This window comes from Pezoporus occidentalis, unplaced genomic scaffold (genome assembly GCF_034315485.1).
Source record: "Pezoporus occidentalis ecotype Australia unplaced genomic scaffold, CSIRO_AGI_Poc_V1 ctg33, whole genome shotgun sequence".
In the NCBI taxonomy this organism is placed as follows: Eukaryota; Metazoa; Chordata; class Aves; order Psittaciformes; family Psittacidae; genus Pezoporus; species Pezoporus occidentalis.
In genome coordinates this window covers 955531-1026734 of record NW_026915268.1, presented here as the reverse complement: position 1 = coordinate 1026734, position 71204 = coordinate 955531, and the positions used below count along the sequence as shown (strand labels likewise).

Genomic DNA, 71204 nt, shown 5'->3' with positions numbered 1-71204 from the left:
AACATTTAGGATTTGACAGGACCTGTTTGAAAGACCAAAGAATAAAAATGCCTGTACAAGTACTGAAACTTTTGTTTGTAGGTATGTATGCAAACAATTCCTATTTAGATGTTTAGCATGCCTTTAAGTTTTTTGTATTACTGAAGCACATGTACCTTACTCCACATCAGAGTAAACCATTGAATGATACTGCTACCACCAGATTCACATCTTCCTGTCCTGGTGTAAACCCTAAATGATAACTGCCAGCTCTAATCCAACTCAGACTTTCCAAAAATAGGAACCAAGTATTTGTGGTCAAATTAAAAAATGAAGAAATGGGAAGGATGGCCTTAAAGGAAAAAAGATAGATAAGGTTGTGCAACTACTTACGCTTATTCATGGCTCTAACTTCTTTTTTAAATAGATCTAAAGGATTACTACCTCATACCATGTAGTGCTACAAACCTGTTTTAAATTGTTGCTCAAGAATGAAGGATTTTGATAAATAAACTGTGATACATGTTAAACTCATAGAATAAAAGCAAAAGCAAGATTTGAAGTCAGATAGAAACTAAGTATGTTACAGGCCAAGATATCTGTGGTGTAGTGCTAGAGGTGGCTTAGGGGAATGAGGGAGCCTGAGGTGTGACTCCAGCAGAGCCTCGATCCACCTAGGGAGCCGGGCTGGAAGCTGGGCTCACCCAAGTGGCTGTGGCCAAAAATATGCTTGGAGAGGGTGAGGGCAGGCTTTGGGTTAGAAGTAATACCTCCAAGCATATGATGAATACATGGGAAAGAAGCCTGAGGCTAACCTTTGTGCCAGATCAGGGAGAGAGTGTAACAAGTGATCCTGGTCCTGCTAGCTGTATCACAGCCTCCAGTGAAGAGCTGGTTGCAGCTGCAACAGGATTTGATGAGATAATATTTCAGAAGCACCTTAATCACAGTATCACAGTATCACAGTACGCTAGAGATTGGAAGGGACCTCAAAAGATCATCTAGTCCAATCCCCCTGCCGGAGCAGGAACACCTAGATAATGTTACACAGGAATGTGTCCAGGCGGGCTTTGAATGTCTCCAGTGAAGGAGACTCCACAACCTCCCTGGGCAGCCTGTTCCAGTGTTCCGTCACCCTCACTGAGAAGAAGTTTCTTCTCAAGTTTAAGTGGAACCTCTTGTGTTCCAGTTTGTACCCATTACCCCTTGTCCTATCATTGTTTGCCACTGAGTAGAGCCTGGCTCCATCCTCATGACACTCCCCCTTTATATATTTATATACACTAATAAGGTCACCCCTCAGTCTCCTCTTCTCCAAACTATAGAGACCCAGCTCCCTCAGTCTTTCCTCATAAGGGAGATGCTCCACTCCCTTAATCATCTTCATTGCCCTGCACTGGACTCTCTCCAGCAGCTCCCTGTCCTTCTTGAACTGAGGGGCCCAGAACTGGACACAATATTCCAGATGCGGTCTCACCAGGGCAGAGTAGAGGGGAAGGAGGACCTCTCTCTACCTGCTATCCACTATGCCAGCATTTAGGCAGGAAAGGCAGTGACGGAAGGAAATAATGCCGAGCAAGTTATAAAAACAGCAACAGTTGCTGCTATTTGGAGTCTTTAGATCAGGTGCAAGAGAAGTGCTTCATTTTTGTTTTCTTTTGATGTGAGAAAAAAAAAAGAATACAGAGGAAGAGAGATTCCATATTACAAAATCAGATCAGTTAAATTTAATTGTGCCATAAGCTCATGAAACACTAGTGAAAAAAGGACAGCTTTGAATCAGACCATGAACAGGGTTGCAAGGGTCATATTAACGTAGATCTATTAGGCTTAATATGTAAAAATTCAAATACACAGTTGGCGTATTTCATTCCTCATCATCATAAACATTCTTTTTTTGTGCCTGGAATTTTTTGGCAGAGTTTGAGAACCATTTCTGACTAACAAGAAGCTAGCTGCCTGAGTTTTAGTGCCTGCTAACCTGCTACAAAATTCCAGCAAGGTTGAAGAACTAGACTTCAAACTTGTAGTCATGGTGTAGCTGCTTAGATGTCAAAGTACATTTCTTTAAACTGTAGTCTCCTCAATGTTTCTTTAATGTCAGTGAATTCACAAGTGGCATAAGATAGGTGATAAATTCACAGCATACTCCTTTTTATTAGAACACTAGCCTACACTTGCAGTGTCTCAAAATTTTAAAGCAGGATTAGAAACTCTGCAGGTTTCACTGAAAATATAATCCCTGAAAAGAAAACAATTTTAAATCTAAATCAGATATGAAAATAATATAAGGAAGGAATAGATGGCGTTTAAGATCTGTTCTACACTTAAATGTCAGAAACATTAAAAATACATTCAGGCTTGCAATTTGAACCAGATTTTAGAAGGTAGCATCATAGAATAGTTAGTGTTGGAAAGGACCTTAAGATCATCTAGTTCCAACCCCTCTGCCATGAGCAGGGACACCACCCACTAAACCATCTCACCCAAGCCTCTGTCCTCTGTCCAACCTGGCCTTGAACACCACCAGGGATGGAGTATTCACAACTTCCTTGGGCAACCCATTCCACTGCCTCACCACCCTCGCAGTAAAGAACTTCTTCCTTGTATCCAACGTAAACTTCCCCTGTTTAAGTTTTAACCCGTTACCCCTTGTCAAATCACTACAGTCCCTAATGAAGAGTCCCTCTCCAGCATCCTTAGAGGCCCCCTTCGGATACTGAAAGGCTGCTAGGAGGTCTCCACGCAGCCTTCTCTTCTCCAGGCTGAACACCCCCAACTTTCTCAGCCTATCTTCATACAGGAGGTGCTCCTGTCCCCTGATCATCCTCATGGTTCTCCTCTGCACTTGTTCTAACAGTTCCATGTCCTTATGTTGAGGACACCAGAACTGTACACAATACCCCAGGTGAGGTCTCACAAGAGCAGAGTAGAGGGGCAGGATCACCTCCTTCAACCTGCTGGTCATGCTCCTTTTAATGCAGCCCAGGGTACACCCCGAAACCCTTCTCTGCAGGCCTACTCTGAATCTCTTCTCAGCCCAACCTGTAGCTGTGCCTGGGATTGCTCCAACCCAGGTGCAGGACCTTGCACTTGGCATGGTTAAACTTCATAAGGTTGGCATCAGCCCACCTCACAAGTGTGTCAATGTCCCTCTGGATGGCATTCCCTCCCTCCAGCATATCAACCAAACCACACAGCTTGATGTCATTGGCAAACTTGCTGAGGGCGCACTCAATCCCACTGTCCATGTCAGCGACAAAGATGTTGAACAAGACCGGTCCCAACACCGACCCCTGAAGGACACCACTCGTTACTGGTCTCCAATTGGACATTGAGCTGTTGACTCTAACTCTTTGCGTGTGGCCATCCAGCCAGTGGTTTATCCACCGAGTGGTGCATCTGTCAAATTGATGTCTCTTCAATTTAGCGACAAAGATGTCATGTGGGAATAGGTAGAAGTTATTGTATTTAGACTATCCATAACCAGATATATGAGGGCAACCTTTAAAGCTCTAGCTCCCTTAAGGTCACACGGAATTACCTGAGTTCAGTATTCTGCTCTGACAAACAGTATAAAAAGACCTGACTTCTGGGGACTTGAGTGGCTCGGGCTTGATATAGTGCCAAGACTTTTATTTATTTTACTGTTCTAAGGAAAATCAGCTCCTATGTCACTTTTCAAAACCTTGATCTTTGGCCATATTAATACTGAAGCTGAGTTAGTCACTTAGCATGTCCTGCTTTTGCTAATCAGGGCTCAAGAAAAAAATCATTGCCATGCATGTGGAAATACTAGAAGACTCTGCAGAAGTCTGTGGTAGAAAGCCTTATGAAGTTCTAATAATATTTTGATTATTCAGCTCTGATAGTTCTGAGCACTGGGCTATAAATCAGTGAAATCATAAAACCTGACATTTTGATTACAGGTGAAAAATCATGTATGATACTGAAAAGAAGCATCATCAGTTCTTTCACTTCTCTGCTACAGATATGGGCATTTCTGTGTAATGTCTTCCACAGCAGCCCATAATTACATATCCATTTTATATAATAGATGATAAAATGACAGCTGAGGCTGAGGAAGAACCCTGGGTATTCCACATGTGACCTGCAGACTATGAACTGAGGTGAATATATTGCAGAAGAAAAATCTTTTTCCGTTTGATTTTGGTTCTACTATTCAGTTTCATACAAATTGACTTGGAAAAAGGTATGATTTAGAGCTGTCATAGTCCATGTAAATATTTTTCTTGCTTAGACATTTGATCAGTCCTAGATGTAGAATTTGGATGAACTTAAGTCATCCAAAGTACTTGTAGTACCTGACATAGACATTATTTCTAGTATTATCAAATACTCTGTAAGCCTGATTATGATATACATTTGGTCCCTACTATGCCATGAAGTAGGCATATCAGTTAAATAGCTATCAGCTGCTATTCCTTTGTAAAATATAGTTATTGACTATGAAAAAAAATAGATTATTTCTTTATATTGATTATTTAATATGTACTTAAATGTACCTAAAATAAAGCAGCATAAGGGGGAAATTTGAGAACATGCTACTAGTTGCTTACCAAGCTAATGGAAGATTGAACTCCAAAATTACTTCTGCTTAAAACTTCTACAAAGCAACAAAAAGTTACAGAGTAAATAACAGTTCTCTCCGTGTCTCTATTTTTCTTTTTGGCTTTTTTTCAATGAAACTGTATTCAGAAAAGGTGAAATTTATCTTTTCGTATTATTCATAGTTTGTATTTCTGAAGATGAATTTCTGATGATGTATCTAGTGTAATAATGCTGAATTTAACATAACGTGGTATCCATTAAATGTATCTAAAGTAATTCATATTTCTGGCCTCTTTTTTTACAGAAGACATGTTTATGTGCATCATCATTTTACTATTGAGAGTTTATAATTCTGGACTTGATTTACATCGGTGTCATTCACACAAAGCAGTTTATCATGAAGATAAATGCATATTTGACAGATCCATTCTGTACGGGTTTTGGCTGCTGATTACAAAACCTTCAGCTTAGTAAACTGGATTTTAGTGCAGTTCTGTTTGAAGAAACTCAGTAAATCCAGAGCAACTGTGAGCTCAGATGCAGTTGGTCATTAGCTATAGCTAATGAGTAAAACAGCAAAAACGGATGTCAAGAGACAGGATTATAAGGCTGAGTTTTGCTTTCAAGGAGGAACTTTAGCAGAAACACCCCCATAATTATCAGTTAAAGCCCTCAGCAGGCTCATCACCTTACTCTCAAAGAATAAAGGCTTTGAAGTATGTTGTATACCTGCCCCATCTGAAGTCTTCTTATTATCAGGGGACATCACAGACTCTTAACTATGAGCATATAGGAAATGCATCTGGGAATACTTATGTGCCGAGGCCCTTACAGTGTAATGTGATAAAACCTTAGTTTGCCACTTTGGGTTTCTAAATTTTAGGTGGTTTTTACATTTAGTTTTTTTAAGGGCTTCTTTTTTAAAGGGGTTAAGAGCTGTCCAGGAGTTCTCATGCTATGTATTTAATGGAAAGTGGTAATCAACCCATCTTGATTTAATATAGTCATGTTACGGTAACTATATTAGCTATATGTTATATTTTTATATATATATTATAGTAATATATAACAGTGTAATATATATATAACTATATATATAACTATATATGGTAACTACCACAGCTGCACAAGCAGCTAAAGACTGTCAACAGCTTTGACAGCAACTCTCAATTAACTCTTCTAGATGAGACTGAGCAATCCTGCTGCATCCAGCACTGAGCACATCAGTCCCAGGTACAAGCACTCCTGGTGACAGCTCCACTGCTGCTAAGCCACACCCTGCTGTGGCCAGGCAAAGACAACAGAAATAGAAAAGAAATGGATGTAAAAAGGAATCCAGGTACAGAAAGCATCTTTCTTTGATTTGATTCACTGGCAACTATGTTCAAGTATTCTTCATTAAAATGATGTTTAGTACAGTCTACCTCATCCTGCTGAGTCTGGATGGAAGGCTTGTGAGCACAACTGATCTGAGGGTTTATAAAATCTTATTTCATGCGATTATATGGTGAAAAGCTAGATGAACGTGACAACACCACATAAAATGAGTGGAATATTTCACAAGTAAGTATTGTGCAATGGATTTCTCAGTTCTAGATTACTGTATTAAATGTGCTGTGGCCTGGTAGTGAATGAAATCTGTTCCTGGTGGAGTTGTTTCAAAAAGCTTTTGAAGAGGAATTCTTCATGTCTTTTTTAAAGGAAAATATAATATATATATATAATCATAGAATCATAGAATAGTTAGGGTTGGAAAGGACCTTAAGATCATCTAGTTCCAACACCCCTGCCGTGGGCAGGGACACCTCACACTAAATCGTATCACCCAAGGCCTTGTCCAACCTGGTCTTGAACACTGCCAGGGATGGAGCATTCACAACCTCCCTGGGCAGCCCATTCCAGTGCCTCACCACCCTAACAGGAAAGAATTTCCTCCTTATATCCAATCTAAACTTCCCTGTTTAAGTTTTAACCCGTTACCCCTTGTCCTATCACTACAGTATCTAATGAAGAGTCCCTCTCCAGCATCCCTATAGGCCTCCTTCAGATACTGGAAGGCATAATATATGTGATATATATTATATATAGCCCAGTTCAATATTTTCCCCTAAAGCTGAAAGCATTTATAAACATGACAATTTTTTTTTCTATAATATCAACAAGTAGGAAATGAAAGGCCAAAATAAGGGAAATTCTGTAGACTAAAGAACTCTTTTTAATATAAGTTTTTGCTAATAATGAGGACTTAGTTAGTTACCTGGGAACATTCAGCCAACTTCCTTACCAAGCATGCTCAAAATTAATAAAAGTCAAAGAATTTCTATTTTTTTAAAGACAATTAAGAATACTTCTGTTAAAACTGAAAGGAGTCAATATGAAAATTTAAAGCTATCTCGACCCATTGGAAGCATCATTCTGCCTCCTGTTAAATTCTGCAGAAAGGCTGCAGGACTAAAAGAAAGACATTTAACTTTAACTTCAGACAAGGCCTGAAAATTTCCCACTACCAAGTTAGTTAAGAAAAAAAAAAAAAACCAAACAAAATTCTCATGCAAATGTATGTGTCATAAGAGATTGAGTGCTCAAAAATTGAAGATATTCGCAAGAAAGACATTAAACCATGAAAAAAAAAAACCCAGTATAGAAGAGAGGACTGCTGAAGGCTGTGAAACGGCATATAATCCCTTACTCTGCCTGAAGGAAGGGTACAAGAATGATGCCTTTAGAGCAATCCTTAAGGCAGTATGCTTTACATCTTCACTGTAGCTAGTTAGGCAGATAAATGTAAACCTCTCTGACTCAAGCAATCAAGTCTTTTCAATCCTTCCTCAGTTTTTTGATACTTGTGGTGATTCAGAGAAAACTCCAGGAACAAACTTGCCAACAAAGTTTTCAAGCTGACAAGCAGGTATTCTTTATTGCGGTGCCGGGAGACACGGGGGATAGCTCCTCCTAACGTGTGTCTCCCCATTGCCACACATATGCCACTGGGCATGCATACATATTCATGAGGCTACGTATGGATTACATAATTTTCCAGAAAGTTCCCTACATGCGTACAGAATTGTGGTGGTGGTCTCTGAGGGTCATTTACTTCTTCCAACAATCTTATCACTTCTGGCAGCCTTTGAAGCATGCACAGTAGATGCTCATACCAGTTTAATTGGTTCGTTAGCACCAGAGACATAATAATCCTCCTATCCTCCTACTTATCAGTTAGTTTAACTGTAGCCCATCCTGGACACCTGCTGTTCCCAGATATTCCTTATCCCTGTGTCCTGTTCTTCTAGACTGTTTTTCTTAGACTATGTCACAACTATAACAATTTATCTTGTACAAGAATTCTCAGTATGTTTTCTAGCTGTACTCTATTTTTTTTCTCTATGTATCATGCACCTCAGTAATTTTCCATTGCTACTGTTACAAAGCCATCAAACTTAACATTACTTAAATCTAATTCTAAAGGTTTCTATATTCCATTTTGTGATTTCGTGCCCCCTTGTTTCAGTGGCTTATTTGTTCATCTGTGCTAGCAGGCAGCTGAAGAGGGCAACAAAGAAGATAAGGGAGCCACAATATCTGGTGCATCACCATTGTAGCCTCAGTGGCAGAAGATGAGGCTGGTTTGCCCCTTCTACCAAGTAAATCAGTCACTGGATTAGTCCTCTCCAAAAGAGTCTTCTGTAATTACATACTCTACTCCATTTCTTGCAAATCTTTTTATTACTGTCTCTGAATGTTATCAGGGTCTTCTCCAATTATTTTCTAATTTATTTGCTACTAGGTATACATAGAGCTTCAACTATGGCTTTGCATTGGTACTTGTGGTTTCCCTGTAAGCAGCCTGGAGAGGTTGGCAGAAATGTCTCTCAAATATGCCATACTTGCATACAATTCTTATTTTGCCATTGTCCTCTCAGGACAGGTATTTGGGTAATATATTTTCCTCTTGCTTTCCATATTTACATCTTTTAAAATGTCAATGTCATTCTATGCAAACATAAGGAGAAAGGAAATAAATTTTTGAACTTCTGTTCCTTTCAGAATTCATGACAGCAGCAGAGATGGTAAGTGGGATGCTTAAGAAAGACAAATAGACCAAGATAAAACAGCAGCCGATTTCCAGATGGGGGAGTCTCCTTTCTTAGCTAATCATAGAGACTAAAGTCAAGACAGGTTTCTAATAAGGCCAGTAATAACTCAGCATAATTGCTTTACTTTATGGTAATGCTAAGTCATCATCATGGCACTACTATAAAGAGAATACCATCACTTTTTCTGATAAATTCAATGCATTCTGGAACTAAGCAAAGTAGTAAAATTTGTGACACCACACAACAGCACGTAGAAATTGCTGTCTACTACAGAAACCCCTCTTAATGAATGCAGTATTAGGATCGGGGCTGATTTATATTTCAGAAGAGAGAACTGAATTTTCTCCTTGTTGTGGTTTAAGCCCAGGAGGTAACTCATAACCATGCAGCTGCTCGTTCACTTCACCCCACTACTTCTTCCCACCCACTCGTAGAGGAATGGGGAAGAAAATAAAAGAATGTCATTCCCACAGGTTGAGATAAGAACATCCCAGTAACTAAGGTATAACACAAACCACTGCTGCTACCACCAATAATAATAATGATAAGGGAAATAACAAGGGAATAGAATACAACTGCTCACCACCCACCAACCGATACCCAGCCAGACCTGCAACGATCTGGGCCTTCCAGGTAAGTGCCCCCAGTTTACATACTGGGCATGAAGTCCTGTGGTATGGAATACTCCTTTGGCTAGTTTGGGTCAGGTGTCCTCTCTCTGCTTCCTTCAAGCTTCCCCTCCTTCCTGGCAGAGCATGAGACTCAGAAAGTCCTTGGTCAGAGTAAACATTACTTAGCAACAACTAAAACTATCGATGTTATCAGCATTGTTCCCAGGCCAAAAGTCAAAAACACAGCACTGCACCAGCTACCAAGAAGAAGAAAAATGACTGCTACAGCTGAACCCAGGACACTCCTGGAATTATAATTTAGACATTTCTAGTATATCTAGGTCAGTGCAGTTGTTTAGTATATGTGGGAAATTGACTCCTGTGTACATTATCTTATGATGAAAGAAGAAATCCACTGTGTAGCACTGAAGCCTTTTCACTATTATACGTCATTCCATCAGGTAACTTCACAAAACCTGAGTGGGCAAACTTGCACAGAAAGCAGTGCCTCCTTTCCACTGCCACAGGCAGGGACACCTTCCACTAGACAAGGTTGCTCAAAGCCTCCTGCAGCCTGGCCTTGAGCACTGCCGGTGATGGGGCGGCCACAACTTCTTCATGCAAGCTGTTCCAGTGTGGTACACATCCCTGACATGCATTCGTGTTAATGTGCTTAATCCACAGTCCAAAAAGGTAACAGAAAGCTTTATAGTGTCTCAACTGTTGGTCAAGCAGCATATGTGCTTTAATTAAATTCAGATTTTAAAGTCACATACCTGTTGAAGCCAGAGTGGCTTTTTCCTCTGGGTAATAATTTTAGTGGGGGGTGGAGGATAATTTTGGGGGTAATAACTGAAGGAGATATTCATTTGTAGACATTCTTTATTATGTCCAGCAGTTCAAAAGCATCTCTTTTACTAAGGCTTCTGTATAATATGAGCAATTACAGAATAGTTAACCGATAATATCCCAAAGAACACCAGAAAATAGTGAGGGAGTGATTACTGGAATGACAAGAAAATGGATTTGGCATGGAAATAGACATATTGGAAATCTAACTTTAATTCTACAAAGACCAGGCGATTTGAATTCAGTTCAAAAGGCCACACAAAACTAAGAACAATGATAGCTACTGTTTTATTCTATTGGTTTTAAGATGCATAAATGTGTGTTCTTTATTCATTAGATAAGTCTTGTGTTCCTTTGATATTGCTTCAGCATAATGCATATGTTTAGTTAAGAGTTAGTGCAGTCAGCACAAGAAGAGTGGAGTTAGTGCAGTCAGCACAAATCAAACCCACTCTTCATGCTTTTCCATAGTGAGCACTGAGTTCAGAGAAGCTGTGGACTGAGAGACAAACATAGTCACTCAGGCATCCAGGAGTGTGGGCATGCTTTTCTGTGCCTATGTTGGAGATATTTGCCAGCAGAGAAGGGAAGGAGAAGTTTTGTTGCTGAAGGAAAAAAAATATTAAAAAAAAAGCAACCTACATAAAATTCTTTTTTAGAGTTGTATTTATTGCTTGTACATCCATCTAACTGGTAATAATGCCTAACTGTTTTCTTGTTGAAAGACTATTTTTTTTTTTACAGAAGATGATGTAATTCTATTAGAGCATGTAGAAAAGTTTTTTGTGACAGCTGTCTAAAAGGCGTATGTAATCTGAATTTCCCAATTACTTATGGCTTCTAAAAAGCATGATGATGCTGCCAGTATGGTAAATCAATTCAAACTGTGCAGATATACCACATTATATTGCAGAATCTCTTAGCCTGAGATGTTCATTGCTAAATCTCTTGTCCAAAGGACTGCAGCAATGGACAATGGAAGTGACTTAGTAGAGGTGAAAAGAATGCATTCCCCCTGCTCTTCATTTGTTTATTAAAATTCAGAAAATATTGACCTAGAGAAGAAATGTAGCTGTTTAGCATAAACATACAGTTGGCTTGTGTTGCTGGTGTGAACCTTAAATCTCTTAAGAACATTTCAGAAACAATGGTTTCTTGCCTCTTGCCTCATTGCAGTTCTGTTTAGCAAGAGCTTAATTAGAGCTAAACTGTTTGTTTCTATCCAATATTACAGGGCTCAGCTGTTAATAGAAATATTAGAATATATATTAAAGGAAGCATATGGCTTTGCACATCAGGGAGGAATTTATTTAGTAATAGAATTTTATTTAGAGATTGCTCATTAATTCTTTAAATCAGCTTTTGGTTACAAGTATTTGCTTAAGTTTATGCAATATAAATTGCATATAACTACAGTTAAAATTATTTCTTATGAATAATGTATTTGAACAAATATAGGCCTTTAATATGTTTGCAGTCAATTTGTAGTCGGTTCATAATTTTTATGTCTGAGCCAATTTTTCAAGTTGTTTACTTGTTTAGTTTAGAAATGGGATTTTATGTATCTATCTCCAAATATTTATTATGGCATTTTCAGGGTGTATGATCTATTACTTGAGCGGTTTTTTATCTCTCCTTGAAAGTTTCAGGGAGTCCATCTGCCTAGTAGCCTCCTGAAACATCTACTGTGTTTGAGTTTACCACGCAGATAATGGAAAGAGAAGTGTCAAGTGATGAAAACATTTCTCTGCTACTTGTGCAAATATGAATTCATGCAATGGTTGTGCTATTATCTAATAAACGCTTTTGCATTCCTCCTATGATAATGCATGTGTTCAAATATTTATGACTAAAATAATAGTATGCTCAGATTTATATCATTCAGGTTTAAAAAGTATAATAATATGGTGAATAATATGAAGAAAAACATTTTATTGCAAAGTCATGTTTTCTAAACCACTGTTTGTTTCCAGATCAGTTCCTGAGAAACTGCTGAAAATGCTGCTGTTTCTGGACCTGGATGTCCTGGTGCAGCCCGGCTCACCCTCACCCTGGCCCTTTTGGGCTGGGCTGGACTCAGGTACTTCTGTTCTTTCTTCTAACTATTCCATTTCAAATCGGTTAGCTTAAATTTCTGCTCTCCACTCAACACCTTGCTCATCATTCAGTCACCCAGAGTCTCCAATCACACATGTTCTTTGAGAGAGACAGATCAGGGACAGCAAGACCATGGAAATGAAATTGCTTATTTCCGTTTCATGGCTTTGCCCAGGCAGCGCCACCAGGTCAGCAAAGGGTTTTATTTCTCCTCATGAAGGAGAGCTGCTGTCCCTGTAGCCACTGTCCTGGCATGACATCCTCATGGCTGTGACCAGGTGAGGCTCACCTTGTGGAAGACTTAAAACATTTCCAGGAGGTGTTGAGGCAAACTGTGTTTAAGCCTGTCAGAAGTGGGATTGTAAGGGAAAAAGGGAATAGCAGGCTTTGTCTGGGAAGTGAGGCTTCATGTGTTGTGCTCTTAAACCTGGTGCGTGTGTTCAAATGGTGCTGAGAAGGAGGCATTTTCACTTTTGTGTTTCTATTCATTTTAGTCTAGGCAAATGTCATATAGGGGAAGGAGCAGCAATTAAAATAGCATATGCTTTGTCCCAAAGTGCTATTAACTTGTAGTAAGGCCACTCTAGCAGAAAGAGCAATCAAGTCATAACAGGCAATCAGGGAGAGCCACACAAGGAAACACTGTCCAAGGCAAAAGACCAGCATTTGAACACCTTGTTGTGAGCCTTAGGCTTCATTTAGGCTTGGGGCTGGTGCTGGGCTGTTACAAGCACAGCCCAGCCTTCCTGGAGCAGTGCTAGCTTTGATGGGCACCTGCATCACTCTCCATGTAAAGTACAATACCAAAAGCTATGTAGCTCTTCAAAGCTTTCATATTGTCTTCTGTGCTCAGAAATGTGCTCTGCCATTTTTATCTGTGCTCCGCTTAGTACTGTCACAGCTGTGTTGACTTATGTTCCAATGTGATTTTTCCAGTGCAATTTTCCAGTTAAGCCAGTCCTAAACATGACTAGCTAAAAATAAATAAATTTTTAAAAAAAGGTGTCTAAGGATGCTGCCTATTAATATGCCTTGTAATTAGCACATCCTGGATCTATGCTGAAGGGACAGAATTTCAGTTAACCTCTTTGGCTAGTGGGAATTCCTTGTCCCAGTAGGACAAGTCAGGGAAGCCAAATGGTGGGGGCTCTCCAGCTCTATTCCCTAGCCCCTCTCGTGTCTGAAAAAAATGCCTCGCTGATCTGTTTCCACAGATCAGTGGCTATCATCCTCTTCAAGGAGACTTAGTTGCCAGGACAACTGTTGCCAAGACAGACTGGTTTTCCTTGGAAACAATTTCAGTGTGCTATTTCTGTACAGCAAACTGTCTCCCATGTCTATTGTTAGACCCATGTGAGAAGCTATTGGAATTTTAGCTCCAGGGGAAAATTAAGAAACAGTAGGAAGGGAAAGCAAATTTCATTACCAAAAAGGATTTTGAGGTCCTACATGGATTTGTGTAAAGTTTGTGGTCTCTCAGACTGTATGTGCACTCTGCAAACATGGGCCCCAAAACCCAGTGCTGGAAGACTCTTCAACCCACGAGATCAAAATGAATTCCCAAGCTTACAGTTATCTTTAAAAATATTTACTTGAAAATAGAAGAAGGTCCTTGGGGGGATATTCTGTATGGTAATATATAGCTATATAAGTTCTTAAAATTGAGTACAGTGCCTGGGATGAATAGCCTGCGTGTGCTGGAAGTATAGATTCTATCACCTAACATGATCTGGGAGCTAGATGATCTTAAGGTCCTTTCCAACCCTAACTATTCTATGATTCTAAATGCTGGTGTGTTTTGGATTGACTAACATGCCCTTAAAGTACCACTCTATTCCCTTTGAAATTGCTTGTGAGTTTTATATTACCTGAAATATTGCCCTAGCTTCACTTTGTTAATTGTATAGTGTTAATGGTATACATGCAACAATTAAGAATCCCTCTTGTATCAAAGACTACTAAAGTTATGATTCAAAACTTGACCAGTCTTGTATTAGCTTGCAATTCTTTTTCATTACATACTTTTTGGTTCAGGTGGAAGATTTCTTTTTTATGGTATAATATTAGGCAATGTTCAGCTGAATGGATGTAGGCTAGTTCAATTGATAAACTACCTTTCTGAGAATATATAGAGCAAACAAATTTAACATTGTTCTTCTTGTCCACCAGAGGTCACTTACAGGCCACTTTATTCATTACTGGGTGTGCTTTCACTTGCCCAGTTAGCATCTGTTGCTTTCCATATTAAGTATTTCTGAATCAGCTATGCAAATGAAAGTCCTGAAGACCCTACTGATGACTTTGAATACTTTCTGAAATCATTAACATTAAGAAAGAGAAAAGCAAAATCCTTCTGAAACATAAGAAAAATGATGAAAAAATGTAGGGACTTCATCTATCCCTTATTCTCAGTAACTACACTATGCTCCACAAGCTTTGCTGTGCATATTAAAGAATTTTCAGTGTGAGCAGACTCCACCTGGCATCACTAAATCTGTGGGGGATTTCTATCTGGATTCTTACCTGCTCAATCTTCCTTAAATATTTCTTAATATATTTAAATTGACAAGCATAATGTGTTTACAGCTTCTGGTACTTCAACTGTATATGAATCTCAGTTGTTGCATGACTGTAGAGGCCTCTGCTTCACAAATTTTTGTTGCAACATGAAGAAAACCCTTGACGAGTCTTTACTTGACCAATCAAGTTGTCAAATGTGAACAACTCATTCAACTTTGGCAAAAGATGCCATTCTGCATCTTCTATTGTGGCTAGCGCAAAGAGCTGGAAGTCAGATATGATGTTTTATGAGCACTTAAGCATCAAGAAAAGGCTGTGTTTGAAACAGACTGAGCAGAAAATAACCCACTTCCAGTCATTTTTCATTTACAGCAGATGAAAGAAAAGCAGAGGAGAAAGCCAAATGGTTCCTGTTCCTCCAAGATGAATGGACAAAAATTCCCCATTAGTCTGTAGACTCCATTAGCCCAATAGTTAGATTATGTGCTCTGAACTTTGTATGAAAGACATTTACTTTTGTTTTATTACTTTTTGATGGCAATATTTAAGCAATTTAGCCTATACTTGCACAGAGCAATGTAGCACTGAATATTTTGGCACCATACACCTATGTAAGCATCATCATAGTTTTTATTTTATTCAGTTGAGTATATGTCAAGGTGTAAACTGTGGTGTTATTGTGAAGCACTGCAATTTATCTTTGTATGTTTATATGCTGGAGCAGAAAAAATCTTGTGAAATCCTCTGTCTCTTTAGCTACCTGATTCTTCTTATTTAGGACACGATTGTAGCTGCTCTGAAATACGAAGGTGTAAATGTGTTAAGATTTTACACTGTGGTTAGTTTTCCAGCTGCACTAAGCAATGTATTCTTTGCAAAAGTCAAAGAGGTGGGTGAAAAGTGGTCTAGTGGATAAAAACTTTGCTTGAGTGATGGATAGCCCATACACCACAAATGTGTAAAGTAAGTTCCTTTATATCATAGACTCATAGAATGGTTTTTGTTGGAAGGGATCATCTAGTTCCATCCTCCCTGCATGGGCAGGGACACTTTCCACTAGACCAGGCTGCTCAGAGCCCTGTCCAGCCTGGCCTATTGTCCTGGGTTCAGCAGTAGCTGAAAAAAAAAAGGATCCTGAACAGGACAGCTTCCACTTGATATCTTTCTAAGAGCTCTAATAAAACTGCATGAGAGCCAATTAAGAATGATATTTCACAATGCCTAGTCCAGTTTTCTGAAACAAGGTTATTCCTAGGGTTTTGTTCCTCAAAAGCCTTTAAACTTGACTCCAGTTGTCTCAATGAAATGTTTGAAATACTCTGTAAACTCGTGGTTTGGGGATAAGAGCACTCTATTGGTCTGACATCAAAGTGAATCAATGAGCTAGCTGTGCATTTCAGTTCAGTGCTTTAGCCATATATTATTTTGCAAGTGTCTAGGAGCTGTCACCCTGTTGTGCTGTAATGAAAAAATTGAATAGAGTTCCCACTTCTTTTATTCCCTTATGATACTGCTGCTGGTAAAGAATACTCAAACCTGATGGCTCCAAAGGCAAGTTTGAAACTTTAAAAGCCAAGGGTTCTCACCACCCCACTCAAGTGCTGGGGTGCTTGCATCTCCAAGGAAATCTGCAAAGAGCTACACCATATATCAAAGAGAAGCCAGACATAAGACCATCCCCTCAAATGAATGATGTGTAGAAAGAAGGTACAGTCAAGGATCTAAATAGTGAGGAACTCGGTACTCAAATTGGCAATCAGGAGAACCAAATCATTCTGGAGGAAGGGAAGGCTGTAAAGAAATAAGGGGATAGAAAATAAAATTACAAATCCAGTGAAAAAAAACATTTAGTAATTTGTGACTAGTAAGCCACATGCCCTTATGTTTTGGGGTTTTTGTTTCGTTTTGTTTTATCTCACTAAGTGCAGGAATTTACAATAGTCCTGTAGGTTTGAATACTGCATATAAACATGCTGGGTTTGCCACAGTTTAGTGAAATTTGTACTGTGTGACAAACTATGTTTCAGCAAGATGGTGTCCTGACCTGTTGAGAACCTAGTGGTGGGGAAATTGCTGAGAATCCTATCTGCTTAATACTGCTGCTTCTCAGTCAAGCAATGTTCACGGAAGTTCAACAGACATTCAACAAACCAGACATTTTTGTGGGTTGCAAGGTTACTAGATGTGCTCTGGATGCCATGTGTTCAGAGCATACTGATACCACTTTTAGTTCTTGGCCAAAACAGCAAAGGTCAGTGTGGAAATTTCAGCTTTTTATTAAAAAACAAAAACAAAAACAAAATCAACAAAACCCCAAAAGCTCTAATTTCAAATCTTTGTTAAATTATGTTGGCTCTACAATGTTTTTATCAAATTATGACTGACAAATACCACTGCTCTGAACTGATGTTTTTATTTTATTTATACTGAAACTAAATTTATTCTAGTTCCTGAATAGGAAAGATACAAAGGCAGCACAACAGCCTACATATCTGTTTGATGGCACCACTTCAGAGAACAGCCCCAGAAATGGGAACTTGGGAAAAAAAATCACTCCTGACACTTCTGCAGGAATGCGGACTTTGAACTGGGTTTTGCAGCTGGAGGTATCTGAGACTTTCTTCTGGGTAAGAAAATCATCTGCAAGCAAAATTGCCCAAGACATCTCTTCCTTGGCATTACATTTTATGCTATTAATTTTGCAGAGCTATCCATGACAACATCCCACAGAGTTCTTGCTACTTTTCACATACACACAATGGTACCATAACCAGCTGGACAGCACAAGCTTGATTTATTCTAGCCACTGACTTTCACTAGCAACTAGGAAGACAAATATCAAGCAATTTACTTAAAAGTTTAAAGATATATCCCTTCACCTGATGGTTTTCTGTTTTTTTTTTAAATCCTACATCCCATTTTTAAACAAAAATGGGTGTGTTTGAGCTGGCCAATTTTTTTTTCCAGGACTAATTCAGAGCTTCAAATATCCTTCTCTCTTAGGTTATTAATAAAAAAATGAATCAAATTGACTGAATAAAGGGTGAAAGCCTTACAGTCAGATCTTTCACTGCCTGCAGTTGTTCTGATTTTTTTTTCATTGTTAATTTGTACTGTAACATGGCCAATATCTGTCTAAGGCCATGCAAAGAGCAAAGGGCTCACTCCCAGAATGTCATATGCAATACATGTAAATAGGGGTGGTAAGACTGAGGTAAGCAATCATTAGGATTGTGCAAGACAGAGATAAGCAAGTAAACAACCTCTTCCCAAAACAAAGTACAAAATTACAGCTTTCATTAGAAAAATAGAAGGTTTTTGTTTGTTTGGGGTTTTTTCTTGGTAAAATTCCAGCAGGTTTCCATCCTTGTTCTTCTCTACTATGTTCTGTTGTGCTGGGAAGCCAGTGGTGTGATAAGAGTTTTACTGTGCATTGATCAAGTAAAGGTATTGGTAAGTAAAGAACTTTTGCTGTGATAAGTATTTAACTATACTGAGGCCATGCAACTCTTGCAGGTGCAGACATGCTGGTTGAAAAGGACTTCTGTAAGATGCCTTACAGAAGCAAGCTGATGAGGAGGATTGTAGCAGGGTGTAATCTATCAGTTCAACAGCATTCTGTGCCTGATTATTTTCTGTATAAATGTAATACCTGCTTTAGAGAAGCACTTTCCCTAGTACTTTAATTCAGTTGGGCTGTCCTGTGCTGTCAGACTCTCAGGTTTCAGTCTAATGGCTCAAAGCTGTCACCTCCAAAATGAGGAACAAGGGCTCCCTGCTGCCTCTTCCAGGATCATTTCACTGATGTGACCTGAACTGGGTGAATCATGTCTTAAAGCACATTTTGTGGAGGAATAAAAGAATTACCTAAGATTTATCTCATTAAAAAGGACTTCCAGAACTAGCTACCTCCTAAATATAAAAGTTTCATGGCATCTTTCAAGGCCTAATTCTGATGTCTGCTGATAAAGTCTGCAACTGTGTAAGCCTTGGGACCTAAGGACCGTCATTAAGTTCCACACTTGGCAGGATTCTCAGTATTTGATTGTCCATCGAATGTTGACTGCAAAACCTGTCTATGAAAACCTACTTTTTCTATTTCAGATCCCTAAGGTTTATTCCACTTTTGTGAGAAATTTGTAGCATTTTGATTTTTATCTAAACCATTGTTGGTGCAAATTATTGTTTCTCTCTTTGGGAAATTATTTCATTGCTAGGAAACCCTGCCACCAGTTTGGTAAACAGGTACTTCAGATCTCATAGAATTTTGGGGTGGTTGTGGACAGTGTTCTCACAGGAGAATGGATAATTGGTACACAAACTCTGAATAATCCTGAAAGATACAGCAAGACCATGAGAGGCCCAAGGAAGCTTAAGCAAGCAAGATAAGAAGAAGCTGGAATTCACTAAGTTATGAGAACTGTGGACTGTTGGCAAGCTTTTGAGGTCAAGTTCTCACACCTGTGCTTAACCAATTGTATGTTAGTCACTACGGGTCTTCGAGACATGCATCCAATTATAATATGCCAAATCACTGTAAGTGCATGTAAGAAATAGTATTTAAGGGGTTAAGGCTTTGCAATAAATGGCTTTTGTCTGATCATACTGATCTCTGACTGAGTCCATATATTTTCTGTGGCAGGTGGTAGACTTGGATAACTTTGGAAGTAAATACATCTTAGCTCCTGATAGGCAAACCAACAAAGGTGTGTGTGAGGTTGAATCTCTGCAGGGAGTGGACTTCTCTGAGAGCTTAACATTTGGTTTTCAAGATTTCTTTTATTGTGCCATTCTTCTGAGCTTTGTCTTACTGAATTCATGGGAGACAGCTTTAATGTCAACTTCCCTGCTAGTGGGTAATCCTTAGAGGGCTGTTAAGAACTGGCTTGAGTCCAGGAAGCTGGATCAGAAATATATACCAGGATTCAAGTTTTGTTTTACTAGTTAGCTGAATACCTTTCCTTATTTTATTTTTGTGTATGCCATTGACACACATTTTGATGTGAGCCTAAAGGAGGAAGAAGAAAGTAGTATACAGAGAAGTGGTGCTTCCTAAATTGCCTTTTACCCTAATGATAATGTTCTCACAGTAATATGCTAGTGATTATATTTTATATTGTACTTTATCAGATGAAACATAACACGAAGCTGCTCTCTGTGGGTAATCTTTTCTGAAGCTTAAAATAAAGAGAAATAATTGAGATGTGTAGCAAAATTCATGCTGGATTTTTTTTTCTCTCCTTATCCCAATCTGTCAACCAAATTAGTGTTTTTTTTTCATTTTGACTGGTAGAACTGGTAGAAAATAAGGCCGATTGACTTTAGTACGTAACTTATTAACCTTGAAATTTTGCCAGCTCACATATGTGGTCATTTCTTTTTGTTTTTTGAGTTAAACACAGAATACATGGGAAATGATTACCTCAGATTTGACCCTCATATTATAATAAAGGACAATTACTGTGGTGCATATTGTCAGAATGTCATGTAGAGCTTTACCTTTTGACATTACTGCCTGTTACTGTTCTGCTCAAAGAGGGCAGCAAAATATTGAAAATCTAGGATCCAAGAGGACTTTGGCTCTGAAGCATAATACTGAGGAAGTAATGTACCTTACAAATATACAAGATCTGAAAGGAGAAATTAGGAGGCAAGTAGATCATTATTATTTAAATGCACTTAAGATTTTTACTCTTTAAGCTATGCGTGTTTTCTTACAGTGGAGATACTATCAACAGAAACAGCTTAATCACTCTAAGTTTAGACATACAGCAATCCTAATTGCCGTGGAAAGAAGAGTCCCAGCAGAAACACGATAGCTGGAGAGCTCAGGATTCATCCCAAACTGGAATACTGTATGACTCATTTGGCATGAATTCTTTAAATTTAGACACACAGTGAACAAAACATTGAAATGGATTTGCAGCACAGTGAGATCGATGGCTGTGTTATATTAGGTATTTTCATTACACCTTGAGATTTTCAGATTCTTATCAGCTTGGTTGCTTCTTTTCTGGTTTCCATACATAAAGATTACAATCAGAGGATAGATGAAGTGGTTCAGACACTATACCTTGGTTTTGGTCTTTTCCTGAAGATGGGAGTCTATTTCCTACGCAATGTAGGCAATTCTTTCCTAAGCAACCCTTTAAAATTATATAAACAGATAAATTTATTAAACTACTCTGCTTGATTTGTCACAGATCTGTGAACTTAGCAATTACTCTTCTGCCTTTCAAAGACTTGTTATTATGTCTTTCACTGATGATGGTAACAAGTTCAGTTAACACAGGTAAACCTGCAGTGCTCCTGCAGTCAATGGCTTACCAGGCAGAGATGGAAGAGGTGGTCCCAAAGCTGACAAAGGAGAACCAGGTACAGAGCTATGACCATTTAGCAACATTGTATTTTCAACACTCATCATCCCTTTAGTCTTGTTTCATGCCTCCTTCATTCTTTCATTTTGTCTTTCTTCTTCTCTCCTTTTCTTCTGCACCATTAGCCTTTTGTAGGCTCTGCACAATTTCAGGGAGCTGAAAATCCTTTCTGCATTTATAATGCTACTCCAGATACTTGGATTTTAATAAATAAATAAATAAATAAAAAAGATATGGAATGATATTTTAACCCAATTGTACCATTTGGACTCTAAATCATATACAGAGTTTCCTACAATACCCTACTAAATGATTATTGCTTTTCCTTTCCAGGGGCCAGCTCTCAAAACCAGAAATCGTGTTTGCAAGAGTTGTCTACTAATCTGACAGTCATAACTTGATTGCTTCATACTCACCAAGTCCCAACAACAGAATTCCCCCAAGGCAAGACATGCACTGCTGTAAACAGCAAATAGATCAGCAAATGATCTCTGTCATGTGATAGAACCAAAGTCACCTGCTCTCCCAAGTTCCCAAATAAGTTTCTGTCCAAATAATTAATAAGTACATATGGAACTGTATACTTTGTTACTGTATGCTGTCTGTGGTGTTATGTAGATACCATCACACATTTTGGAATTAGATAACTGCTTTTCAACCTCCAAGCAAACTCCCATTGTTATCAATGCCTCCTAATATGAACTATGACATAAAATTTTTCAGTGGCATATATTAATATTCTGCATAGACATTTTCCAGTCCACATACCCTCAGTACGTCCTCTGCAATTTCACAGTTGAAATAAATAAAGCCAGCACTATCTGTTCCAGCAAACTGCTTCAGAGGTATCCTTATGATTTAAGCTCATTTTCTAGCTCATATACTGTGATGTGTGACTGGATTACAGCTGAAGTATATTGGGTTTCTAGTTTCTAACATGAGATGGCATTTATTTCATCGGATTTTCAGTGTCATAAGTTGATATTTTTCATCAAAGTAATGCATTTCCTAGTAACTGCAGCTTTCCATAGAAACAATACAATTTTCCTGAGATATTTTTATTTTCCTGGGGGCGGGAAAGAGTCAGTGTTTGGTACTCTCTCTAAATACTAAGAAAACATAGTGGGAGAAAAACCTATAAAACATTCTAAAAATTTTATTTTAATTGAACTTTAGGAGAAGAACTGAGAGGTCTACAGGGTTTCCAGGAATAAAAGGCGATTTAGGACCTCAAGGAGAGAAAGTGGAAGAAGGAGATCATAGAAGAAATAAATTTCTCATGTTTCTATAATCTGGCTTTCAACCTTTCAGTTTATCTTTCAAACAAAATATGTGTTAATGTCCAGTATTCTTGTAACATCATTTGAGGAAAAGTGTGATTTCCAGAAGTGTGAGGAGCAGAAAGATAACCCATCTGTTTCATAGGGGGTGAATTGACCAACATGACTGGGGGGAAAAAGCATCTTGAATGAGTCACTAGTTTATTGTTGTCTGTGAGTGAAATAACAAACACCCTATTTCATGTTATAAACAGTATTTTTTTTCTTCCATTCTTTGCCTGTTCATGTGGTTTTTACTTCAAGTTTGATTCATTTAAAAACGTTTACATGTGTGTTTTGCCTTTGAGAACTGGGATTTTACCCTTGAACAGAAGATGACTTTGGCAGAATTTAAAGCCCACCCAGTCTTCCCGGTAAGGAAGTCTTTCCAAGTGGGAAAAATTCCCATGGAACCACTCTGCAATGTGGCCTGTGGTTTCTGCTCTGGAAACCAAATAGCTATCCCACATGACACCAGGTCACAAGAGAGTTAAGCATCACAGAGACAGTTGCTGTGTAGTATAAATTACTAAATAACTCGTACTTGTAGTAACCAATGACCTGCAGAGACAAGCAGGAGCAGTTACTGTTCTCTGGGTGCTCATGCTTTAAGCATTGCATTACATTTCTCTTATTGCCTCAGTTCTAGACCATTTTCTATGAGTAGACATGGATTGGGATGCTGTCTGCCTGAGCCTGGCTGCAAGTGCTTTCTCAAGAGATACTGTATGAAAACTTTCAAAGAATAGCCCATCAGTGCACTACTACCTTGGTACAAATGCTGGATTAGGAAAAGCACAAGGTCCATCAATGTTCTTAAACTAACAGGAGAAAATTTCACAGGCTGCAATTTACCACATCATGAGCGTCAGTAGAACAGCTCATTTCATCATATAGCTCTTTCAAGGGGTGTCTTCCCTGCAGAATGCACAACTTTGAAGCCATAGTTGTGCATAAAGCGTGAAAGCTAACCTGAAATTGGGGCAAGAAACTGAAGAGCACAGAGAGGCTGAACAGCTGGTAGCAGTAATCACTTCAGCCATCTCCTTTTTGTCAGTGCTTATGTATCAGCACCCTAGAAAAGGCTGTCTGAAACCATTGTGAAGGTTTTAGCTGGCACAGAATCATAGTGGGGTTCACTGCCCACAAGAGCATTGTGCTGGTACCATTCCCAAAACACCAGAGGAAAATTTAACTATGCATATGTCCCAGTGTTCATATCATTGCTATAAAGTGGTGGACTGCCTTAACATTAATCCCAGAAACCTGTTAAAGACAATAAGATAAAGTAACTTGCCCATTAAAGACAGTAACTGTTTCAAAAGAATTGCTGCTAGCAGTTTTATCTGCTAAATGAGCAAGAGCTTCACTTTCCAGTATTTATCATGAAAGCCTGTCAAGCATGTAAGCTTGACTTTCCCACTTCTCCTAAGATAATTTATATTTTCTGGAGGCTCAGTTTCCTAGCCTCTTTAGAGCTGTACCTATATCTCCTCTTCTGGCTCTGCTGTTTTAAGCCCTGAATTCTGTTACAGCTCCTCAGCTTTGGTTTCTGTGCTAAGGCTGATGGGTACAGAAGATCTGCAGCTCAGTTGCCTTGTATGATTTTAATTGATCTGGCAAGCTATTTTGTCATGATTGCAGTTTGAGTGGGAATTGCTACAGATTCTGATTCAAGAGCTGCAGTACTATTAGAACTGGAAATGGAAAACCTTAGAATGAGACTGGTGATCCAGTTTCTTGTAAAATCCCAGTTTTCTTGAAGTGTGGGTGTGGTATTTCCAGGTGTCTATTTTGTTTGACTTCTGTTGGATTCTTCCTACTACTTCAAGAAATAGTCTGCTTATAGCTGGTATTAGCTACTTCCGAACTACAATTGTGATAAGGATAAATAGCTATAACATGATCAATTTTTTGTATAATACAACTATGTTCACTTTTGTTTCTAGGTTTCATGTGAAAGAATATCAAGAGTATTGATAAAAGAAAATTTTCACAACTGGAAAATAAGATACTTTTGTAAATTGAAAATCTTGGTCAAAAGCTGGAAATACACTTGCCTCTCCTAGGAGGCTGAAAACATGGCCTTAAAACACTTAACAGCTTGGAAGCAGGGTTATATGCTCTAATGAACAGACTGAAGACAGGTTTCTGTATCTGAATGGAGGAGCTGTAACTTACAGAAACTGGAATGCTGAAGAACCAAACAGTCTAAAAAATGAAGACTGTGAAATAATACAGAACTCTAGAAAATGGAATAACATGAATTGTTCAAATTCACATGCCTTAATTATTTGTGAGTTCTTGAGCTTATGAGTCTGAGAAAACCCAAAGTTTTTGCTCTCAGTTATGTGGCTGACAGAAGTTTGTTTCTATAAAAGCACTAAGTTCTGACCTTTCTCACCATGTATGTTAGGCACACCTTTCTTTAGGGACACCTTTATTTGGTAGGTGGTGAAAAGAGAGAGAGTTTAAAACTGTGGCCTGTTATTTTCCAAGAAGCTTAAATCAGCATCCCTGATGACCACTGAATTTTGTATTAATTATCAGCTAATCTGTATTTGCTGCTATACGCCTGATTAAAACCTTCTCATTTGGTGCTAATATGACCTCTGCAGAGCTTCTGAGCAACTCAGGATGAGAGCAATGTTTGTTAATCAGCTCCTAGGTTTATCTTTCTAAAACACAATTTCAGGCTAAGTACAGGCTTAGGAACAGTTATCCTGACACATGTGAAAAAAAAACAAAAAAAAACAAAAAAAAAACACCAAAAAACCCCAATCTCTAAAAAGCTCTTTTCATTCTCATTATATCACAAGTGACAATTTTCAGTGGGATATGCAAGGTGGAAGTAGGCAGCTATTTCAGTCAGTAGCAGCTTATACTTACTGCTTTATTTTTTAATTACAACACATAAATATGGGGGAAGGGGTGGTTAACTTACGCTCAGAGTGGATGAGAAACGTGCCCTTACCTCTGGCTTGTTTCCATTGTGAAGGCATCACCCTCTTGTGTGAAATATGCGGAGAACCATGCCAAGTGCAAGGTCCTGCACCTGGGTCGGAGCAATCCCAGGCACAGCCACAGGTTGGGCAGAGAAGAGATTCAGAGCAGCCCCGCGGAGAAGGACTTCGAGGTGTTGGTCTATGAGAAACTTACTTAACATGAGGCAGCAGTGTGTGCTCGCAGCCCAGAAAGCCAACAGTATCCTGGGCTGCATCAAAAGGAGCATGACCAGTAGGTCAAAGGAGGTGATCCTGCCCCTCTACTCTGCTCTTGTGAGACCTCACCTGGAGTACTGTGTGCAGTTCTGGTGTCCTCAACATAAAAAGGACATGGAACTGTTGGAACAAGTCCAGAGGAGGGCCACAAGGATGATCAGGGGACTGTTGGTTGATATTCAAGGATCACCTGCTACAAGCTCGGGAGTGTTGCATCCCAACTAGAAGGAATTGCAGCAGGAGGGCCAGGAGACCTCCTTGGATGGATAAGGAGCTGCTGGGAAATTTCAAAGGGAAAAAGAGGCTTATAAAAGGTGGAAGCAAGGACAGGCGGCCTGGGAAGAATACAGGGATGTTGTCAGGGAAGCTAGGGACCAGGTTAGGAAAGCTAAGGCCCAGTTACAATTAAACTTGGATAGGGATGTTAAAGATAACAGGAAGGGGTTCCATAGGTACGTAGTGAATAAAAGACAGACTAGGGACAACATGGGCCCCATCTGGAAGCTATTGGGAGAATTAGCTACACTGCATTTGGAGAAGGCTGAGGTTTTTAATGGCTTCTTTGCCACGGTCTTCACTGCCAAAGGCTCTGACCACACCACCCAAGTCTTGGAAGGCAGATACAGGGACTGTGAGAATGAAGACCTTGCGCCCACTGTAGGAGAGGATCTGGTTCGAGACCATGTTAAGAACCTGAACATGCACAAGTCCATGGGACCTGATGAGATCCATCCACGGGTCCTGAGGGAGCTGGCAAATGAAGTTGCGAAGACACTCCCCATCGTGATCTTAAAGTCCTTTCCAACCGTAACTATTCTATGATTCTATGAACTGTTACACAGGGAAGTCTGTGCCTTTAGCACTACCAAAGTGGTTCTACCTTTTGGCCTATCACCTGGAGACATGAGGAAAGAGAAACGATTCCTGGATTGCAGTTTGACCAAAAATGCCCAGGAAAAGAAATAATGCAGGAGAGCCTGGAAATCTAGGTACACTCAAATAATCTTTTTTTTAAGCTCTCTGCTAAACCTCTTAGCATTAGCAGCATGACTGGGTCCTCTGTGTTATCTCTAGGGAATGAGTTTATCTTGAGGCACCTACAGTTAACATCTTTTTTTATGATCTGTGAACCTAGTGATGTTTCAGGCATCAGTAGCTTGAGCTGTTTAGATCAGTCTTTCAGAGTAGTCAGTTGTGAGAGCTTTTTCCTGGCTGTGTGCTCTGGTTTATGTCTTCAACTAGCAGCACAGTTTGTCCCGTGGAGCTGAGCTTGTGCATTAATTCTGTAAGAAGCTTCTGGCAGCTTTGCAGTGGAAGACAGACTCTGTGGTGTTGAACTGGTTAGCATCCTCTTCCAGGGTGTTTAAATACAGCTAGAACTTCCAGCAGCTGGACTAAATATATGTAATGTGAAAGCAGTAGTTAATACATATTTAGGTGTCTGATTTCAGAGAGACCAAGTGTGCTAACATTGGGATTCATGGAAATGAGCCTGCATCAGCTCAGCAGTGCAGCAGTCTGAATTTCAGAGTTTCCTTGCAGCCTTAACAGAAAATATTACTACAGAGCCACAAAAAATGCAGGAGTATGTACATCATCTCACAACTTTCAAAGCTGCCCCAAAGCTGTCCTCTGTTCCTGTGTTGCTTTGCCTTAGTTTGGTCTCTTATTTACCCTCTTGTTTGGATACTCACAGCAACTGTATCATTATGAGTCCCAGGTGTTTACATCCCTAACTGTCCTACTCCATCTACATAGCTTGTACATCAACACATTTCAGAGATGCACCACAGGCAGTAGGAAGGGGAAGGAAGGATTAAACAATCTGTTTGTGTTGCCATGTTGCAGCTCTCCTCCTCAGGCTTTCTGTGCTCTCCTGGGAGAGCTCTGGACAGCATCTCTTCTTCTTTCTGCCATCTGTACTGTGTTGGGCTACAACTCTTGGCCACCTTTGGTCTGTTCTTGAGAAACATACAGAACAAGGCTCTGGTGCTCCCCCACTGCCCCACTAATTATTCCTAAGCATGTTTTTCAATCAAACTAGTTTTGATACAAGGGCAGCTAAACTACTGCAAGCTGCTTTAGCTGAGCATAATACTTCACCAAATTTAGTTGGGAATCCTGAAACCTCTTAAACAATATCATAAGGAATACATTCGTTACTCTCTTGATTACCTCTCACCTAGCACTTTATGCATTCAAAACACCTGTGCAAGAACGTCCCATGTAGAATTGGCTTGATCAATTCTACTTTGCTTAAAGATCACAACCTTTTAACCCCTCTATTCCTTCATGCCCTTTCCACCCTGCTTAAGCAGCTACATGTATTCGGAGAAGCAAGATGAAGAGGGTGATGACAGAAAAAGAGAAAGGCAGGAGGAAGTGATACATTTTTTTTTTTAAATCTTTTTACCTCTTTCCTTTTCATTATAGAGAGCTACAGCTAAACTGGAAAAAAAGGGGGGGTATTAACAGTACTTCCTAAGCCTGCTAAGTAGATGCTTTATTTGTGCATCAAAAACTAGTAGAATAAATATTACCCTGAAGCCTCGGATTGCCCTCTATGTGCTGTTATTTTCTAGTACAGTGGTAGTTAGCTTAAAGCTGCAATTGCAAGCATCTGGAAAATCTCAGCTTTCATTTTCAAGACTAAAATGAATTTCTAGCTTTCATAAGGAATGGTGAAAAAAGTTTAAAAGCCTTTCAATTGGAAAGTTCTACAAAAAAAAGTGAAAATGTTTCATTTTAATCTCATGTTTTAAAGTTTATTTTAAAGCAGAAAAAGTATTTTTAAGAAATGGGAATTAAGTGTTGTGAACAGTATGTCAGGGCTCTATGACAAGAAAAGTTGCGAGCTCATCGCACAATAGCAGTTGTAAAAGCTCCTCATGACATGTTTCAAATGTTGTCTACAACACTTCAGTGTATTATAAATTGCTTCACTGAAAATTGTATACTACACTCTGTCTCAAGTTACTGGGAGGTCTTAAGTGGCTTTGAATGCTGCAGTTCTGAAGTTTGTCAAATGCTCTCAGAATAGTTCAGAAACTGGCCTTTATTCTGGCAAACACTTTTAGTTGTTGGAAAGTGGCACTGTATGTTCCTCGAGAAAGGTAAAAGAACATGAAAGATAGGAGTTATTAGACAGTTGAAATCCATGTGTGTGGAATCATAGCTGGGAAAATAGATGCTAGAGAAATGGACTGTATGTTTTGCATGGTGCCACCGGCACTGAAATAGTCAGGAGCACAGCTGTTCTCTCCAAGCTTTGAAAACTAAATTTTAGAAGTTAATACTTAAAAATCCACTTCAGCTTTAAAGGGCTGTCCAAGAAAATGGTGAAAATGGACTGACGTTGTGAAAGAGGCACTCTGTATAGCCAGCAGGCTCTGCACAGGCCTGAATGCACATCCGAAAAGGAACAGTTAGGAAAAGCCTTTGCTACACTTATTTTCTAGCTTGAATTCCTGGGACAGCTGGGTAAGACAGACAAGCAATAAGACTACTTTAAGCATATTTGAAGTGCTCTTCTGTAGGGGCTGTTTTTTTTAAGATTTGGCTTGCAAAGTCTGTCAGAGAATTTAGCAAGGAAATAGGCTTGTAATTAAAGAGTAAAACTACAGACATCTTTTAAAACATAATAACCTTTTAGTCTAAGATTTTTTTTTAAATTAATAATAAACAGAATTGCTGCAGAAAACTACAAATACAGCTCTATTCAGTATTTGCGCTCCAGAATATTCTGTTCTGGAAGCCCACTTACAGTCAGAGTGTAAGGAAAAGGGTTTTAAAAATACATGGATATAGCTGAACTTTTCTTTCTCTTCTTCCCTTACAGGAATTTTCCAAGAAAATCCCTCCACTGAAGCCTCTACAATAACTGAACCTTATATAGTTTCAAGTCAGCTTGGGTAAGGTAAGCAGATTAATCTGCTTTCTTGGGCACTTCAGTCTGTGTTCTTTCCTTGGCATCCCAGTGCTCTAGCTGTCCTGCCAGCAATCCCAGCATGGCTAGCCTGAAGCTGCCAGGGATTTACAGGCAGAAGTTCCAGTTCTGTCATGTGGGGCAGTATGCCTTTGTCGCAATATCCTGCTGGTTGTAGGCAGAGTGTGATGCAGCCACTGAGCACAGCAAGGGCTGAGGCCCCAAAGCAGGCTTGCTGCTGCTGCCCGACCCCCCTGACCCTGGGTAGCAAGATCCACTCCTGCAGAGGTGAAGCATAAAACTGCTGTGTTGAATTATAGGAGCTGGATAAACACATGGGCTGTGCTTCACCAGCCCAGTCAGGTGCCCAGAAGCTCTGCTTTTCATGGAAAATGAAATAATGAAGTGCCTTAATAATGCCTTGAGATGAAGTGCATCTATCTGCTATGAAAGAGATACAAAGTGTTCCTCTATGCTTTTGCACTAATCAGCATCTAAAAATGTGCCATTACAAAAGAATTCGATATATTATGTACTACATGCTTCAAACAACAAAATCAGCTAAAACATGCAGAATTTTCTGTTCAATAACCTGAAAAGTTCTGTGCAAAATGAAATTCTGTAATACCTATCATCTTAGTTTTTAGCTCACAGCAGCAATAACCACAATGCTATGTGGTGTTTCCTGGGAATTTATTACCATTTGGGGTCCCTTCAGTAAGACGCAAAGCAGCTTCACTTCACTGTGACCATCAGACCTTAACAGCAGCTTCATGAGTTTATTATTTTCATTTGTAACTCTGTATTTTCTGTCATGTGTTTTCAATAACAAGTTTTTTCCCCAAGTACTTTGAATTTCAATTGCAATGACAATGCTTTTGGATACATATTTTTGAACACCTATCAGCAAGACATTAGGTGGGCCATTTCCCTGCAATAACAGTGCAATAACAGCAGGATTGTGATGCTATCTGTAGGCTAGATTATTTTTATCTTAAATTGATAACAAGGGCCATGTGGCTCTTTATAACGGCAAGATATGAATTACAAGTGTATGTTTCCAAGGCAATGTTGGCCAGTAGCTGTTCAAGCATAAATTGCTTCCTATTACCACTTCTGATAGGAGGAACTTGGATACAGTTCATCTCCATGGGAACACAATATGGCAGGACACCTCTATGATTACTCTTTACACTGTTTCCAGTAAAAAAAAAGCAGTATTTGCTCCATCCTGACACTACTAATTAATATTGCAGGGGATAATTTTGTTGTGTTGTTGACCAAGGATCAGGAATTTTCTCCCATACTGTGGCGTAGTATTCCTGTAGAGGGCTACGTGCTTAGCATGGAAGATACAAGGAGGAATTACAAAGATGGTAATACGACCTGTGGGATAGGTAAGATACAGACCTTCATTATTAGGTTGTGAAGTTAGAATGAGATAATTTCCAGGTTTCTGTTTGTTTGTTTCTAAAAGGACAGACAGAAGCTGCTGACCTTATGGTTAAATTTTTACTAAATCTGGAGAAAGACTATGGGGAGGAAGAATGGGAGGGTACTTGTTCTGCCTGAAGAAAGGAGGAATCCTCTGTCTAAAAATCTGCCATGTTATTTCAAAGCAGGAGCTGCACAGAAATAATGGTTCAGTCTAAATCACTTGTCTAGCAACTTGCCTACCATTTTCATTTAAGCCAAGAAGATGCTTTGCTGATGTCCTGTAGTATGCTGAATATGAATCTGTGGTTTACATCAATTGATTCACGTATATGAGAAAGAGGGAATCAGATATAATCTGAAAACAAAGGATAAGTAGTTCTTCTGTTAAGATAGTTTTACATTTTTGGCAGGAGAGAACCATGCCTGTTTTTTTAACAAAAGCTCTGAAAAACCTTGATAGTATAATTTGAATTTGCTTTTGCTAGAACGGAAAATACATAGAAAGGAATCTAGATTTTTTTTAATTGAATTGCCTCAAGGCTTTTTTTTCCTTTTTCGTTTCAAGCTTAAATTTTCTGTAGTTTGCAGGAACAATTCTATGCAAGGGCTGCTCAGTACAGACTGGTGGAGCCAGCTCTTTAAAATCCAAGCTCTGTTCCTCATCTCTACTGTCCTCTCTTTAGGAACCTCATCATCTATACTCAGAATTCCTTCTCTTCTATTTCCCTGCTTACACTTAGGCAAGCATAGAAATCTCTGCCTGGGATCCATTCCCCAAAATAACAGTGTACTATTAAACTGATAGCACGTCACTAATACCATGTTTGTTCATAAATACATCTCATCAGCAATTACCTTCTTTCTGGAAGATGCTTAACTTCAAGTTGAAGCAGCATAAATCTAGAGTACACACAGCACTAATACAAATTTTAAGACTAATCCACAGCAGAACTTGTCTTCTTTCAATATTAGCAGTGTAGTAAGGTACCATATTCTATACGTTTTTCATCTTATTCCTTCATCAGTGAACTGTAAACTAACAAAAAAAATCTTATCAGTATTTCTTATTTTCCAATGGCAGGAAGACTATTGACCTTCCCATTTAGGTTTGTCTCAGTAAAATCAAACTGCAGGCGGGGAGGAGGCAGCACTTTACCCCTTGGATTATTTCATCACTTAACAGATAGCAGTTTAGCTCCCTATACTTCTGATGAAGGCTTAAACTGATGCAGTGTCTTCTTAAAACTGACTATAGGCTCCTATGTCGTGATGATTTTAAGATCTGTATCAGCAAAGTAAATAGAGTACAGTGAAAGTACTAGGCAAATATAAAAATTAATGTTGTTTTGACGGTAAAGATGGAGAATTGACCACACCTGCTTACCACACAGAGCTGATATTAGGAACTTGCAGCACAGTGACATATTTAGGATTAACATCTTGCAGATTGCTAAACTACTGTGGCTGTACAGCACTGCATTTACACGCGTGTACAGCACAGCTACATGAGCTATATGCAGATTGTACTATGATAAGGTTGTTAGGAATCAGCTCATTTCAAAACTGTGCTGAGCAAAATGGAAAGTTCACCTTGTTTTCTGTAAATTAGAGGTTTGAAGGCTATACAAAATTGGTTCTGGTTTTGAAACCACCTTGGCAGTTATTAGTTTTGAAGTGACTTTTTTTGAGGGTAGCATGCACAGCTGCTGTACAAAGCAGCAGTCTTTCTGGGTACACAGCATCTCTGAAAATCAGATTCTGTTTTTTTTTTTCCAAGTTCTCCTTTGCTAATAGCTGAGCAGGGTTTGGGTTTAAATCACTATCAGTAGCAACACACCATATTTAGTGCATTAGGGGACATCATAAGGAATCTTATTGTTCTGCTTCACGACAGCAAGGACACAGCAAATGGGGTTCACTAAAACCACTAGAGTACCTTGGCTGTTTTTGTGGGTGTCACCCAGTAAATGATCTTCAGTCATTACCCCTCAGGTTTATTTGTAAATTTCAGAATACCAAGCCTCATAGCTATTATACATGGGTGCCCGGTTACAGAAAAAATATTTACTTTCTTCCTTTTTCTAGTATATTTGTTTTCCCTAATTCTCTGCCACATAATAAGGAAAGTAAATCTAATGACTAAGTAATCTCTCACACTGGATTATGTTCCAGACTTCTTATCAGCTTCTATTGTGTAAGCATAATCTGATTTACCGGAAAAGAACTGTTGCCAAATGTATGTTTCTTTGAAATTTTTGGTAGAAGGTAAAAATATATGAAGTTTTTTTACATCTTAAGCCATTATTAGCAATGTTTTGCTCATGCCACACCTTCCTGACTGGACAGAGAAAGTGTGTAGCTGGGGGGGCTTTACTGACTTCTCTGATTAATGTTTCCAATTCCTTTTTCTTTTCTTTTCTTTTTTTTTTTTTAATATAAACTCTGTGTGTGATGTTGTTCCTGTATTAAATTTGCATGTATAGGTGTGGGAAGGATGTGTATGGGCAGTGATGCCACAGCACAGTATTAGACATTACAACTCTTGCAGAGCTGCTTAGAAACCGGATCTATGTGAGATTGTGTTCCGGCAAGTTTAATTCCCAAGAACCTGGACAACTAATAATTTAAAATAGTGCTTCACAATGTCTGGATCCATTAAGTTCCATCTTATCATGCGACTGCAAATATTTCTTATAACTGCAGGTATGCCAGAGGACTGCTGCCATTCAGAAACAGAATTACCCATGTCTTGATTGTGCTGAATTGCCTGGTATCTCTGCATTATCAAACCACAGCAGGACTCAGAAACAAAGTGTTTTACTGACTGTGTACTATCTAATCCACATTTTATATGCTTAACGCCAGGTCTTTTCATCTATCTCATCTGGACTATAGAAGGAAATAGTTTCAGCTGGTGGGTTTAGAGGTTTTGTAAAATGAGTAGCCTACATTCAAAGACTTGCTGCATATCAGGTAGAGGAAGGACTTCTGGATAGACTGTTTATAGTATACAGTTATGAGTGTTGATAGATCATTTGTCTTCTCCCTCCCCCCCCCCCCTTTTTTTTTTTTGAGGTCACAGACCATGCTGAGCACTTTTAACTGCAGGATGAGTATCACAGTTGTGAATGGAAGTGGATTTACGTGACAAAGTACTTCCAATGGGGATCCTAAACATATTTTCTCCTTTAGTATTTCCTCTTAGCTAGATCAGCCAGTTGATATTAGACATTTCTGTATGTGTTGAACAAGGAGCCCAAAGATATTAACTTCCACCTGTGAATACTGGTGGGCAGAAAGACATTATAGTTAGGGATCATGACAAAACTCAAGTAGTTTTTGTAAAATAAAAGTGAAAAGGAGAAATCACTCTATCCTTAAGAGATAAGTGTAAATTGGCAAAACAGAGAAAAGCTATGAAGGGAATGGTGTGGGAATGATGTGTTGGCTTGCTGAGGTTCATAAAACAAACCTCAGCTAGGGTCAAACATAAATGTCCTTACAAAAGGTGGCACTGGAACCAGAAGGAAGTTACTCACGAGATCCCAGTCATTATTGCTAGGAAACAAGAAGACCGAGGCTCTTGTTTGGTTTTTACTAGAAAGTCTTTATATGCACGTATAGAGATTTTTCCAGGATCCATCTCTGACCAAGTGAGAATTAGCTGTACTCTACATGCAAAAGAGACTAAATGCTCACAGTGCTCACGGAAATACTGAGTGTACATACAGCTAAAAAAGGATACGAAGACAAGTACATCAGATACAGAGATGGGAAGCAAAGTTTAGAATTCTGATTATCAGATCAGACTCTATTTGCACAGTAACCTGTTTCCCTAATTAACAAGAGCACTTCTACAAAAGCCGCTGGTGGTCACATGCCATTTTTTCTTTTTTAAACAATAAAAAAAATTGTTACAATATCACTTAGAATCACCAAAAGTTTCCTTAAATTTTTATAAATTTTGTATGTGTCTACAAATCTGGAGTGATCTGTTAGTTCTAGATTATTTTTTCTCCAACTTGAGCTTTCTATTCTTATAAAAGTAAATTTCTCAACCCTTATAATTGTCCTCAGTATTTGCATGACAAGTGTGTAAGCAAAACTGAAAAGGCTCATTCCTATCCTCATTATTCAGTCTTCACTTCAGCGATGTCATTAAACAAACAAACACTATATAAAGGGGACTTGTGTGAACTGCTCTTTCATTTCACTTTGAAGTAGAACGGTAAGTTGAATTTCCTTTTAATAAATCACAAGGAACTTCAGCTAGGAGGCAAACCTGTTCCTTTTCATTTCTGTGGTCATATTTATATTTTTAAATTAAGTTTTCCTTTATTAGTTTGTTGTTTGTTTTTTACTTTGCCTATATTAGCAATTTTACTAGATGAGGAGATGCCTAAAGGACACCAGATTGTAATGACTGATGAAGGTCATCAAAACTGGATTAAAACTGAGCAGCTGCTTTTTCCATTTTGATATATAACTGATCAGGACTGTGACTCTGCATCATAATACAATTATGAGCCAAATGTGGTAGTCCATTCAAATGTAATTCCCTGAATGATCAGCTCCAGACAAAGAGTACCTGTTGTAATTGTATTTCCTTATCTCAGGGAGGTAAGTCTTCCTAGTTACCTAAGATAGGTTTCTGTTAGAGGTTTTAATAATCTGCTTTCCAAGTAATTGGCTATCATTGTCAGAGGTGTCTGCTAGCCTTCAATATAGTAAAAGGTATACAACTTGATATACTTCAGATTCAACACGTGAAATTTGACAATGCTTTTAATACACCACATGTGTTCTCAGGTGGATTTGAAATTTCCACTTGTTAAAGTGGAAATTCTTGACCATGAAGAATGGATGCTGCTAATACTTAAACAGATTCTATATGAAGTGAAATAACAAAATTTTTGACAGACGTGTATATTCATACGTTCAAGTGTATGTCTCACTGATTTCATTTTGATGAGACATTCCTCTAGAAAAACAAGTGAACTTTACCCTTAAAAATAGTTGGTATTGTTGCAAATTTAGAATAATGTCAAAAGCCTTCTACAACAGAGACAGACTGGAAGAAATAAACAATAATTTGGGTTTTAAAAAAATCAGTCCAATTTGACCAACCTGGTCTAGTGGAAGGGGTTCCTGCCTGTGGCAGGGGGTTTGGAACTGGATGATATTTAAGGTCCCTTCCAACCCAAGTAATTCCATGAATCTATAATTTAACACTTGGTAATAACAATAAACTGATATTTTGATTCTGCTTGGCATATATGCTTCAAAACAAATACCATGTTTCATCTGATAAACTAAGGTGTTAGTAATCTTGCAGCATTCAAAGCAACCAAGATTTTATTCTCAACTTTAAGTGGAGCTGGATTTAGAACATACTATATCAATTCTGATTTTTACTTTTAAGAATGGAAGATTTTAAGAGAGTGTAGTACATGATCCTCTCTAATTCATGCTGAAAGAAAGGTGAAGTCGGGTATTAAACTATACTGTTTGAGAGTCAACCCAACAGGGTCATCTTATTAGAAAGCAATATCCATTTCGGCATCTTGAACCTTTCTTTAACTCTCATTATTTTAACTAAATGATGGCAATAACTAGATAACTCCATGCTATGGTGTCTGATAATCCATCGGTTCAGGTTTTATAACCACACAGCGTAACCAGTGCTGCATACTCAGTAACTGCATTGTAAACCCATGATCTATAGGATAAAAGTGTTTGATAGTCATGATCTCTTGGCATTGAGATCATAATGCCACTTAATGTTATATCTAAAAGGATAAAATAAGATTAATAGGCTTATTACCAACCAGCAAAAATGCATTTTCTACAAGATTGATGCTTTCAAGCTTACGGAATTTTGTTCAAAAAAGGTAGGAATGATAATCGAGCTATAAAATTTTGGCCATGTGTAAAACACTATCACTCTGCTTATTTCAAAGAAATGTGCTTAAATAACTGTGCTTAAAGAGATTGCTAACTAGCTCTGAACATCACAACAACCACTGTAACAGATTGTGCTTTTCAGATTGATAACATATACACCCATGTTTCATTGAATAATTATATCCCTTAAAAACAGCTAGTGGCTTAAGAGCTATCAGTTACATATGAGCACATCATTTCTCAAGGATTAATCCAACAAATAGTCAGTGATAGCAAAAAGGAAAAAAAAAAATTTAAGATGGGGGCAAGGAAGAAGATGGGGGGAGAATATTCAGTTCTATAAGCAAATGTCTACAATTTCCTACAGAATCATTGCCTGACAAAAACACGGGTTTTCTTACAGCTGGCCTGAGCAATCATGTTGTCTTACTCATCCTACATGCTTATAGCAGCAGCTGCTTTGCTAGTGACTTGCAATGCACTGCCTAAATATCCAGGAATCCCTGGGCTGCCTAGTATCCCTGGGCTGCCTGGCAGAGACAATCTGAAAGGACAGACACGTCTATCAGGTAATTAAACATCCCTTTTTTTCAACAAATCCTTGTCATGAGGCTGCATGAATAAAAAGAGTTAACACACTAGGACATGTGCCTTTGAGGAAGCAGGTGTGTTAAGCAGAGAAGGGAAAACTGAATAAAGGACCTAGTTTAATTTTATTTTTCTAGAAGAGAACCCTTCTCTCTCTCCTCTGTTGAAATGAGAAGGTTATCAATACTTAAACATATAACTGTATTACGCATAAACATACATGTATCTATCTTTGCAGTGCTTTCCACTGACTTTCCAAACAATATGGCTTCTTTCACAGCAGAAGCTTTTTTCTTTTTTTTTTTTTTAAGTATGAAGAAAATGTTATTACAGCATTTACAAGTGTAATTAAAAGGCTTCTGGCATGTTTCTGTAGTATTCAAAGAAGCTATGTGCAAAAGTAGTGTGGGAAGCAACACTTTTCACTGTGTAATTTTCTTCCCATGTAGAAATGCTTTCTCTGGATCCATTACCAAGGGTAAAGCACTATCAAATTTACAGATGTAATACATTTCAGTTTGATATTAAGTTCTGTTTCATCCTAAAGTTTCTAGAATATACATCGATTGGAAAGAAAAATATGCTTCTCTACTTTTTTCCAGGTCTCAGAGGAGCCTCTGGAAGCCTGGTGCGGCCTCCTGTAAAACAACTTACTTGTCCACAAGGTGAGAAACAAAAAAAAGGGGATACTGGACCATCATGTGAAACAGGCTGATGTCCTAGTAACATCTGATGGACTTTTTATTGGGTCAAATATGTCATATTTTTACTGACTGTGCAGTGAAGTATGAGTTGCAACATGCAACTCAGAATGAGGGAGATGCAGCATATTTTGTGCTTCTACATTGTCATTTGTTTTAGTTGTGAATAATGGGATTCCAGTCATGGAAGCACACTCGTAACGTTATTCTATATGTAAGACCTTTGTTACCCATAGAGATTTGATGGAAAAAAATAAAAAATAAAAGTTATCTACTGTTACAGTCAGTTCCTATTGTTAGCAAGCAGTGCTAGATGGACCGTATTTCACACGATCTAGACCCTCCCATACCAGTGTTTGTGGTGTCCAGTGAGATAAGATCCTACTGTAAAAATAAAAAGCATCCACCCAACCCAGCAGATTAAAAACAAAATGGTATGGTGCCATAGAAATTATTCCCTCCCAAAAATCTCTCGTGTGCCTGTTCATTATTTAGAATGAAACAAATTCTTTGACAAACATAAAGCTTCAAGCTAGAAAAATTCATTTTGTTCTGTGTAGAGGGGAATTATCATATTTCAATATGATAGTTAGCATATTTCAATAGGTTGGAGGATTTTATTTGCTTTAATATAGGCTAACAACAGTGTAAAAATACTGTGAAAATATTTATTTTACAGCAGATGATGTTAAAAATATACATTGTGTGCCAGTTAGCTTTGGAAAGTGATTGGTTTTATCCAAAGAATTGTTCCTATTAGCAGTGCCTGCTTGATTGTATAATTTATTTTTTTTTTTACTTTGCAGGTCTACCCAATTCTCTGAACACTGAACTCCACAAAGTTTTAGTAAATTTGAAACACCGACTTTCCAGACTTAAAGGCGGTAATTTTTCCAATTCTTACTTTTTCAGCTCACCATCAGTTTTAAGTGCAAAAGGCAAAATTACAGCATCATGACTTGCAATAAAGAAATTGCAACTGAAAATGGTACTACATCCCAAAACTCAATTTCCTCATTAAAAAGCAGGGGAGATCAGAACTCATTTTCCTTGGAGAAGCAGATTCCTCTCAGGAACACTGATGTGCATTTATTCAAATATGATTTATAAAACAAAAATAAACTAAATGATGTTGGACTTTCCACATGAATTCATGGGAACTCCTCAGCCTTGTACCATGTTGGTCTGTTTCTCTAATCACTTTTAAATTTCTCTTCATCTCTTGATTTCTCTTTCTTTGCTTTCTTGTCAATATGCAATAGGAAGTTGAAAAAGCTAACTAGTCGGGGTTTTTTTCTTTATGTTTTAGTGCTTGTTTTGAACGGGAATATAAGAGAAGTAGGAGAAAAAATACTTGCCACCAATGGGAAAAAAGTTGATTTTGCATCTGCATTAGCATCCTGTGAAGAGGCTAGAGGAACTCTTGCAACACCTATGAATGAAGAGGAGAATAAAGCTATTTTGGGTATTGTGAAAAAGTATAACCGATATGCTTACCTGGGCATTAAAGAGGGTGAGGATTCAGGTCAATTTAAGTATCTAAATGGCATGCACGTGAATTATACCAAGTGGCACCAAAATGAGCCTAACGGCAAAAGGACAGAAAAATGTGTAGAGATGTACACAGATGGGAGCTGGAATGACAAAAGATGCAATCTACCTCGCCTCACAATCTGTGAATTTTAAAGAATGACCTTTCAGCCACCTCAGAGAACCAAGACAATGAAATATCCTGCGTTTCAGGTTTATGCAGTTTCTGAAATTATTCAATGTCAGAAAATCTAAAATTAATCATATTATGGTAATTTTTATCCTTAAGAAAACATTAAATGTGGTATGTGATTAACATAATTAAAATGTATCTAATCTGATGTGTTTATCTCTTTTATAGGGTTGTGAATAGCTCAGAATTCATTTTTCATGGCAAAATGTCTCTGTGCACTGTGCCTTTGTGAAGATGATAAAATTAAAATTTCCAAGGTTTACCTTGGGATATAGGAAAAGTCTGAGACTAAAGTTGCCCATGACATAATAGTGGAAGCATTTCCAAGTATTTAATAGTTTCTGCCTTAAGAGATGCACAGGGGTTTACTTCACTGGAGCAATTATAGTCTTAGGTTTTCTATGTCTCCTTGAATTATAGGGCTTTTAACTGTGTCTTACTGAAGCATGCACACTGATTCATTCAGCACTCATATTTAACTTTCATTTTATAAAAATATTACCAGTCCCAGACAGAACTAATTTTCCTAGCTTCTGAAGCTATTCTATATAAAGCACTAATATAAACACTGCATTAGGTCCCTAGAAATTACATTAGAAATACATGTATAAAATACAAAAGATGGTATTTTCTTCCTTAAACATCACATTTCTTCATAAAACTATGACTGTTGCAGTGTTAAAGGCCACCTCTCTTCTCCCAAACCACTGAACATCTACATTTTGGGGAAGCAGGTAAGATTTGGAAGTTCAATCACTTCAAACACCGGCTATTTCTCTGCTGATGTCATGCCAAGCACGCACACAGACAATGAGTGAAATCCACTGCGATCAGGCAGCATCTTTTCACACATTATTTTCACCACTACTCAGTTTGGGGAATCTGGAGAGCAGTGGGAGCTCAGTAAAGTACCTTGAGTAGTGAATTCTCACACGTTTTCCTTGCAGTGAGGAAGTCCTGGGCACTGAAGTTAACATACACACATAAAGACTCCTACTTCATCTTCCCCTCCTCCCCCACATTTGGCTCTGTGCAGGGAGCCTATAGGAACCTGGACTTGACTCTGGGTGGTGGTGGGTGGTGTCCCTTGTCTCTAGCCTGCATTGAGGAAGAGATGGGATCTATTAACATGGTAATTTCAAGCCTTCTCAAGTAGGAAAGTGTTAACATCTACAGATGCAACAGATAACGGATATTTTTGGCAGCAGAGGATTTTGGTACAGCACTGCATATAGCACTCCAGGTCATCTGAGAGCAGACAGGGACTTTGAAATGGAAAAAGTACACCCAGTATCATGTTGGATAGATCTCAAAGCATGAACCTACTTTACAAAACAGCTTCCTTGGAGAACTATGACCATGATACCATTTTGGCCAAAAATCTCAAATGGGAAGGGATTAGATCATGCCATGACAAAAATTCTTACTTTGGGGTTACTTTGAGAAAAAGATAAGGCTAAACTAGTACCCTTTAATTTTCCTCAGGTTAGCTCCAACTAGCTGCACTAAATCTGCTAGAAAGAGTTGAAGTTTTATTTAAAACTACCTCTATTTCTGGTGATTTAATTATTGGTAATTTAATGTGTAAACCTTGTTAGCCATTTCTGAGCCTTTTATACACATCCTTTCTTAGAGCAAGATGATTACCTGGCATAAAAAGACACCATGTTGGAGAAAGTGGGAAAACTAAACTGAAATCATGATCTTCAAGACACTTGGATGCTTTTTTTCCAGTTAAGAAAATTATTACTTTCTGTCAAAAGCTACTTTTTATTACATCAACCAGCAAACCATCTAGCTTAGGTCTCAAAGACCAGTTTCTTTCTGCTTAACCCATTAATATTGGTGGGACAAGAGAGGAGAACACACAACAAATTAAACACACATATGCTGCATAAAAATAAAAACTCTTCAGATTCAGTCAAAGAACTGCCAGGCAGCACTTTCATCTCTGTGGTTCACTCTGAGTTCTGTAAAATTTGAGGTAATTGAATGAAACACCTTGGCTATTTTCATAGAATATCTCCACATAACATCATAATCAGCCCTTCTCTTGCTATGCTCTAGCCTTCCCCTTACACCCTTCTGGAGCAGCCCTCCTTATTCTGTGTCCAAAGTCTTCACTAGGCCTGATATTGAAAATATCAAGAGGAGGTCCTGCCTGTTTATAAAAACATGCCCACATTCTTTTGCATGGATTTTATCTCCTAACTTTGATGAACTTCAGAGGGCGAAATAAACAAAAAAAGTCTAGTGTCAACCATCATATGTGGAAGAAATAAAATCCCCTAATAAAAGTAACATTCTACCAACAGGCTTGGAAAGCATTTTTGTCTCATGGGATTCATATGTGATAATTAAAATCCTGTGAAGCTACATACTCAGTAGAATGTTACTTGGTTGTTCTTTGCAGTTTCATAGAGGAACAGAAAAATACCCAGAAATCATTATTTTAGTCTTTTAGATGACTTTCGTGTGTGTGTGTAACCCCAGCATTTTAAACCCTGGAGTGTTGCTTAAAGCACTTAATAGCATTTTAGTCTATTTTTCATGAAAGATCTGGATTATGCATTTATGCATTAACAGATTTTATTTTTTCTTACATGGACAGAGAGGTGAGGCACAAGAAGAAACACAATTTTTTCTCTGTTCTGTTACTGTAGGATAAATAATTTTGATAAAATCTTTCCTTAGAAATGCAATGAGCTAAAATAATCCCTGGTGCACAATGACCAGACCAGGAAAAAGCCAGGTCAGTCTTTTTTAATTTATAATAATTTGCTACAGAAAAGCAATCTAACAGTAAGATCTTTAACTCAGGAAATAACTTATTCACTTCTCAAATGCTATAAAAGCTGATTTTGATATTTAAGGTCTCAGTACAAGTTACAAGGTCACAAATATTCAGTCCCTTCTGAAGCAAATGACCTGCATATCACGTAAGAGAAATTTAATGTAATTTTTATTACAATATATGTAACAGTGAGAGGTTTTTCTAACCATAAAAATGATGGATGTTGATTTCAGAGTGAATTTGCTCTGGTCTAGAGTGATATCTTTTATAACTGTATAATTTAATTAGGCATTTTAACTTAGAAAGTCTATTAGCAATTTTGAGCAGTCAAAAACCAGTCTCCCAGCCCTATCAGTCCCCACCACATGTAAAGAAATGGACCTTCAATTACAGCAATTAAGTACTTTTCTGTGGTTTCCTGATTTTTATAGAAATTTGATTAAAAGAAACACAAGTCCCATTGTTCCTGGGAAAGATGAGTTCAAATCCAACACCAGTGAACATAGTAACTAGCAGGATGTGATACAGGCTGGCAGGGCTACCTCCTCTAAATTGTGCCCAGTGTCTCCTTTTTTCATTATTATTTTTGAAGCCAAATTTATAAAAATAATTATGTTCTCTATTTTTTCCCATAACATATATGGTGGAAAAATACCAGTACTTGCTGCCAGTATGATCCTAGCAGCGCTGCAAATATGTCGGCTAAAGGTTAATCATACATTTTACATTTATTTGCAGCTTTTCTTTATAAGAACACTAAGTGCAAATGGGAGAAAGAATATTTGCCACCAGGAAATTTGTTAGCTGGTTTTGAAACCACACTAAGAAGTGGTAGAAATACTAATGGCCGAATTAGAACTCTTATGAACCAGAGGAAAACAATGTTCTTGGGAGTATTGTGTAATGGAATAACAGACATGGTTGTTTGGACCACAAAGAGTGTCAAACTGCAAGTGATTTTCATTATCAGGAGTACTCTTATAAAATCATATTAACTGACAGCTATACAAACATACCTGAGTTTAAAGCACAATCATGCTTCGGAATGAGAGGAGCACCTTTAAAAATGATAAGGGGACTTGAATTTTATTTGAAGTCCCCTTGAAGGGGACTTGAATTTTATTTTCTTCTCCTGGTAGGAAATCAGGGTTTGGCAAAATTTCATACAATCACAGAATGGTTTGGTTTGGAAGGGACTGTAAAGGTAATCTAGTTCCAACAACCCTGCCGCAGACAGGGACACTTTCCACTAGACCAGGCTCCTCAAAGCCCTGTCCAACCTGGTGAATACTGCCAGGTCCTCTTAAGCTTCTCCTCAAGGCTGCTCTCAATCCAGTCTCTGCCCAGCCTGTACCTGTGCTTTAGGGAACACCCCAAGCCAGGTGCTCAAGTGTAGTAAGCCAGGTGTGATTCCAGGTGAAACTTGGAATGAAGCTTTCGTTCATCTCTGCCCTTGTGGCTCAGAAGCCAAAAGGAATGAAACAGCAAGGGTACCTTAACCCTTGAGGAGGATGAAGCAATGGTAGTTATGGTAGCAAAGACTATAGTGAACAATTTAATCATCTTCCACAGATAATGGAGGACAACTGCAGAATATATGGAAAACTAGTTTCATCTTGTTCATGAACATGAGGGGTTTTTTTCTCTCTCTCCCATTAGAATGCTATTTTGCTATTAACAGCTACTGAAGAGATACTGTCTTGCTTTGTATTTGCTATAAATACAAAACATTCTCTTCTTGTGTTTTCCAGTTTAGCTGTATCAAGTGCTATATCAGAGACAATCTAGTGACCTTCACGTGAATCCTTCACACATAACTTAAATCAGTGGAGCAAGGTGACAGCACCATTTACAAGCACTGATCACACTGACTACAGGTAAATACTGTTCATTAAGAAAAAAGAAAAAGCCATGGTGAAGTTTGCCATCCCAGATGTCCATATCTTGATGAGTTCTTTGATTCCTGTTTCTAAAGCTCAGCAAAACTAGCCTTAGCCCTCTGCTGAGAGAGGGAGGACACTAGGGTCCTGCCTGTTTTTTCCTGATATTTCAGGGCATAAGTGAGTTGCTTGGGACAATGATTTGGAACAGAAAAGAAAATGTAGAAAGCACAGGACAAGGCAGCAATAAGACAGGAGGGAAACAACAGCACAACAGCATAAAATCAATGTGAACAGAAAATATGAGTGGAGTTGGGGCCATTTAAGTACAGAGAAAAATGAAAGAATTTTCAAGGTTGAGGTATGACTAGCACTATGAAGGAAAAAAAAAAAACTTTCAGGAGGTTAAGTATACAAAGGAATGGCTAATAAATAGGGTCATGGAAGAAACACACACCCACTTTCATAATCCGAAATTCAAGTCTAGTGTCTGTATTTCTCAAAAGAGTCAAGAAAGGAGTGTTGACCAGTGTTTGTCTTTAGCATGTTTTGCATTTCCCTACCCACATTGTGCAACACAACCTGGTCTCAGAACATCCTTTATTTGCTAAACTAGCATTGAAATTATAAACCTCTTGATTATAAACGTGCAAACACAGAAAGGTTGCCTCAATACTCAAATCTCATTTGTTCTTTATCAGATCTGTATCCTTGACTCTGCGCTTCTGTCAGATGCAGATCAAAAGAAAACAGTTTACAAGTTATGACAGTTATACGGAATATTCTATTAGACAATTATAAACAAGCATAGTATAAATGCAAGAATGTTTAGGTATCTATTTTAGTTTGCTCTGTCTTATCAAAACGCTGATGAAAATCAAGAGAAGTTTAGAATTTATCAAATCTACATCAGCTCTTCTCAGGAGTCTATCACACAAAACTGCAGTCACCCTCCAGGTTTTCCAGGCCATCAGTCAGCATGTGAAATGGATGCTAAGCCTCATCCTCTTCTCACACTTCCCTCACATGCAGTTTCTTCCAGATGCAATCCTAAAAATTACAAAGACCCAGGTTCTGCAGTGACCTATTCTAAGGCTCCTGCAGATACCAGGTAACAGCTTGTCTTGCGTTCTGGGTTATTTTGGCGGGGGGGGGGGGGGGTTGCTTGGTTGGTTTTTGTTCAGTTTTGGTTTTGGGTTGTTTTTTTTTAATAAAACAGTTCAAAAACTTCAGCTAAAAGAATGTTAAAAGCAGTAACTCAAACACTCAAAAGCTAAGAAACTTGAAATTTAACAAACTTTAAACAAGGTTACTCATACAAATTTGAAACAGCCCTTTTCTGTTAGCTTACATGCAATTGGGTACTGCTCATTTATTTTTCGCAGGACTGGTGCTTTTTCCAGGGCACCCAAGACACAGTGCTGCAGGAATTAATCAGGTTTCTGTGGGCACAATAACAATGACAAAGGACTCTACATCAGCTGCTGAGGTAAGTATGAAAGTGCAAGGTACAGGTGCAGAGAGCCTGTGGAGGTGATCTAGGCTTGCTTAGATCCAGTCGCATTTTAGACTAATATGGATATTGCTCACATTCTCCACCTAATCTCAGGGCACCTATTCTTCAACTGACTCAGCTTTTAGCCTTGCTGCATGCAACATGAGGTTGCTGGTCTGACACCACAAGGATGATGTGACCACATCTTACACTTGTTGAACTGGAAGACAGCCTCAAACTCATTTTCTTGAAAGTCTCCATTAAATAGAAACAACTCTTAGCTCAGAATATCTTCAAAATACATGGCAATGAATTTGCATTTCAGCAATGCTCCGTATCGTGAGGCCTCTGTACTTACAAAACTGGTTTAGAACAGCTTTTCCTTTCACTGAAAGGTCATTGTTTTATTGGATAAAATTATTTATGATATATAAACTTCCCCTGGAGTATCTTGTAAGATATTTAAATAAGTGTTTATGTGGCCATTACCTCCACATGTGATGCAGTTGTACCATTGTTTTTCTGTTTGCTGCCAGTATTAGGAGATTGTTTAGTTACAACACTTCTGTAATTATCACTGACAACTTCTCAGTCTATAAAGAAAATTATGGTGGTGTTCCTGGTGCATGTTTCAGTTGAACTAGTTTCAGCTTATCTTCAGTGACATTTACAATTTAACATTTACACAGCCGTTCTGTGGAAACATTAGCTATTTCAAATACGTATTGAGAAATTCTTTGTTCTGCTTTAGGGTTGGGTTTTTCTAAACATGTGAAAGTGTTTCCACAAATCAAGAAAGTACCCTCAAAATTTTTCATTGCATTTTAAGAGTGTTTACCTATTGGAGAAAATAACCCCCCTATCATTCAAGTTAAAGTTCATGACATTTCTATTCATATGCAAATTCATATTATATTACATGTCCTTTTCATTTCCTGTATATAACAGCATGAATCTCAAGTGACATACCCTATAAATTAGACCATTTAATGAGTCTTTCTTATTTCATATTGGAGCTGCTAGGTAAGTTGAACATCTTTAGTTTTCCACTTAAATTATGTTGAATCCTATTAAACTGTATCACAAAGCTTTCAATTTTAGATTTTTCTTTGTGTCTCAACATTTTTATTAAAACTATCACCTACTTTTACAGAGAATATCACCTGAGGTGAAGATACTTTGAAAGATGGATGCCATAATGGGAGAATAAGTTTTAATAACTGTTTTGCTCTTAAACCAATTGATAAAGACAGCATATCCCACTTTATCTTAACCTGCCTTTCTCCTATAAAGCAGACATGCCTATTGCTCACCTGTAAAATTAAGGCTGAAACTTTAGCTTTTTGCATGGGGAAAAATGGCATATAGTGGTATCTGCTGTACAAAAGAGCTGTGAAGGAGATATTTTGGTTTTTTTTCTCTTCAGAATCTTGTAGACAAGCAAACAAAATATTTCAATTATTCAAAATAACCTAACTTGGTAGTACATTAATGACATTCATGTCACTGAGGGCAAAGCTTAAGGTACATAAAAAACCTTCAAACTCAGACAGCAAAATTATGACACAATGTGGTTGTTGTTTTTGTTTTTTTTTCCATGCAGGACTGTACACTGGAGAGTAAACCAACTTGTTTTACATTTGGCTTTAAATAATGCTGTCTCCACAGTTATTCCACAAAATCTTAGGAGTAGCTTTTCTCCTGCTCCTATGCTGTGCTCAAGGTAAACCTGCAAGAATTCCTCCGCTGCCCAGTGTTGCACATATGCTTGAAAATGGGCCACATGAAGGATTTATACCAGGTACATGCAGTTACCATTTCCATTTTTGCCTAGATGTATTACTGTGCTCCATTTTTATGCTTTGTAAAACTCAGCACTATTTTGATTAATCTGGTGTGAGTTCTACTTGATAGAAAATAAGCAGATCTTTACAAATTCTTTGAATGAAGTAACATGCTTAAATCTCTCTTACTTAATGATACAATGGTTCAATTCACAGAGAAAAGATATCATTGTCCATAACACATGGCACAAGAAACTTGTTTCTAGGTGTTAGGTTGGAGCTGCAAGCAAGTGCTCAAATAGCCTGAAGGATTCTGTCAACAGTTTCTAGACACAGTTAAAAATCAACTAAAACTACTGCATAAGTGCCAGTTCTTTGCCTGGGCTGGCTCAATCACTTATAGAGGGAAGACTAATGCCATTTGCTAATTCAGGTTTTCTATAAACATCACTGGTCTGCAGGTAGCCTCCAGCAATGTATTCCCTCTCCTTACAAAGATCAATGTGTGAAAAGATAACCAATTTAAAATACAGCAGCAAACTAAAACAGGCCAAATATTTAAAAGTGAATATTTATTTCATGTTATTACTTCTGTTTTACCTTAAAAGCCAAGATTCAAACTGTAACACGAAGTGTGTAATAGCTGGTTTTGTTCATAGTTTTCCCACCGCTGGCTGATAATGAAATGGAAGATGTTACCCGTCAATTAGATCATGAGATTTCCAGAATTGAAGGAGGTAATTTATCTGCCTTTACTTTCTGCTGTAGTTGGATTAGTGGGCATAAACAAGATGAGCAATAAAATGGCTTCTAAGGAAAATAGGCAGAAATTTCTGCAGTTCTACTGCATTCCAGCTATGTTCTGTTCACTGGTAGATAGGAAAGTGATAACTCTCAAACAGGGGGGAGGGATGGATTACTTTTTCATAACTAGTGAAAGACACCTAGGGTAAAGTCAGAAATTTACCAGATTAAAATTTCTGCCTTGCAGAAGTGCTTCATGGGCACCTCATGCTTCAAACAGACAAATAAGCTGAACACTAAAAACATAACAAAACAATCACAACCAGATCACATCTAACTCAAGGACTGACATACACCCTTGTATACCGTAAACTGTATCGGAGAGCTTGTACAGTCTCAAAGAAAACATTATACTTTTCCAAATGTGGAATTCCTCATTCCCTTCCCTCCTTCTTTAACCTCTTTTGTGCTTCTCCTATTTCATTGTCTATTTATGTGTTTCTTCCCTTCCCATACCCCCCTTTCCCCTCCTCTCTTATGATTTTTTCTGGCATTTCAGGGTTCTTTTCTTTTCTTTCTTTTACCTTTATTTTTCAGTTTTCCTCTCTTTTACATTTTCCTGAGTTTAATCTGAAGTTACAGAGGTGTCCTGGTTTTGGCTGTTTAAACCATGACAGGAGGAAAACTGCTGCAAATGTAATTCCTTCTACGTGACCACAAAAAAAAAAAAGAAAAAGCATAAAACAGTAACAGCTTTCACCTCATCTTGCAGTTCTCCACTTGGAAAAGCTGATAACAGCAGCTGGAGGAAAAATATTTTCTACCAATGGGAAAAAAGCCAATTTTGAAACGGCACTGAGCACATGCAAAGAGGCTGGAGGGTCTATTGCTGCTCCAAGAAGCCTGGCTGAGAATGATGCTATTCTGTACTTCGTGAAAAGTTTTAATACCTACGCCTACCTGGGGATAAAGGAATCTCTTATTCCAAGAACATTCCAGTTCCTAGATGGTACAAAGCTGAACTATACTAACTGGCATTTAAATGAACCTTCTGGCAAAGGGGAAGAGGAATGCGTGGAGATGTACACTGATGGCACTTGGAATGACAAGAAGTGCAACCAGAATCGCCTTATTGTTTGTCAGTTTTAGTGCTTCCCCCTACCACACTCTGCTAGACTCCCTAGAATACACTTATGTATCCCTTGTCTCTTCATCTGTAGCTAGTGAACTCAGATAATGCAGCATGAAAAATAAGTCACTCCTTCCCAGCCTGATTTGCCTTTTAAACAAATGCCAGCCATAAAGGGGAAATTACTTAACTAAAGCAGTGGCTATTTTGTCTCTTCTGTTATTCATTGCCCACTGAGTTTCTCGATATGACTGCCTATGAGTTCCTACTACTCTGTTAGCCTGCTGACTTGTTACAAAAGCAGAATAGATTACATGGGCACATGCCTGAAGCAGCTTGCAGACACATGATCTTCCAGCACCCCTTTACTCACAAGCCTTTAAGTTGTATTTTGATCCTTTTCTGTAAGCTTCCCTCGAACCTGCTCGTACACTCCACTACCACTGCTGTTGCTCAGCCCTGCATTTCTTCGGCCATCTTCACGCAGAAGAGACCCTCCAAAAGAAAAAAAAAACCCAGTGCTGCTAGGGTGACACAGAGCTACGAATGAGCACAAGGGGGACTCAATCACCTTACGTTTCCCATTTAGAATCAGCAGGTCTTTAGCCTTCATATACTGAAAAGTGGCAGCTAGAAGCTGCATGACCTGAGCCCCTCCAGCAACAGGTAATCTCTTTCCTGAGTCAAAGTGGTAGCAGCACAAGCTGGCCAAGGTCCCATGCCATGTAGGTTGTGTGGAAGAAAATACACAGAAGCTGACAGGAGTTAAATGCCCACGTGGTTTAGGGAGATAAGCAGAATCATGATTAGGCCAATTTTAAGCTAGATAGTAGAGATTCAGATACAGCTAATTTCTGGGCACCACAGAGATGCTTGGCACACCCCTGTAGGAATTTCTATTGGGCTTGGCAGATGCTTACATTTCTGAAGCAGCCTATACTCTGCACTCATTAGGAAGCTGCTCAGAGCCCGCACCCTTCAGCTCAAGCTAAAGGATTAAGAGAAAGCTTTCTGAACAACTTTGTTACTGGAGTCCAGCCACTTACAAAGTTGAGTATTCCCACAGTTAGGTTCACAGCTGTGCAGTGTAACAAACACATCCAGAGATGTCTGTAATTTTTTTTTTCCTTCAAAAGCTCTATGACATGGTACAAAAGCTGGCTGAGCATCTGGGCATGCCTCCGTATACATAAAGCCAGATGCCTGGCTATCAGCCATACTCACATACACTTTGTTAGTCCCAGCTTGGTCTCGAAAAGCTGAGCAAGGAAGCCAGACCAGCTCATTTTACCCTCTGTGTGACAGTCAGACAGAACAGCCAACATGTAAACATAACTGGGGAGAGAAGGTGAGCTCACAGCTGCTGTGAATGCAGGGGCCAGCAAAGGGGCTGCTTGCAGACTCATTGCCATGCACATCCCTGTTATTCCAGAGCAGGAACTGGCCATAAACAACATTCCTGAACTGGCTTAAATTCAATTACTCGGATATTTTGAGTATATGTTCTCACCACCTGTTCTGTGAAAGACATGGATCCTCCTGGCGTTCATTCAGCCCTCTGCTTGATTTCATGGCCTGCAAATCATTCTTGCTGTCATTCTCTGCAAAATAAACAATTTATCTTACACCTATTTACCTAGGATGATGAATGCAACAAGGCTAATGTCAAACCAAGACACTTTTCTGCTTGAACAATTTGGCGTCTACAGGTGGTCTACCTCCATAGGTTACTTAATTTTACTCCAGTAATATTCAAATCCTTCATCACAATAATGCATACTAGATAGGACCATGTTTCCCTGTTCCAGGAGCTGTAAACTTATCCAAACATATGCACAGAGGAAACTTGTGAGCAAAGTCCTCAGTTTACCCAGTGCATCTTTCTGGCATGTAAAGAGCCAGTAATAATGCCCTATGTCTGGGAAACATGGCCAAAATATAAACTACTGGATCCTATAACATGTAAGGTCCAGGTAGACTGTTATGTTGCTACATTAACCCAGTTGAAACTGGTATGTAGACAGGAAATGAAGGCTTGGGAGTCTATAGGTACTGTTTCACTTTCAAACTCTATTCTTACTCTCAAATGTCTTACAGCTCATCCACTCAGAGCCTTCAGCCTTGCATGACTCCTACCACAGAACTAGCTCTGCCATGAGCACAAGGAAACACGATTAAACCCAGGCATCACCTCATATAGTAGTTTTCCACTCATCGTATTCCAGTAAAGTTTAGGAAGTTTACAATGATTAAAATCAACCTGAGAATAAAGTTGGACCCCCCAAACATTTAAAGATATGGGAAGTTTTTTATTTTATCCTGCTTATCACCGGGGGGTAACAGTTATCTTAAAATTAGATCTGATTACAGGTGTGTGAAAGAAATTGGCTGCTTTCAGTTCCAGTCTAAGAAAAGTCCCACAGCAAAAGTGTTCCACCCTCATGTTTGGTCATCTGATCCTGTGGACTCCCATCGAAGAAGGTAAAGGACAATGCATCATTGTATAGTTCCAGATGCTAGCCCTGTGCATACACTCTAGCTACTTGCGGTACTAGATAAGAACTTAAAGCTTCCAATAAAGCAAATATTTCTCACCCTACCTGAAGTTGCTTCCTCCAGCAATCCTGCTGACAGCAGGCAGGTCTAGAACCAGTAGCTTTGGCCTGAAAAGGAGATTGGTTCATCATTTGAGCATCTAATTTTTTCCCTAATTCTGAATGAGAGGGCAGCATGGCACCTTCTGGTTTGTAGAAAGACATGATTCCCCTAGGCTGGCAACTTTTTATTTCAAAGTTACTTTATGAAACATTTATGAACTTATTTTATAAGCCTAATCTACCTTATCCTAACCTTAAATACTAGTTGTGACTCATAAGAATGACACCACTTACCACATATTTACCCATACATGTACTAGATGACCCAGCTTGCTGACCAGCCAAACTATGGTGATGTTCAATTTTCAGCCAATGGAAGTCCCTGCTTCCAAAGGTAAGAGTAATAACACCACCACTAGGATTAAGTAAGATTAAAATGTTACTAATCTTAAGAGCTACTAAAAAACAGGATAAGCAGATTTCTCAGAAAAAATATTAAAAGGAACCTGATTTTGGCAACATCATTGAAATATTAGTGCCAAATATCAAGACAGATGGAAGTTGCATGTCAAATTTTGGGGGAAACAAGTTACTGATTCTGCCTTGTGTACAGGAAAACAACAAAAATCTTGGGAAAAATTTTTCTTAACAGTCATTTTCTGTAACAATACTGTAGTTCATATTTTCTGTGTTTTGTAAAAGTTTGAAAAAACCTATTGCCAGTTAGGTGAATGCAACTGCATGCACCAGAGCCAGAGCTGGTTTAGCAAAGCCTCTGAAAAGATTTCTATGTGCTTTTCTCTCCATACAACAGAGACTGGAGTAGCCTGATTGTAGCTGTGATTTTTCAAGTACGTAAATAAAGTCACAAGTTTGCTGTTGAAAAGATAGCTGGAAGAGAGTTGGGCATATGAACAATTTGGAGAGTTGGATGTGCAACAATCTTAGGGGCAGCAGCCTTCATGCGCTGAAAGCTGCATGTGCTACTCATTAAGTAACTCAGATTCTGACTAATTATTATCAGATTATTCACTTCTGAGCAAATAAGATTATTTACAAGGAAAGCCCAAGTGGTTTCCTGGCTAAAAAGGGGCCATCATTTTTTGCTGCAAGCAGCTGTCTCCTAAAGCAGCTTTTGCATGTGTGAACAGCCAGCTATTGTTTTGCTGATTCTAAGCAAACTGTGGCCAAGGCTGAACAGCTTCATCATTTCTTTGGAAAGGATTGTACCCCTTTAAGAACACCAAGTGGGAGGTGATATAGGCACTGCCATAAAAACAAGTACCTGTGCGGACTGCCCTGTTCTGCTCACCTGAGCCTTGCACAGCTGTCAGGACACTGCCCTCCTTGGTTTGTCTGGCAGGCTGAACATCTCCATCACACAGTTTTGCTGCCTGACAGCAGAAAATGGACACCCAAACAAAGCAGCTTGATTTTATCTGCAAGACTAGAGGACACTGAGAAGGTAAGAGTGATAAGAAGAGAGATAAATGCTTACAGGACCACACAAGGTTTAGAGAAAGCCAGAACTTATTTCAGGTAGTCAAACTGAGAAAGATGTGAACATTCAACTCAAATTCAATTGCTTGCTGGTCTTCTTGCAAAAATAAGGGGATAGATAAATTACTGCTAATTTTATTAAGAACACATCAGGTGGGAAGGGATGAAGAGGAAAATACAGAGCTTTTATATGTATTATAGAAGAACAGTATATGTAATATATAATTTAAGTTCATTAATATCAAAATAATTTGCTAAATTGTTAATACTTACATCTGCAAGTGTACTGCATAAGGCAATCCCTTATTTCCCTTTTAAAGTTAGCTGACCTTCAGCTTGTATATGTTTATTTAGAAGTGTTTAAAGTTAAACATTTCAGAACAGGAAATCGCCTATTTGACTCACAGATGTATGTAACCCTTCTGTGCAATACATTCAAGAGTCAGAAAACTGATAGACATATGTCAGGAACTCTAAGTTAACACAAAACTACCTTATTACATGAAAGACAGAAATCAGAATGTACACAATGATTTATGTATACTTAACAGCTGAGAAACACTTCTGTTGCATTTTAACTTTCATTGTAGTCACCTGTTTACATTGCAAGTGAGGTGAAACATACTTCAACTAAGGCATGCTCAGCAAAATTCCAGTGTACTACTTTTGCATTATTAAATATGCTTTAGTATAGCTTTAACATATAGTATGTTAGTATAGTATTATATTATAGTATAGCTTTAATATATTAGCATAGTATAGCTTTAACATCTTCTCCCAAATTTTATACATCGAATATCTGCAACCACGTATTTTTTAAAATTCTGTAAACTACATTTGCATCCTGTAGCGACTTTACTCAGAGAAAGTTAAATATACACATTTACTTAAAAGTCAACACACTAAACTACAGCACTACCTACTAAAATACTTCAAACAATTAATACTGAAATATTTATAGCTAACATTTTATCTGGTTGTTACCTGTAAAGGAGATATAATACAAGCAAATTCAGTGATATTTCTTTTAATGCTTTATGATTCTGAGCATTTTCGCAACACTGATGGTTTGAAAGGTTTGGCCGTCTAGAAATCAAAGCAGTGTTACTAGATCTTTGAGGATTCATGTAGTTAAAATACAGCCTTCTCTAAGGTAGCAAACTCATTAATTTGATTAATGGCTTTTACAAGAGTTTTAAGTGACACTTTAAACTTGCAATATAGTCATCTCTTGATCATGACCCCCATCTCAAGTCAATTACCGTGCAAGAAATCTAGGTCTGAGCACTTTTCGCATTTCTACCATTCGCTATGTCTGATTGTAACACACAGTCATAGAAGTGGCAGAGAAATTCACCCTTCTACAGTTCCACGCCGTTACAGGGCGCACTGTGGACATTGCAGCCATTATGACCTCTTCAGAAAACTAGTCTAGACATGTGTAGTTATCTTTAAAGATTAATAGGAAGTTGGCAGTTGTGTTGGAGAACAAGTACACAGAAACACTTGTTTTCACCACTTGAAGGCTAAAGATTTAAATCACGGAGTGGAACAGAAAGCAGAACATGTTCATGGTTGTTGCTAGTTTAGCCCTTCTGACTTGTTCTTCTGTTAAAATAAGTACATGCCTGGGAGTAGGGGTGTTGACACCTCTGTGAAATGGCTAAGTGTTCTGCACCTCCAGTTGTGCTAAGGCAGCTGAGAGTTAATCTTTGTATCTAACTGGGCAGCTATCACACCTAGATAATAAAACCCCTCCCCACATAAAAAGCTATAAGGCCTGTTTGTATAAGATACCAGAACTTCAATATCATTTGTCTGGTTTTATCGAATATGCTAAATTAGCATAATTTAGTGGAACTGCTGACCTACAAAAATGATTGTGCAAAGAGATAACTTCAGTCTTTACCATTTCAGATGTGTATTTGTTTAGCCCTATGGATCATGTTTTTTCACCCAATCTGACTGTATTAATCTCCACCAAGCAATTAATCTCCACCAGAAAAACTAGTGATTGAACACTGTCACAAAGATAAGTCTGTGACCAAGGTATTTCCAAAAGTGCTAATACAACTTTTGTTTGCTCTAGCTTCAGTCTGTTTTAATAATAATGAAACTCCAAGTTTATACTGAATAAGACCCTTCCTTTGGGGATGGAGAAAAGAAAGGGAAGGATTGATTCCCACTTAAATGTTAGTGTACAGTACAATGAATGGCCCAGAGCTTTCATAGAAAACTTAACCTGGCTGATTGGTCTTTCTTTAAGGCACAGGTTTTTTCAATGTAAGAATAATCTTTCCTCTTCCTGCCCCACAGCATGAATACGGAAAAGGTAAACCAAATTGTGCTTGCTTGAAGAGATAAATGATAAAACACCAGTGCCCTGCTACCTGCTTCAGAGAGCAACAAAACCAAGCCTCCCAATATACATCTCCAGGTGGGTCTTTCCAAGTGATACACTCTGCTGGGATCCATTTGACTACATTTGTCAGTATTTTCTTGCCTACAAGAACATCTGGAGTGGAACCTGATGCTATTGCCAAGAGTTTCAAGTAACACTAGAAACAAAAATCTTGGAGCAGGCCACCCAGCACAAAATTAAACACTGCATTCACCTGTTTGGACATTAGTCAAGGGTCTAATTTCCTTGCAGCGCTTCCATAAATACTCAGACACACAAGCCCATAAGCAAGTTTATTCTTGCTTTACAAACATTTAGCAAGCTTTTTACTCAGCAAGAACAGCTTCAAGTAGCTTTCTAGTGGCAAATTCATTCTGTTGCAGGCAATGAGGTTCTTATCTGCCTGAAGTCATCAAACTCCAGAAATCATTTAAGAGTGAGGATTTACACAGAAGCAGTTCTTTACAAAAGCATGAAAATATTGACGTAAACCTGAAATGCTGCGTTGGGGGAGATGAAGGCACTGCAGCTTTTCTGTGGTAACTGAAGATGAGGAAAAGCAAACTGACTTTGCCCACATTTCCTGTTTGCTTCCAAATGAGTGTTTTGCTCTCAGGTGCTTTTTGATTGTCATTAACTGCTGTAGTTAATAAGTGTAATATTCTGATAGAAACAACAGAAAATAGAACTCAATTCACTGATATGAAACAGGCCTTGCAGACTTTGATCCATTCTGCACATACACACTTACTAGGGTCCAAAGAATTTTTTAAAGCTTGTTTTTCTATTCCCAAGGTTAGCCAGCAGTACTGGATTTGTGACCTTTCCAAGTAGAGAGGGCAAAAATTACATTATAATTATTCTGAAGTTTGGAGGAGGAAAAGAAATACATAAATATATGCCAAATTAAATACCAGCTCATCTTTCTGCTCCATGCAAAAAGTCTTAAGAGGAAGCACAGTTGAGAGCAAGTTAACAGGTTGGGAGGCCCCTGCCTCCCACGAACACTTCACTCCGGGACCTTCTCATGTTACAGTGACACCTATTTGCTTCAGAAGGCTGGCTTAAAGCTTTACACAATTCCTGTAGACTGCAAATAAGCCTCTTATGCATAACAATGTTGCTTCAAATCGGCATTTGACCTCATCATATGTTGAGGTATAGCTTCCTCCCCAGTTGTAATAAGGAGATAAATAATCTGGGTTTTCATGAGGTTTTCAGTAACGCTCGCTCTCCAAAATTAAAAGATATTCATTACTAATTTGGAAAAAAATAAATGCACGATTAGCAGAGAAAAATAACTGACTTGTTAACATAGGTTCATTACAGCTAGAATCAAAGATTACATTCAGTAGAGTAACGAATGCTGCAGGCAGAACAAACACCCAGAAACAGTTGGGGTAGATTTCTTGCAGGATAAACCAAAAGGCATCTGTCTCAGCTGCACCCTCCTTCTCTACCTCACTGGAAGAGAGCAGCCCATGCTAAAGAGTGTATCACCCTGTCTGCCCATATCTAGTTTTGCTTTTTACTAATAATCAAAAGTTAAAGCTTCAAATCAAATGTTCAAATACTATTTTCTGGCTTTTCTATATTGCAGCAAGCTGTAAACTGGCAAAGTATGTCAGCTACATATACCATAGTGCAAGCCTCTTTACCTGCTTATGTAGTCCTCAGCAACAGTTGTGTGCCACAATCTTAAAGATGCTACAATTCATAAATGGATCCCCTTCACTGCTAAGGAGATCAGTGAAGCAAACCACAACCTAAGAAATACATTTTTACAAGGCCTACTTTAGATTGCATTAAACATTTGTGACTACTGAAGCATACCAGCTTCATTTCCCGAATTATGTAACAAGGTCATTATTTTGTTTTCTGCGGAAGGTATGAGAATTTTATTGTGATTTTTCTAAGGACTCTGTCCACTCCACTAAGATGACCCCTTCTTTAGTGTCCAAAAAGGTCTTCCATCAACTATAGTTCACAACAAAAGCTTTTACTTGTTTAGCCTTCAAGCAAATCTTAAATGAAGCACTGGAAATGGAAGATAGAACCAGAAATCCCACTTCTCCAATAGGCCTTTTTTCCTAAAATGTAATTTACTGCATTCTGTTTGTTGCCTCCAGCTGCAATTCTTGCAGAGGCCTTCACTTTTCTACCTAGTTAAATTCAGGAGACAGATCTAGAGCATTCACTGCAAAATATTTCATGGTTTAGAAAACAGATTTGATATCCTCCTGCATTCACTGACAAGGACTGGAGACAACTTGCAAAACCCCAGTGATAGTTTGTGTTTATTCTGAAAGAAATACCACTGCTTTTGTGTTTCTAGACCTATGTGTGCATCAGACACTGTAAGTGTGAAAAACACCTCACTGCCTGAGCAGTCCCAGATCTTTTACAGCTGTGCTGAATGAAACACAGGCTGGCTCTGGCTGACACAGGCAAACAATACTTAGAGGGGCCACTGCATCATGGCCTCCAGCCTCTGTACCTCCTGATTGCACAGCACTACAGTTTAACAGACTCACTTGTCAGTACACCTATTTCTATTTTGGATGGATTCCACTGTCATAAATGTACCTTATTTATGATGTATCTTACTGAAAATTAGGTAATATAGTGCTACTGATGTATGATAACCTTTCTGTCATACAGGCATAGTTACAAAGAGTTCCTGATGCATTCATTTCCCAAAAGACCACAGCAAGCTGCATATGCACCCTGGGGCTGTGCAGCACTTGCTCGCTTAAAAGATAAGAGCCCAGAGTTTTAGAATGCAAGAACATGAGTGCTGGGAAAGTATAGAATAGGTGGGTGAAGGACAAATTAATAGTTTGAGAACATTACATGGGACTTATTATCAGTTATTAGCCATCAGCATTTTTTCTGGCTAAAGCAAATGTAGTCTGACTGGATTTTTGTCTTAGCCAGGTGCTGAGGAGAGATCAATAGAGCAGAAAACAGGGACAGGGGATTTCCTATGCAAACTATGGCCAAATAAGACACTTGTCTAAACAGGGAAATTGCAACAAATTGAAGTAGGGGAACGAGGAAGAGAATGAAATAACAAACATCAAGAACTGAAATAAAACTGAAAGAGTAAGCAAAAATAGCAGCAGCAAGAGGTTAATAGGAAATGCCTTGCAGAGAAAAAGGCAGGAACAAGAGGCAAAGCAAGTCAGAAATTGAGATTTTTAAAGGAATTTATTGACAGACAAAATTTAATTAGAGAATAAGAGGCCCACCTCCAGTATTCCCAGTGCAGCAATGAAGAAGCACAAGGCAGTTCCTGAGCACAAACCTCACTTCTCCCCAGCTGCCTCACCTGGTTGCAAACAGCCTCACACTTACCTTCATCCACTAACCAGGGGAAAGAGGATAAAATCACGAGTGCCACAGGAAAGGTCAGAATATCACATAGCCCAACAAGCCCCAGAGCTCAGTCCACATTAGTCAGAGCTGCCAGTCTGAGCAGATGAAAAACAAGCAAAACCAAGCAATTTTGTATCTGGGTGAAAGCAGACACAGCCAGCTCAGGGGAGCAAACCTGGTAGGCAGCATTCCAGCATCAGCGGACTGTCCCACCACAGACGGGTGTCTTAGCTGTCAAGGAAGCAGCAGCCACAAGGTTACTTCAGGCTCTGAGCTCAGGAAGCTTCACCCATGTCCTCCATACTTCTCCCCAGTTTGCAAGAGTTGACATTAATCTAATTTTAAAACTTGACACAGCCTTATGAGAATTGAGGTTTCTGGAAAAGGTCTTGGCACTGCTGCAAGGCAGACACCAACCCTGGCTGGGCAGACACAGCTGGGTCTGGAGAGAGAAATGTTTTCCACCCCCAGAATCTGTGTATTTCTTTCTCAAAAAAGGCTGAACTGGTAACTCAATAGCAAGAGAAGCTAAACACATAAGAAAGGCTGACACTAGAAAGCCATGGTTTGACTGAGTAGCAGGGTCCAGTTCATTTAGCAGCCAAAAGAAACTCCATCGAGAGTCAGTCTAACAGATTGCTAACCTTCATCGAAGATCATCACTACTTAAATCCTCCAGGATTTGTTACCAGACTTCTGCTGCTTCTCCTCACAGGCCACAACAAATAATTTACCTAAATGTGATTTTCACATTATTAAGCCAGGTACAAAATTGCTGGCAACCCATTAGCTTCCCACATAATAGACGAATTCTTCTACTTTCCCTAAATAAGCATATTGCATCAACCCTGTTTCAGTCTTCTCCTTTACATAAGGATCAGGATTTAATGATGGAAACCCAGTACATCACCCACTTTGAAAAACAACAGACAAATCTGAGGTCTCCTCTGGTGAACTCAAGGCAAATTCCCAGTAATTTCCTTACTGCTAGAGCACAAAGTCAAGAAATTGTAGTGGGAGAAAAACCCACTCAGTTCCTGGCCATCTCCTTTTATTCAATCTAACTGCTCTGACTTCATTATGGCTTTCAGGTGTGTAGGTCCTGTGCTGAAGGAATTGCACTGAGCCCTTAGACACACCTATTAACAGTTCTGTCTCCTTGTCTCAAAACCAACATGATTTAACTCCTTACTAGCCGGTCTACTCTTTCTATTTTGCAAAACTAAAGAGATGTATTAGCTCTGTTTCTGTTCTGCATGTATGCCCTACTGCCTAGCTGCTAAACTTCTCTGCATCTTAAGCTCATATTTGTTTGATTAAACCATTTCAAATAGAAATCAGTTTTCAACAGAATTAACAGTTTCATTATATTTGTAGTCATTTTCAAAGCACATAATTCTTTATTGAGTGTCCATTGAAGCTCTCTGGTAAGCAAAGAGTTTCTAAAGCCTACTTTATAGAGGAAGACTGAAAGAGCTAAAATACACATTCTGATGGCTGTATTGGGTTTGTGTAGCAATGTTTTGGTAGCAGGGAGGGGACTGCATGGGGGAGGCTTCTGTGAGAAGCTGCTGGAAGGGTTCATCTTGAAGAAGTTCATGGAGGACCATCTCCTGTGGAAGAGCTCACAGCCTGCAGCAGGGGAAGAGTGTGAGGAGTCTTCCCACTGGGAAGGAAGGAGAAGCACAGACAACGTGTGATGAACTGACCACAACCCCCATTCCCCGTCCCTCTGTGCAGTAGAGATTTTATGAATAAAGTTAAGCCCAGGAAGAAGGGGGGGATGTGAAGAAGGTGTTTATAAGATTTGGGTTTATTTCTCACTATCCTACTCTGATTGATAATAGATTAAATTAATCTCCCCAAATGAAGTCTGTTTTTTTTTCTGTGATGGTAGTTGGCAAGTGATCTCTCCCTGGCTTTATCTCAACACAGAGGCCTTTTGTTATATTTTCTCTCCCCTGTCCATTGAGAAGGGGAGTAATAGAGCAGCTTTGGTGGGCACATGGCATCAAGCCAGGGTCAACCCACCACAGTGGCAGATAACTTACAGTTCTTTCTTCTTTCCATCGTATGCTTTTATTCTCAGCTTTAGTTTTGATACATGACAGTGTCATAATAACTTTTTGTATTGAAGTGAGAGGTGAGGGGCTTAAAAATAAAAATTTTAAATAGAAGGTGACAAAGGCTTTCCCAAGAGTAACGAATGCCATTTCTAAGCGGATGTAGTATCTTATCATCAGCAACTGAGACAAATGGGAGAGGCAGGATGATGCTCCATGGAGGCTCTCAAGGGGACAGTACAGGAGAGGGGAAGAAAGAGAGAGAGAGAAGGAGCTCTTCTGGGGCCTGCAGCCAGGCAAAATGGGTGTGTTCTTTAGGATGAGAATAACCGGCCAAAGAAGCTGACAGCCCTATGCTGGCTAAACCAAACACATCTGTACAGTTGTAATGCCTATTTACAAGAAAGTAATTCAGTGTAATTTTTGCTTTACAGCTTCAGACTATTGACATGGAGAAGATCATGGTGGAAACGAACCTGGCCCCTTGGGAAATACTGCTGGTCATATTTGCTGCTGTGCTGATAATGAGTTTTCTCATGTTTCTGCCCCCCACTGCAGTGGTGATCTGGAGAATGAAACATGTACCACAGATCTCGCTGCATGGCTCAGTGTGAGCCAGACCTGGTACAAGCTGTAACACCACCGATCCCTTTAAAGAATGGTTCAGAATAATAACATCTCTCAGGTTCAGGCACTTTTACTGCCCAGGATCCATCCAAAAGGAATGGGTGTCCCAATCTGTTACTGCTATGTTCCTGTGAAAAGAGAACGTGTATAATTTTGTCTTCATGTACTACAGTTCTCAACACTTTGACTTCCTTTTTTTGGCTATGTTGTAATTACTGTTGTTGGCTTAGTTCCTAGACAGACTCTTGTCTTGCATTGTAATGGACTGAAAACAAGACTGAAAGAGAAGTGAGCATAATACAGCATTGTTTTTGCTTAATTAATATCTGGGAAGACTCCTTTTCTACAGTTACGCCGTAAATATTACCAAAGCCTTTAGCTGAGAAGACTGCTACCTATGCAAGTGTATATGCCAAAATCATGAAATGTATTCTAGGGAGGTAGTGCTTTACTCTGGTTGTAACATGAAATGTAACAAACCTGACAAGAATGGCACAATAAATGAGCATCTTGCATTTCTTCTGTCTGATCTGCTAAACCTACTGGCCTAAAATATTTTTTTCTTTCATAGAATCACAGAATAGTAAGGGTTGGAAAGGACCTTAAGATCATCTAGTTCCAACCCCCCTGCCATGGGCAGGGATGCCTCACGTGAGACCATGTTGCCCAAGGCTCTGTCCAACCTGGCCTTGATCACTGCCAGGAATGGAGCATTTACTTCTTTGGGCAACCTGTGCCAGCACCTCACCACTCTCACAGTAAAGAACTTCTTCCTTATTTCTAACCTGAACTTCCCCTGTTGAAGTTTAAACTCATTACCTCTTGTCCTATCACTACAGTCCCTGACGAAGAGTCCCTCCCCAGCATCCTTATAGGCCCCCTTCAGATACTGGAAGGCTGCTATGAGGTCTCCACACAGCCTTCTCTTCTCCAGGCTGAACAGCCCCAACTTTCTCAGCCTGTCTTCATACGGGAGGTGCTCCAGTCCCCTGATCATCGTCATGGCCCTTCTCTGGACTTGTTCCAACAGTTCCATGTCCTTTTTATGTTGAGGACACCAGAACTGCACACAATACTCCAGGTGAGGTTTCATGAGAGCAGAGTAGAGGGGCAGGATCCCCTCCTTCGACCTGCTGGTCACGCTCCTTTAGATGCAGCCCAGGATACGGTTGGCTTTCTGGGCTGTCAGCACACACTGAAGCCGGCTCATGTTCATTTTCTCATCAACCAACACCCCCAAGTCCTTCTCTGCAGGGCTGCTCTGAATCTCTTCTCTTCCCAACCTGTAGCTGTGCTTTCTTTCCTTCTATGTGAATTTTATTCCTCTTTGCAAATCCTAAGTGCCAGAACACAGAGTGTGAGAACACAAATCCCTCCTCATCCTGAGGTTAGAGCACAAACATGAGGGATGGCCCAATGCTCAGACATGCCCGCCCAGAAACCAACTTGAAGTTAATGCAAACATACAATAACTATTTGCCTGAATTACATTATGCAAATTTACACTGGGAAATAATATGATTAAATTTACTTCAGTTTTTAACTGTGTCACACAGGCTTATTGGTTCAACTTCCCTTTCTCATATGTAAGTAATAACTTGGATGATGGGAATAGAACAAAACTGCTTCTCCGCAAGTTTATGAAAAAACAAACAAGTCCAACAATGCAGTCTCCAGCTTAACATCACATTCATGCCACATCAAATGAAAGCTTTCCACCCTAATTCTTTTGCACTGTGGGACACTCACTAGCAGGATTTCTGATGCACAGATTTGACAGTTTCTGTTAGTTTACAAGAGCAATGGGTTTTATTTCCTTATGAAATCCAGTACTGGGTTTCTTTTCTTTTGTTGGCTGGTTTGGAAAGTCATGAGAATAGCCTAACAACTCAGAGGAAAATATTTTTTAGCAGCAGTAGGAAAATGACACTGGAACGTTTTTATTCTCCAGATACTTTATTTGAGCATCAGCTGATAATGAATTGGCTGGAAATCAAAACCTCAAAGATATTATAATTTCATGCAATAGAGATTATTTGTTTGCCAGAAATAAAAAAAAAAAAAAAAAATCAGTGATTGAAAAAAACATTTTTTTTCTTTAAGACTGCAGCATTTTTGCCTCCAACACAATGACTGAAATTACTGCCTCAGTTTATAATCAATTGAAGCAGCCAACTCATCCCTTTGTTGGTGTAATTGTCTGCTACACTCATTGTCATATTACTGTCTGGTTCTGGGCCCAAAAGCAGCCAATGGGATTTTTGCTTGTAATGGCTGGCATCAGAGTCTGAAAGATGTGTGTAGTTTTACATATCTGAATCATTTAACTGATTAATGAGGTAAAGGTCAATTATACATCATGCACCGTGTAGTTATGATGCCTGTGTCTGAGATTCACAGGAATAGGGAAAAGGTAAAGAAGAGAAAGGAAACACAAACAGATGAGCTGGCTGTCTTCAGATCTATGGCGTCAGTGTTTGCTCAAGAGAAGAAAATTAAAACAAAACCTCAAGCACAGATTCCACTAAAAACCAAGCAAACAGTAACTAAGCTTTTTGTTTGGATTTCATAATGATCCACATGCACATATGTTTTGTTGCTCCAGCTCCACAAGTAAACTGAATCACCAGGGCTAAGTTGTCTTTTGTCTTAACTTGCATCAACTGACTTGTGGACAATGGCTGGAATTTTCTGCCCTTCACACTTCTTACTCTGTGCCTCTGTTTTTCCAGAGTACACAGGCACATCGGGAGTGGGGGGGTGGAGGTGTAAAAGAGGGAGAGCTCACAGAAGAACGGGGATTGGAGCAGGAATGAGTGGTCTTATATGCCATGAGAAGAATCAACAACAGAAAAAAAAAAATCACTTGGATATTTGTTCTTGTATAGAGCTGTTACAAATTCAGATGACCAGCTAAAATTTTTGCTAACTCCGGCAACAGCCAAACCTGCCCCAGATTAGACTAGGTTTAGAAATAAAATGAACAGGGAAAAGCGAGGAGGATTATTAGCCAGATGCTGTGAACATCCTGGGCTAGGACCAGCAGCTGCCCCAGCACTACGGCACTGAGACCAGAGCATCTCAACAGGTTGACCTGCAATCGGCCCTTAGAGCTCTACCCTAAATGTGGCCCATCCCAACTCTATTACAACCAGACCTCATTTGCTTTTGCACTTTACCTCTGAAGCCAAGCCAGACCTTGTGATAGCTATAGGCTCCATATAAGGAAGGCACTGCAAGTGCATGTGTCACATACACCCAGGCTGTGCAAAAAAGTGTGAGTCCAGAAGAGCACTTGCAGCCCTGCATCCCACAGGGCAGACATAGCTGTTAGAGCAAATCAAGGATCAAGAGAGCTTTCTTTCCAGAACCACTATGGTTTTGCCCCACAGGAGCTAAACAAAGGAGACTAAAAGCAGATCCCTGGCACACAAACTACAGAGCTTCTCATGCAGGTCCCTCAACACCCACTACTTTCATGTTTTTGGCAGAGGAGACACTGTGCGAATATCTGCTAGTTTAGGGCTACCCCACTTCTCACATGTACTGAACTGAGATAGTACATTTTCCCTGCCGTTTTGCTTGGTTACATCAAGCATATAGGGTACTTCTTGACTCCTAGAAGTGCATTGCAGTATACCTAGAGGCTGTGTCTTTCTGTGGGATTTCCTCAAGATAATAAATACAGGAGAAACCCTAGAGTTGTCCCACCAGCAGACTAAAGTGCTTTAAGTTTGTAGTTCATGCAAATCACAGCACTTTGAACAGCTGTATGTGCAGCTGGATTTAACCCCCAACCAAGCAGGTACTTGAATAAAGAACTGTATGCCTATGACCAGTGACTTGCACTGCTTTAATGGTCATCAGAGAAACAAAACAGTGACTAATTGGCACCTGTAAAAGCAACTAGAAGTAAAACTAACACCTGACAGAAGGTGATTTCTGATAAAAATTACTGTGTTTAACTAATGACTGCAACCATGAAACAATTCTATTTCTTATTTAATTCCAGCTAGACAAATTTAAGCCATAAAAGTGAAGTTTCTTTGAAACACCTCTGCCATGAGCTATGCGACTAGGTTTAGCTTATATATCTGTATCCAAGAGCTGAGGTCAAATTAGGACTATGATCTCTAGTTCTTTAGCCAAATAAAAGCTGTATGTTTACATGTCTTAGCAACGATTTCACTGCTCTGCTTCTCTTGTCAAAATGCCCATGTCAGATTGCAGACGGCTGGTTGGTCTGTAACACAAGCTTTTTGGTGCTAGTAACCACAGATGATACAATCAGCATCCTTGTCACGGTTGGAGCCATCAATGCCTTGCTCACCAAGCTCTTTGAGGAACGTGTTGAGCTGATCAGTCTGAGTTTCACTGAAGGCTAATGTGCGCAGACAGGTGCTGTTGGCAGGGAAATAGGCAGATTCAGCTCCACTGACGGCTATCTCAGAGGCTGGAAAGATCAAAGGCGATAAAAAAAGAAAAAAAAATAAAAAAACAGAACCCCCAAGCAGTTGACTTACTTGGCTGAGATTTGTCCTGATGTTTAAACAAGCACCAGTTACCAGACTAAATAATTCAACTTGGAATAAAAGTGCCTAGAGGACTGTTTCTCGTAACCCTTGGGAGAAAACTGCTCTAGCAAGAAGGCACTGTTAAAAATAAAGTATTTTCCATTAACCATAGAAAAGACAGGTTGGCCCTTTTGTGTATCTATACACACATCTATTTTTAAATTATCTCAATAATAACGGAGTCAGACAGCCTGCTTCAGGTCACAGATTGCTCACTGGATGCAATGAGAGTAGTCTTAAAACCCTTGGGCTGCCCCATGAAAAAGGCAGCACTGCTGGCTGGAGACCAGCTGCTGTTTTTTATTGTATGCACATACAGTGAATAGTGCAGGTGTTGGCCAATTTTACTGAGGTTCTTCAAGTACTGTTGCAAGACAAAGAGCAGTTCTAAGTTTCACTGCCGTCAGGAGGATCACACAGCCCTTGTGCAGTACAGGGGTAGTGTTAGAATGACAGCTATTTACCATTTAAAAAAAAAAAGGTGCATCTCCCCACAAACATTGCTTACATGTCATGTTTGCTACCCCAAACTGAAACAGCAATGCTCAGGCCTTAGTGTCAGTTTTAAAGCTAACATGATTTCTCATTCAGCAGTTTCCATCCCAGCACTAGCTCCTACAATGTCACACAGGCCAAGGCTGTCACACATATCAAGAAGAGAGACTTTCTTCCTTTTTATAAACAAAAGAGACTACCATCTCTGTGACTTGATGTGTCTGAGAAGTACTCACGCTTACAAACAGCCAGTGCCTTTCCCCCAGCAAACTGTGTTGTCCAGGAAAAACCAGTTCTGCTGCCACATACTTCATACAGTCTGCTCCTTCTGAGGAATTGGAAGTCATAACCCTTGGTAAGCAAAGATGGGGAAAAAAACAAACGGTGTCTTAGGCTACATCATGGTAACCATAAGGTGAAGAAACACTTAGCCAGTGAAGGTCTAGACAAACACTACAACCTCTCCCTGCCCTAAGGGAGAAAAAAAAAAAAAAGGTATAACAAGGAAAATTATGCATTACACAATGAACACTTGTACATTAATGAATAGATGCAGCAGTATATCAGCAGTAAACCATGAATGTTACCTTGTTGCACATGGGTTTGCAGTACTGAGCGTTGTCAATGGTGACACACACCAGCCCACCATTTCTGGGGGGTTGTGGGAGCGGGCAAGGAGGAAGCTGCTTGAAAGCTTTTGAGTGGATTACAAAAAAAAAAGAGAGTGAAAGAACAACTCATCAGAGTGCAAGTGAGTATAAAAGCCTATCATCCCCCACTTCCCAACCAGACCACAGGCATACTCACTGACCCAGGCACAGGTGATAACTGCCCCACTAGATGATTTTGTCAAACTAAGCTTTTTATTTTGTTTAAAACCTTTCTTTCTTTCTTTCTTTTTGGCAACACACAATTTTTCCATCACTTGTCACTGTGACAACAAAGTCCCCATCAGCCCAAGTTACACTTTAAAAGTGGCATTTGCATTCACAGCGCTGGCATTCAGTGCTACTGCAGACAAATTATCCAAATATTTCTTTGGAAAATATGACTGATGCCCACTGCCAGACACAAAAGAGGCTCCTGCTGGAGGGCAGAGCAGGTCTTGCTGCCTCTATGACTATGAGCTGTAGCTCAGCATTGAAGGCTGGGCTGTGGGGATGGTGGGACCCCACGCACTGGTGCTGCTATCCCCCCCAGATGCCTGCCAGCCCAGTGGGTAAGCACCCTTGTTTTGCTGAGATGCCTTTTATCTTGTTCTTTGCCCCCTTCAAGACATGCAGAGACTTAGCTCACTCTGACTGTAGGTAAAGAAATTTTCTTAGTGCTTCTCCACTGCCACTCTGTTTTACACCCAGCAGAGAGGAGCATTGCTTCAAGAGGGGCCTCACATTTCTCTTGAACAGGGCGCAGGAGATCAAGCATTTCTTGCAGTGTCCAGACAAGGAAATTGATTGAAGATTTTTTACTCTCAGGGATCATTTCATCAAAACAGTTTGAATATTTCTGTGGAGTTAGGGAAAAAAACAGCTAAGTTGAAGAAGAAAGGCCTTGGAATTAATTCATGAAAGTGGCAATTTTTTTCTTTTTTTTTTTTTATGCAGAACAAGAAACGTCTTGAAAATGATCTAGCTGCAAGTAATGCTAATTACCCCACAATGTTTTTGGAAAAAATCAAGCAATTTTTTAAAATGGTGGCTAGATAGGTTTTTCCCATTATATTGAGTTCAAGAGGGAGAACTGATGTGAATTGTTTCTTTTTTTCTTATATATGAAATGATACCTTTACAAACAACTGTATGTATCTTCTTTCTGTATGAAACTTTAGGTTATTATTCTTATCTGCTGAATGCTGATATCTCTCAGACTTTCTGTGTGTGTGTAAAAATACGTATTTGTGAACACATTCCTATATTTAACTGGGTATTGCTGTATACATGTGTAAATAGCTTTTACTCCATATATGTGTGCCTATACACATGTGCCTACTGCAGAGCCATACTAAACTCCACAACCAAAACACCAGTGCATGCCATCATTATAACAGACACCAGTCACTTTGAACTCACATGCATGCAAGAAAAAGAGCAAGTCAAATTTTAAGTGACAGCTGCTGAATCAGTAGCCTGCAATGGCTAACTCTGCTTCTCAGGCTGGAGCCTGCAGAATTATTGTGAAAATGATGGACATCAGTCATAGAAATAAAATAATTAAAATCTCTGGGGGGAAAAATTCAGACACCTGGGAGAATACCTCCTTGGCAAGTGTTGTCCTCAGCCTTCCCCTCCCAAGTGATGAGAATGATACCACAGGCAGAAGTTCACAGCTTGTACTGGTACAAGGACCCAACTCCAGCCATTAGTTCCTCATTACCATTTCATAGATAAGTGGCTCAGCTGTGTGTGAACATTTTTTATAGACTCTGCTCTGGTGTTTCTTTACCATTTCTGCTGTATTCAAGGGTCATTGTCTGATCACTCCCTTATGATAGGCCTAGCCCATAGAAGACAAGGGCACTAACTCATAAAACATAGGCTGTCAGATGACTGGCTTTACTTGCATTTAAAAAATCTAGCACTTTATATTTGAAACAGTAAATAGAAGAGACTGAAAACGGCATTATGCTTGTAAAACAAAAGACATAATTGTTTATTCTCAAGTCAATTTTTATATCTGGACCAAAGCAAAACTGGAAAATACACCTTAAAAGCGTGTATTTTTGACTAGCAGCAGGGCCAAAGACATAAGTCAAATGACACTGATCTTTTTTTGCTCATCCATCTTACTCCCCTCTGGGCCACGTACTGTTGTTTCGAACCATGTGTCACCAAAGCAATATGCAAGTTGTGCTCAGACTGCACAGGCATACATGGTGGAGCCCTGCTCTTTCCTCCCACCACCACAGACTGTGCATGTAAAGCAGGACCTGGGCTGGCTGATACAGCTACCCTCTTACCTTAAGACTCTCATTGACATCATCTATGGTTGCACTCTTACATTCATTTGGATTAGCAAAAGCTCCAATTTTAGTAAAATCTAAAAGACAAACAGAAGCAGGTATGTAGCTGGTTTATAAACCTTCCCAACACATGAACAAACCCCAAATACCACATAACAGTACTTGTTTATGACAATTGCGCCACTATTCTGCAGTCCTAGTGCTACCTTTTATACCTTTGGTGATCAGGGCTCAAATGTGAATAAACTGTGCAAAGGATGATTTATTCTAAACAGTTAGCAAGCTGATTGCCTGCCTGTTTGTGGCCACCCAGGGCTGGGTTCCCAAGTGGGGTGCTTCATTTCTCTAAGAAAAGCAGCCACTATTTAAGTAACTGTGAGTCATATCCAGGAATGGCATATCTTACCTGCAAGAAGCACTGCTAAGCTTATAAAACCCAGTGTTTTCCAAAGTGGGCAGGAGCCGAATGGCATTTTTTCTTCAGGAGACCAGGGGCTAGCTACCTGTTGCCTGTGGAGCTTAAGAGCTGAAGCAGCAGAGTCAGGCGAGAGGCTGCATGTGGGTGGGTCACTGGTTGTTTACAGTGTGCCTTGCTCCAAGGCAGTGCTGTGATAAGGCATTAGGGAGATACACATATTGCTCAACTTGCTGGGAAGCCAGCAGAGATTTCAACAGCATGGTTTTTAGGAAGGCAAGGGGAGGTCTCTCAATACAGCACTGAGGCAGTCTGGCTTTCAGATTAACTGGTTTACTGTAAACATGTTTAGTGTATGCACACTCTTGAATGCTCTTGCTCTTTGCCCACCTTCCCCCTTCTGTCTGTGTCTGTTTCTCTTTCTCACAGGCACATTGCACATTCATATAGAG

The 71204-nt window shown here is 39.1% G+C and overlaps 4 protein-coding genes and 3 long non-coding RNA genes across 7 annotated transcripts; 5 read left to right on the top strand and 2 right to left on the bottom strand.

Annotated features, from left to right (window-relative positions):
- The first annotated feature begins 17722 nt into the window (after positions 1-17722).
- LOC134168995 (uncharacterized) lies at positions 17723-19577 on the top strand. The gene is made up of 3 exons (XR_009966717.1): positions 17723-18175; positions 18436-18994; positions 19365-19577. It is a non-coding gene; the product is annotated as an uncharacterized LOC134168995 (long non-coding RNA).
- Positions 19578-21021: 1444 nt separating this feature from the next.
- On the top strand, positions 21022-24794 carry LOC134169067 (mannose-binding protein-like; the record flags this gene model as incomplete). The annotated part of the gene is given in 4 exon segments (XM_062629315.1): positions 21022-21097; positions 22276-22302; positions 22305-22342; positions 24522-24794. Coding segments are annotated over 4 exon segments (354 nt in total), but the record flags the coding sequence as incomplete, so codon positions are not given.
- Positions 24795-26479: 1685 nt separating this feature from the next.
- LOC134168991 (pulmonary surfactant-associated protein A-like) lies at positions 26480-40065 on the top strand. Its single transcript, XM_062629172.1, has 5 exons — positions 26480-26628; positions 37309-37474; positions 38096-38158; positions 39001-39078; positions 39504-40065. Exons 2-5 carry the CDS (start codon positions 37324-37326, stop codon positions 39878-39880), a joined length of 669 nt encoding a protein of 222 aa, XP_062485156.1. The 5' UTR covers positions 26480-26628; positions 37309-37323; the 3' UTR covers positions 39881-40065.
- Positions 40066-46623: 6558 nt separating this feature from the next.
- LOC134168992 (pulmonary surfactant-associated protein A-like) lies at positions 46624-49938 on the top strand. Its single transcript, XM_062629174.1, has 3 exons — positions 46624-47887; positions 48530-48607; positions 49387-49938. The coding sequence occupies exons 1-3, from the start codon at positions 47740-47742 to the stop codon at positions 49761-49763; spliced, it is 603 nt and encodes a 200-aa protein (XP_062485158.1). The 5' UTR covers positions 46624-47739; the 3' UTR covers positions 49764-49938.
- Positions 49939-53214: 3276 nt separating this feature from the next.
- On the top strand, positions 53215-62830 carry LOC134168994 (uncharacterized). Its single transcript, XR_009966716.1, has 2 exons — positions 53215-53805; positions 62117-62830. It is a non-coding gene; the product is annotated as an uncharacterized LOC134168994 (long non-coding RNA).
- LOC134168996 (uncharacterized) lies at positions 56607-60675 on the bottom strand. Its single transcript, XR_009966718.1, has 3 exons — positions 60525-60675; positions 59795-59925; positions 56607-56904 (listed from the first exon to the last, which is right to left on the bottom strand). It is a non-coding gene; the product is annotated as an uncharacterized LOC134168996 (long non-coding RNA).
- A 3313-nt stretch (positions 62831-66143) lies between the features above and the next one.
- Positions 66144-70934, bottom strand: LOC134168990 (uncharacterized). Its single transcript, XM_062629171.1, has 6 exons — positions 70744-70934; positions 70335-70414; positions 68770-68884; positions 67966-68072; positions 67615-67729; positions 66144-66762 (listed from the first exon to the last, which is right to left on the bottom strand). Exons 1-6 carry the CDS (start codon positions 70808-70810, stop codon positions 66575-66577), a joined length of 672 nt encoding a protein of 223 aa, XP_062485155.1. The 5' UTR covers positions 70811-70934; the 3' UTR covers positions 66144-66574.
- Positions 70935-71204: the final 270 nt, after the last annotated feature.

What these genes read in the sequence shown, in the direction of transcription:
- LOC134168991 (XM_062629172.1), top strand. Translation starts at nt 37,324, where the DNA reads ATGTTGTCTTACTCATCCTACATGCTTATAGCAGCAGCTGCTTTGCTA. An exon ending in AGGACAGACACGTCTATCAG is followed by an intron (nt 37,475 to 38,095) that starts GTAATTAAACAT and finishes ACTTTTTTCCAG; the next exon opens with GTCTCAGAGGAGCCTCTGGA. An exon ending in ACAACTTACTTGTCCACAAG is followed by an intron (nt 38,159 to 39,000) that starts GTGAGAAACAAA and finishes TTTACTTTGCAG; the next exon opens with GTCTACCCAATTCTCTGAAC.
- LOC134168990 (XM_062629171.1), bottom strand. Translation starts at nt 70,810, where the DNA reads ATGCCATTCGGCTCCTGCCCACTTTGGAAAACACTGGGTTTTATAAGC. An exon ending in GCAAACCCATGTGCAACAAG is followed by an intron (nt 67,730 to 67,965) that starts GTAACATTCATG and finishes TTGCTTACCAAG; the next exon opens with GGTTATGACTTCCAATTCCT. An exon ending in GGCACTGGCTGTTTGTAAGC is followed by an intron (nt 66,763 to 67,614) that starts GTGAGTACTTCT and finishes TGATCTTTCCAG; the next exon opens with CCTCTGAGATAGCCGTCAGT.
- LOC134168992 (XM_062629174.1), top strand. Translation starts at nt 47,740, where the DNA reads ATGCTGTCTCCACAGTTATTCCACAAAATCTTAGGAGTAGCTTTTCTC. An exon ending in ACATGAAGGATTTATACCAG is followed by an intron (nt 47,888 to 48,529) that starts GTACATGCAGTT and finishes TTTTGTTCATAG; the next exon opens with TTTTCCCACCGCTGGCTGAT. An exon ending in GATTTCCAGAATTGAAGGAG is followed by an intron (nt 48,608 to 49,386) that starts GTAATTTATCTG and finishes CTCATCTTGCAG; the next exon opens with TTCTCCACTTGGAAAAGCTG.